The sequence below is a fragment of the Gavia stellata genome, chromosome 1, assembly GCF_030936135.1.
Source record: "Gavia stellata isolate bGavSte3 chromosome 1, bGavSte3.hap2, whole genome shotgun sequence".
NCBI classification, from domain to species: Eukaryota; Metazoa; Chordata; class Aves; order Gaviiformes; family Gaviidae; genus Gavia; species Gavia stellata.
Window position 1 is genome coordinate 120,357,081 of NC_082594.1, and position 70,530 is coordinate 120,427,610.

At 46.7% G+C, this 70,530-nt stretch overlaps 3 protein-coding genes across 3 annotated transcripts; all 3 read right to left on the bottom strand.

Annotated features, from left to right (window-relative positions):
- Positions 1-6,603: 6,603 nt before the first annotated feature.
- LOC104262469 (OX-2 membrane glycoprotein) lies at positions 6,604-19,744 on the bottom strand. The gene is made up of 5 exons (XM_009818839.2): positions 19,678-19,744; positions 18,564-18,890; positions 17,620-17,886; positions 15,556-15,723; positions 6,604-6,827 (listed from the first exon to the last, which is right to left on the bottom strand). The coding sequence occupies exons 1-4, from the start codon at positions 19,733-19,735 to the stop codon at positions 15,611-15,613; spliced, it is 765 nt and encodes a 254-aa protein (XP_009817141.1). The 5' UTR covers positions 19,736-19,744; the 3' UTR covers positions 6,604-6,827; positions 15,556-15,610.
- A 10,953-nt stretch (positions 19,745-30,697) lies between these two features.
- On the bottom strand, positions 30,698-39,018 carry LOC104253039 (uncharacterized). Its single transcript, XM_059821538.1, has 5 exons — positions 38,925-39,018; positions 33,327-33,665; positions 31,918-32,017; positions 31,592-31,712; positions 30,698-30,958 (listed from the first exon to the last, which is right to left on the bottom strand). The coding sequence occupies exons 1-5, from the start codon at positions 39,016-39,018 to the stop codon at positions 30,698-30,700; spliced, it is 915 nt and encodes a 304-aa protein (XP_059677521.1).
- Positions 39,019-44,750: 5,732 nt separating this feature from the next.
- On the bottom strand, positions 44,751-51,391 carry LOC104258058 (OX-2 membrane glycoprotein). The gene is made up of 3 exons (XM_009813009.2): positions 51,025-51,391; positions 45,596-45,907; positions 44,751-45,097 (listed from the first exon to the last, which is right to left on the bottom strand). Exons 1-3 carry the CDS (start codon positions 51,389-51,391, stop codon positions 44,751-44,753), a joined length of 1,026 nt encoding a protein of 341 aa, XP_009811311.2.
- Between the last annotated feature and the right edge of the window lie 19,139 nt (positions 51,392-70,530).

Consider the following 70,530-nt stretch of genomic DNA (forward strand, 5'->3'; position numbering starts at 1 on the left):
GTCCCACAATGCCACATCCACACGTTCCTTGAACACCTCCCAGTGAGGGTGACTCCACCACCTCCCTGGGCAGTTTATTCCAGTGTTTCACCACTCTCTCATTAAAGAAATTGTTCCTAATATCCAGCCTGAACCTCCCCTGGAGCAACTTGAGGCCATTTCCTCTTGTCCCATCGCTAGTCACTTGGGAGAAGAGACCAACACCCACCTCTCTGCAACCCCCTTTCAGGCAGTTGTAGAGAGCGATAAGGTCTCCCCTCAGCCTCCTCTTCTCCAGGCTGAACAACCCCAGCTCCCTCAGCCGCTCCTCACAAGACTTGTGCTCCAGACCCCTCACCAGCTTCGTCGCCCTTCTCTGGACACGCTCCAGCACCTCAGTGTCCTTCTTGTAGTGAGGGGCCCAAAACTGAACACAGCATTCGAGGTGCGGCCTCACCAGTGCCGAGTACAGGGGCACAATCACCTCCCTGCTCCTGCTGCCACACTGTTTCTGATACAGGCCAGGATGCCGTTGGCCTTCTTGGCCACCTGGGCACACTGCTGGCTCATATTCAGCCGGGTGTCGATCAACACCCCCAGGTCCTTTTCTGCGGGGCAGCTTTCCAGCCACTCGCCCCCAAGCCTGTAGCGTTGCATGGGGTTGTTGTGACCCAAGTGCAGGACCCGGCACTTGGCCTTGTTGAACCTCATACAATTGGCCTGGGCTCATCCATCCAGCCTGTCCAGATCCCTCTGCAGAGCCTTCCGACCCTGGAGCAGATCAACACTCCCGCCCAACTCGGTGTCATCTGCAAACTTGCTGAGGGAGCACTCGATCCCCTCATCCAGATCATCGATAAAGATATTAAACGAGACCGGTCCCAAAACTGAGCTCTGGGGGACTCCGCTTGTGACCGGTCGGGGCCACAGTTGCACATTCTCTTTTTCCATGCATCTTGATGGGACAATCATGCAGCCCAGCAAGGGAGGAGAAGACATGTCAGTGGCCTCCACACAAGCTCCAGGCAGTGCGTGCCCAGGATCTGGGATCTGTGGAGCTCCTGCAGACGGACAGTCACCTCCATTTTTTCCAGGTCTGTCTACTGGTGTCCAGGTTATTTGCTTTTCCTAGAGGGGCTACCTTCTGCTTTGGAAGCAAGGATGAGCTTTCACCAGAGCTACTTTCACCATGTGGTTACTATGACCCGGGGAGATAATAACACCTTCACATGATGAAGTGACTGCTGTGAACTTTCAGGTACCAGAGAGAGAAAGAGAGCAGTCAGATGGAGAGTGTGTCTAGATAAGCAAGAAAATAGCACTCTTCCGGCAAAATCCTTTGCAAAGAACAAAAGAGCAACCAGGAAGTGACTTGTCAAGGATCGAGAGGAACAAGAGGTCAGGGAAGCTTGAACAGGGAAGGACATAATCAAGAAGAAAGGAGCTGAAATCAGAAACCCGTTAAAAGTGGGTGAAATAAAATATAAATCAGTCATTCTCACAGTATGTTTCCTTACCAAAAAACATTAACTAATAGTTTGTTAACTTACCACTGCCAGAACAGGCAGTCTGATACATGCTCATCTGCCAAAGAGCGACCTGCTTAAACCCCCTTTCAGGTAAGCAATGGGAAACACCCTGCTTCCTTTTGCCAGTCTACTACACTCAGCTACATTGTTTTCCAGAAGTGATTTGCTAGGCTGCAACTAGTAAGGAAATCCATTTCCTTAAGGAAACCTGGATTAGCAAGGCCTGGGCTGCAATCCTGTTCTTTACTGCCCAGTTCTGTCCGTCCAGGCAGACACACTTCCCTCTCGGAGGCAGAGTGACGCAAAGCACCGAGCTCCTGTCATTCCCATCTCCTTCAGGCCATCCCTATGTATCCTGTGGCAGAAGGCCCCTCAGTCCCCCACGGAGATACCGATCCTTTTGGCACATGGAAACTGCAGATTGCCTCTCTTGCTTCAGCACAAGGGCTTCAGCAGTTGGGGGGGGCTGCCTAAAAAACTTGCTACCCACATGTTTTCCTGCTAAGACAGGACAGACAACCTGCCTCAGACTGCGTCCAGGCAGATTTTTTTTTTTAAGGTAATGCATGAAAGTTGCTGAATGTTAGAAGGCACGCTTGCCACCCCAGCACCAGCACCGATGAGCTTTCAGACCTACTGGGAACGCCACGAAGCAAGCTTCTTCTGGCACGCAAAATGATCAGCGTGCCATTAGGCAGCTGACTGTACAGAAACAGACCTGCAGAAGGCTGTGAAAGTCTCCAGCTGGATGGCAGGAGATCAGAACCGCGGAAATCGAAACACCCTATTCAGAATGGGAAACAGCACAAGGTCCCGGAGTGGAGGCAGCAGGTGTATAGACGTCCTGTGTGTAGAACGTGAATCTTTCTCACTGCACACGGTCTCAGAAAAAACACATTTAAGTGCTTTCAGCTGTAAGTTCAAAGCTCTTTAAGCCTTTCCAGGTGATAAATACTCGTCATCAACATGCAAATTCTTGTCCAGTGCTGATACTGCACTAACTTCAGCCCATCTTACAGAAAAAAAAATCCAGACAACCCCCCCCATACATTCTCTTAGCTTCTAAAATTATCCTACACTTCCTCCCTTGACATCTTGTTATGCAACAGACTTTGAGAAAAGCTGCTGCCATGCTTTCAAAGCAAACAGCATTTTAGTTAGCAGGGCAGCGGGCAGGTGAGACAGGAGCGAAGCAGCCAGGCACGTGGGATGACACGGCAGGGAAGCATTTAGAAAGTCTACTTTTCAGACTTGGAATCTGGAAATATGTTGTCCAGAGGCAAAATTCATGGATCAGTGAAGGGTGAAGAAAGAGTACAGGAAAAAACCCAAACATGCATTTGCCACTTATTCAGAGGCAGCTGGAACAGCTGCCCTGACCTCAGGCTGGGTGGTGGTCAGTGTGGCGAGGCAAAGAGAAAACACCCGAGGCAAAAAGTCATCCTCATATTGCCATCAGAAGTGATCCCCCTCCCCCCCTCCAAATTCCCTCTTTGCTAGAAACCCAGCCCTGCCTGCTGGGGTTTTGAAGACCCTCTCTTTCCATCACCACAACCATGCATGGAAGTTGTTATCTCTAGCAGACGCTTCGCCTTCCTGCCCTGTATGTCAGCACAACTTAGGACTAAGAATAATGGCATCCTTGAGCATACCAGGGACAAAAGCACACAAAGAGAGGACATAGCTGTAGGAACTAAACTATTCACTGTGACTCGAAAACAAAAGCAAACTTCTTGACAGGTTCTGAGGAGAAGGCTGTCAGCCAAAAAAGCAAACTTCTACAGGTTTTACAGCAACCTTGAGGTTTCCCTTAGGAAACCTGCTATTCTGCCTTTGTTTACCTTTTGTGAAGTTAAGGTTGGCCAATCTCCTTTCTCTAAGGTCATTCAACCCTGCTTCCTCACCTCAGCCCCAGCCTGAACCACCCCAGCTCTCACTGGTTCCTGCCCTGTTCTGCCAGCACAACTCACCTCGCGGCTGGTGGGCCAAGCAACGCTTGACCCAGCTCTGCCAGGACCTCCTGGGCCACGGCAAGCAGCCCTTCTGCTCTTCTCCATGGTAAAAATTGCTCTTCTGCCTGGGAACACGACAGCTTGCGCCGCACCGTGCTCAGGGCAGCGGTGCTGCTGACTCGCCACCTTCCCTTTGTGCATGGAGAGGTGACCTGGCTGATCTCAGAATGCCGAATTCCCAGGAGAAGCAGCTACTAACTCCCATCACTCAGGGTGAGATACGCCTGCAATGAGACTTGCACTTCTGGCCAGCATCTAGTCGGAAGTTCTTCAGAAACCATCAATAGCAACCATTTGTTTCCCTGAAAAGCAAGAGTGGGAGTTCATGTTGCAGTCTCAAAATCTCTGGAAATCACTGCCTATTCCATTCTACTCTACCAACTGGTAGAGCTCAGACAAGCAATAAACTGCTGCCTTTCACTGGTATTGCAAGACCTCGGACACAACCCCACGACACTCAGCTCCTTTAGGGAGATGGCAGCGTTGCCATGTCCTTGTAACTAGATCCAAGTTGCTCACTATCGCATCTTTCAACACGAAAAGTGCAAGCTGATGCCATGACAAACAAAAATTGTTGTGGTTTCACAGTTCACCTCAGAAGGTCATATGTCTTAAAGAATACACCAGGTCACGACTGCCTTTCTCAAAGGAATTATTCATGCACTTAGAGCTCATGTGTGATGCTTCTCTCATCGATTTATAAAAGCTCACAAGCACTGTGCTACAAATGAAAGGAATTGTGCGGCCTTATGTTCAAAATTTCTTTATTTATCTTCTTTTCAGCAAAGGCAAATACAAAAAACAGGACAGTCAATACATCAGTAGAGCATGTAACTTCAGATAAAGACTAATTAAGCAATGAACGTGACACACACACACAACAAGTCTAAAAATATAAAATACAATTTTTTGATTGACTTAAGTTATTTTAAATTCTGAAGTAAGCCGCAGCTGCTGTGGTCAAAAATACTTCTGTAAATTTATCTCAAAAGTTGTTTTGCTCAGAACTTTTTTTGGAAAAAAAAACCCAACCCCAAAACCACAACACCTTAAAAACCTCCTGACGTCCCACTTTCTGTACAGAAAGGAAGCAAAGTGTAAATCAGAACTACAAAAAAGCCCAACTTGCAATGAAGTGTTCCTGGCATCCCAAACAAGCAGGGGAAAAAAAAAAAAATGGACCAGTTGGTGTTTTGTCTGGATCAGATTTTTTTTTTTAATTAGAACAAATGAAATCTATAAATAAATAATTCATATTGTACCTACAATAGCAACAGCAAATGTCACCCCTCACGTCCTCAGTAAGACACGCAGACATATACACACTCACAAAAGTTTTTGTCAGACTCTAGAGAGGCTGCTGCTCTGGAACCAACAAAATATTGGTTCTGAACACTTAGTCATAAGCCTTGCATCTGCTAAGTCTTCTCTGTTTATTTTCTAGATTGACAGTTTGTACTCTTGGTAAATGTATGACATAAAAAGCACAACCCACTTACACACTGAGTAAAGTGGAATATTTCAGATGCACAAACAAATGCTAATCAAACCCGAAAGACAAGAGGATATTGGTAGTGATCTCGATACGATAACAAATATTCAGACAGAAGGAAGACTGAGAAACACCTTAAACATCAGCACTCGTCACAGAACAAAAATCACCAGCGCACCCCCTGCAGTCCTCCCGTCTGTCTATTCTATGAAGTCGATACCCCCAGAGGTAGGCTTATTTCTAGCAACCTTCGCCCCGTGAAGCGGGCACGGAGCCCTGGCAAGGCGCTGGGAGGCAGAGGGCACGCCGAGGCTCCGACCCCTCACAAATACGATGAGCTGCAAGGCAATGCCCGGGAGCACTCCGCTCTGCCGCAGAGCAAGCGGGGGGGACAGGCAACCGGAGCATTAAGCCTGGAAACGGCCAGGTCAGCAGGCTTGGGCAGGCAGCGAGGAGCAACCGGGGGTGGCGGGGGGAGAGGGGCTCCAATCCTACCTGGGGCAGGAGCAGAGTTAGGTGCCAGCTCGTAAGGGTAGTGCAGTGTCTTTCTCTGCCAGCGAAAACATGACAAAGCAGTAAACTCTGCCTCTGTAAAATTCCCCACCGATACCATTACATTCACAGCAGCGACACACGATAGTTAGCTCAGAGTGTAACATCCCACGCAACAAGGTCCAAGTACGGAATAATGGCTTTTGGCCAGCACAGCGATTTGTCTGTGTTTAAAAAAAGCACAGCAAAAAAAAGGATGAAGACATAGGAGACGATTCTGAATAGTGCAAAAGATGACCATGAGAACTGTCGACAAACCTAGTCTGTGCGTTTCGACAGCTAAGAAGGGGCTAGGCTGGGGCATCAACAGAGTTGTTTCAGAAAGAACAGAGAGATAATGACGGCGAAACAGAAAGGAAAGGAAAGGAAAGATGAGGATGCCAATACTTCCATGACTGGGCTTTGCTTCCATCTCCTCCTCACTTATATATTAAAAAAACCACCCCAGCATTAGAAAGAAAAGCCAAATAAAATAAATTACTTATAACTCTTCTTTCCCAACTGCGGCTGCTATTGCCTCTAATCTGTCACCTGCTTGGAGCCCTATTGCTCTTCCCCGGTAATTTTGGCAGACTTGGTGCAGTTTTGAGTCCAGCAGGTCTCTCCCAAGAGAGTTACGCAATACAGTCATTGGCACATTCACTGAGGAAAAGGAGTCGGATTGGCTGGATAAGAGAAGGAAAACCAGATGCCAGGAAGAGGGCGACGAACGGAGGGTTGCTGCAAGTGAAATTGCAGACAGATGTTGGTAAAAATTAAACCTCTCTACTGCGAGAGCAATTAGGCACTGGAAGAGGATCCCCAGAGAGCTAGCAGAGCCTCCATCCGTGGATGCTTTCAAAACTCACCTGGAACTTTTCGGGACATGGTTTAGTGGGCGCGATGGTGTTGGATTAATGGTTGGACTTGATCATCTTACACATCTTTTCCAACCTTAATGATTCTGTGATTCTGTGGAAGAAGGCAAATATATTTTGTACACTAGCGGTACCAAGAGTGGCACGAGTGAAGTAGATTTTGCCTGGCAGCAAAGGAGCAGACTAAGTGGTCCCTCTGGTCCTAGGTTTTATGATTAAGTGTGTCTACATGAGATAACATTGCATTAGTCTTTTCAGTGATCAACTCGGCATCTAGATAGGGTAATGTATGTGAAGTATTTCCCTTTTATGGCTCTTTCCAGCCAGTCACATCATTGCTTGTAATGTTGACTTCAGGCTGCTGGGCTGTAATGATCTGGTAGGTGAATGGAAGTCCTCTAGGACCCTAGAAAACAAAGAAAAAAACAGGAAAAAGGATGAGTTGTAGCCATTGTGTTGCTGCCTCGCGTCTTGCTGAGCAGTGTGGTTGCAGTTGGGGTGGGGAGAAATGGAAAGTGGGCAAGAACAGTCACAAAACTGCCCTTCGGTGAACAACCGTAGGACCTTCCCTGCTGTACAAGTCATGCATCTTACTAAAACACAACGAAACAGGCTTCAGCCTGTGTTCCCCCTTTCTGGCTTTGTTCACTACAGATGGTATCTTATCTTAAATTTAAGAAGCTACCTTATCTTTAACAGCACAGATGCACACCTGCCACACAAAGTGTCCTTACGTAGAAGGATCTGTGCCTAAACCCAGAATATCTGAGCCCAGCGCCGCTTGCCCCAGCACCGCAGGAGACGCCTGCAGAGCCACAGCTGCCACCGTTCCCCACGGTCAGCGCTCGCTCCATCCAGCTTGCCCCACACTGACAACATCCCCCCCAGACTTCTCAAAAGGGATACTCTGAGGGATGTTCAGCTCTCTCATTATTTTGTACACTCAAAGGAGGAATACTCTTAAAGCTGGCAGGAAAAAAAATAATATTTTTGTTTTCCTCCCCTTTTCTCCCTAAGCAACAGAAATTCCTTTGGGAGCATATTTATGAGAAAGCCTGAAAACAACAGTTAAGAAAATGTCATGCTACGCACTATGCAACAGCGTTTTCTCCTTGGGTGGGCATAAACTACCCAGCTCGCCAACACCCCATTCAAAGCCATTTACTACCAGCAGAAGGGCAGGTGCTGGCTTACAGGCTCTTTCACCTTGTGAGGAAGCCAAGTGATCCTGCTTGGCAGTAGCTGCCCAAAGACATTACCAGAGTAGAGGGAAGTACGCTATTGAAAAGGGTGTTTTAAAATCCAGGTGGCTTATATCGCACAAGATACCAATTTACATGTGAATTTTGGTTTATGATCGCTAAAGGAAAACCTGCAGTTATTACAGTACAACCATGAAAATGAATATTTATTTTTAAGTAAACTAATGAAAACAGAGAAGGAGAAAACACAATTACATTGGAAGATTTAAATCAAAGCTTCCTGCTTGGTGATTTCATTCACCAAGTTTTAAAAACAGTCCAGCTTACAGTACTCTATATGAAAGGCAACTGGTAGATTTTTTTGTCTCCCTCCACCCAGAGATTGTCTTCCCACCCTAAAATTATTTTAAATTGCTTTACAGCTCTGATTGCAATGGGCTGAAGAGACGCAGTTAAAAAAAGACTCCTAGCCTTTGCCCTGCCAGCATTTCAAGCACTCCCCGGGGACGTGGCATGCCTTCAGCCAGCTCGCTGGCTCCTCTGCACTTCCCTTTCCTATCGCTTTAAGCAGCAGCCAGCCCTCCTCAGAAACCTGGAGCAGATCCACACACACACACCAGGATGAAGTTCGCGCATCCTACCATAACACGCACGATGGAAACTTGCAAAGGTCAGCCTAAAAGCTGTTCCTGCCTTCAGGTAAAGGCTGGAGTAGCAGGCATGTCGCGGCACTGCTCGTGCTGCCCAGCACCGTCAGCCTGCCCTTAACTGACCGTGGCCACCTGGACTACCACTACACAGCGCACCCCATAACAGAACATAACAGAAGTATGGCTTGAGATTCACTTGCTTGCACCTCCCCAAAATTTAATACAGTACCTTGAAAATAACGGGACAATTGTAACGTCCCTTCTTGAAGGTAGAAATTGGCAGCTGAGTGCAAAGCCTTACTACATATTTAAACAGTAAAAAAAAATAAGGCGGCATTTCCAAACAAGAGACATGGAATACGGCATGACAGATTTTCAGAATTAATATTAATCTATTTGCATACAATAAGAACCATTTACTAAAAAAAAAAAAGAAAAAAGTAAAAAAAAAAAAAGCATTCTCCACTTCCTACTAATACAATACCAAATGAATCAGAAAAGTTACTGCACTGTTCTTTGTTTTCATTAAACTAAGACCATCAACACCTGTTCAAACAACTTTTCAGATTTTAAAAAAATTGATCTGAAGACAAGATTGCGTGAATTTTTAAAAAAACCTTACTACATACCTACTACTAAACCAAACTTTTTTTTCGTTCTGGAAACCACACACACTGCAGAATTCAGAATGACAGTGAGATAAGGAATATACAAAACCCTAAATGGATTTATGAACTAGAAAATCAAACCAACTTTCCTGGTTGGTAATATACAAATAAGGTTATTTATTTAATATATAAATATAGTTTGATATTTCAGAAAGTCATTTTGATGTTTGAGACCCAATTTTTGACACTACCTTCATGTGGCTTTGAAAAAAATAATAAAATATATGGCACCCTTACTTTTCATGCAGAAGAGTAAGAAAAAGTTTTCCATCTCCTTATCTAATAACACTGCATACAGCCAAAGTATTTTTCAAAAGAAAAGCGTTTTGGAATTAAGCACATAAATAATTCTTACCAAAAAAGTAAACGAGAAATTGAAACAGCGAGGCAGATATTCATCTATCACAGGAATGCGATTTTTAATCCCTTTCAGCTGCCAGCCGTTTTGTTTTCTGGCTATACACAAAGCCCTATTGTTGGAATGAAAAGGAGAACGAAGAACTGGAAAATTACTTCATAATGAAATACAAGCACAGATATGATGCACAGGATAGAAATTGCATTAATCACACACAGTCAAGGGCTCCCTGTTTGCAAAGAAAGGGCGCTGTTTTCAGCAGCCTATACTGCAACACCTCTCCTTTAGATGGGCAGGACAAGCTCTGAGATGTTTCCTACGCCGCTACCTTCGTCCTGTCGGTGGCAAACAGGACTCATTCCATCCTTCCAGACAAAAAACCCCGCCATGCCCCAGGAGACCCCCATTCATCCACGCCCGTTCCCCTCCTTCCTCCTCTGCCACTCCTCCCAGCTCTTCTCCAAAGTGGAAAGCAGGATGAGGAGCGTGCTTTCCCCAGCAAAACATGCCAGGGGAAAACACGATGGGAAAATGAACAAAGCACCAGCCGTCCCTGCCCTTCGCCATGAAAACAGGTGGCACAGTTCGGAAACAGGTAGCGCTCGGAAAGAGCGCCCATGCTCTCTCTAGATACGATGCAGACTGGAGACTACTGCCAGGCACGTTTCTGTGAACGGAAAATTAAGCGACTTACTAGGGAACAGGAGTTGTCTGGAAGCAGCGTGTGATTAAACTCAGAAAACATCTTCACTTGGGTTGCGAAATATTTCTGTCTGCGGGAAAGCCGATGGGCAGCCTGACAGCAGAATTGCCCCTTTGCTGACATTTTTGTATGGACTTATTTTTTTTGCCCCTTCTCTTTCTCCCCTCATTAACTCTGTTTAGGTCTGTTTGGCTACAATGTTTTTACACTGTGGTTTTTTGGGTTTTTTTTGGTGTAGTGTTAAGGAGGGTAAACGAATGAGGCTGTTGCAAGCAAAACAACTTTCACTTATACCACTGCATATTTTTGCTATTTTTGGGAATTCAAAATAGGACAAATATAACCTCCTACTCACAATAGGCCACACTTGAGAGGAAACCAAGGCAATTCTAAAATGAGCCTGGGACACGACAGCCAGAGACCCCTTCCTCTGCGAGCAGGGTGTGTTATATCCATCTGCCTCCTGAGAGGGGGAGTTACGTCCTGAGTTTATCATCTGAAAGGCTGGTATTTAGCTGTCACTTCAGGGAAATTATTCCGAAAAGTCTCCCAAAACTCACATGCTACTCTGATGGTCTCAGCTACCCAGTCTCTCACTATTAAGAAAACCAGCTGTACGTCAAAGCAAATCTACTGAAGAAACAAGCCAAGTCATACAGATAAAATAAGAATTGCCATCATTTTAGAGCCAAAGCTTAGAAGCACAGCCTTTCCCAAACTGAAGAAACACTAGAGGATACTGTTACAATCGCTTTTCCAGAAATAATTCCCATCTTTACTATAGACAAAGCAATGGAAAGTGCGTGCAAGTACTTGTTCTTGTAAAGTTTCCCAAATAACTGGAATCTCCTGCACAAGACTTACATATTTCCCAACCTTTCAGGGTATTTTTGGCCACCAGAATTTAGGTTTCTGATACGTATGTATCATAGCTGATCAGCCTAGTTGCTATTTGCAGCTTAACAGACCTGAATCTATATTATTTGTAGCAAATTCCAAACTTCAAAAAAATAATAATCGGGGCACCTCAAATTCCTATTCAGGTTATTAAGTGATCTCTAGCTAGTAACAAAGAGGTATTTTCAATCTGTTTTATAGCACTTATGTAACATTTGAGCTACACTGAGGTTCATCATCTCTTTGAAATAATTAGTTGGCTGTATGCAGACGTAAACATCTTGAAATAAAGACTAATGCTGCTTAATCTAAGTTCCATAAAATTTCCGTTTGAAGGAAAACTTGAATGTTTCAATTTCCAAACACGAAAAAAAAACATTGCTATGTTGGCACTTTCTGCAGAATGGATTTTTTGATCTGACCTAGTCTCTTCTTCTATGACTCTTCAAGTTTTCTTCTTCCAGGTTCACCTAATCTGCTCAGCTTTCTTAGGTGGCATCACATCTATTCAATAACAAGCTCCAAGAAATTTTTGTCCTGTTGTTATAGCTTTTTAAATACGAATATACTATTTGACCATTTTTAAAGCTTTCTACATGGCGAAACATGCATAAGCTACTCAAGAGAGATCAACATACCAAGGCTTAAAAAAAAAAAAAAAAGAAAAAAAGAAAAAAATCGTGCTGGCCTTTATATCCATTTGTGAAATAGCTCTTCCTCACAGACCACCACAAGCCTCCAGAAAACTGTTTGCATGGAATTTCATCTCCCTGCAGACTGCTAGGTCCTGAGAAGTGACTATAAAGCTTTTTAACCGGCTGGGCTGAAATATGATTATCCTGCAAACCTTGAAATAAACAACTGATGCTGTGGAAAGCATTCAGGTTGAGACATGTATGCGATAGGCAAGCCACAGGAATTTATTCAGACGAACAGCCTTTATTTTGCTTCAATCCAGGCACTTGGCTTGTTAACCGGACTGCTTTACGTTGGTGTGGTATACAGTTAAGCTCTATTCGTTGAGCCAGGCAGGAAATGGTGTAACTTTTTACCAGAAGGGTAGCACTGAGAAACCTCCAGCCCGTAAGGTGAACTTACATCTGGCAATTCATCGCAGCCCGCTCATTGCGCTTAAATCGAGTGACAGGCATGGCTAGGTTTGCCTCTCTGCTGGGCAGAGGATGAAGATGTTGATTTTTTCCAAAGCTTTTGCATCAGCTCGTACCACAAAGGCTGCTCAGTTTTTTTCCAAACAAGTGACTTTTTGCCAAACATTGTGAAGACGCTTCACTTGGGATGTTTTCAGGGAGAACCAAAATGTATGTATGCTCTGTAAGTGGTACGCAAGGCAAAGACCTGAGGGGTGGGACATCAACATTGAGCCCCAGCTCTTCACCTGATTCCCAAGTGTCTACCATGGAGAGGAGGGAAACAACAAAAATAGAGGCAAAGCAAAAACCAACCATACTCTCAACAGCAGAAGCAGAGGAGAAGAAACTTGATGGAGAAGGGTCCCCAGGCACCCAGATAAAAAGCTGTTGTTTTATTTTAAAAACCGGGCATCTTGACAAGACTGGAAAGGCTTTGCTTGATATCTAGTGCAGAATGAAAAGAAGTATTGAAGCCCCAGATGACGGCCTCAGACAGACATTGGTATCCTCCAGACAGTGCTACTAGCTCTCTATTGTGCTGTTACAAAAAGCGCGTCCAGAAATACGTACGTCAGCGCTGCTTCTCGTTCCAACACAATCTGAGGATAATAGACGACAAAACCAGAAAAGGGCTTTCTGCAATATGTTATTCTCTTTTGGGTGAATCAACTGCAACCAATGCTTTAAAGAGCTTAAACATATTTCACAGATGATCAGGGAAAAAAACAAGTCATGGCAAAAACAGACTAAGGTCCACAGCGTGCTGCTCAGAGGGGAGCTAAGGACGTGTAGGGGATTTCTTCATTACAATGTGGTATTTGTGGAGTGGTAATGCACTCTAAACATAGCGCTAAAAATTACTGTAGCTCCACAGGGATTCTTGGCATTCTAAGGATTTAGCTGGGAAAGTGACAGTGGAATCATATACAAGATGAATCGTAAGTAACTTTTAGCAACAGGCAGAAAAGAGCATCCAGGAAAAAAAAAAAAAAAAAATCAGATGGTGACAGAGCTATCAAACTGTACCAGTATTGGAGTTTTAAAAGAAACTGATTAATCAGGCATTCAGGGAAGCAGATTTACATTAGGCAGATGGACTATGCATTTCCCAGAGCCGGTCCCTGTACGACGGAATAGGATCAGCCAGTCAAAGTTACTCCGGATAAAGTAATGCTGCCGTTATGCAAAAAGGACCCAGGTCAGCGCACTGCATTTTCAAAACTCAAGACCAAGAAGCAACTGAAAAGGTACAGACTAGGACTGATAAAAGCTAGACTACATTAAAAGAAGACAGACTGAACAACTTACAAGCCCACTGCAGAAGTCACAGCCTGCATCACAGCTAATCAAAACCTATGATAAATGGGAAGGAACACAAACAATTCCCTCAAATCCTGCCTTTGTTGATAAACTTTAATACAACAAACTTAGACCCACTGCTAAACACTGCTCGTCGAATTTACTCCCTCTGCCCCGGTGAACAGGTATTTACATGAAGTCTTGACCCTGTGACATGTTGGCACATGCGTGGGGCCAGGAATCCAGCTGTCCCCCCAGGCAGCAGGGAATGAGACCCTACTTCTCTTGCTGACACAGGGGGGCTTCAAGCTCTGAGCCACTAGCTAAGGAAGAAGGGCCACAGTGCTTTCAGTTTAAACACATTATGGTTTTCTGTGTCTTATGCTCTCCTCACAAGGCGAGGGGGAGCGGGGTCTGTTCAAAGTTTCCAAAATAAAGTAGAGGCTCTGCTGTTGTGCATCACAGCGGTGTCTCCGCAGCAAGAAATCATGGCTTGTATGACACACAACGTGGCACAAGGATGCGTGAAACGGCTTGAGGGGTCCAAGCCTGATACCTAGAGGGTGGAGAAGGGCATAGGAAACCTGCTGTGAAGCTAACCGTACTGCCTGCTGGGGGTGGTCCTGTTATAAGTTATCGCTGGAACCACATGCAGGCATTGCCTGGGGAGCTGCTAATATCCAAGGGCCGGAATCATGCCAGGAGGTATGTTAACGTCCTCAACCTAGTCTAGACATGAACAACCTAGTCTAGACATGAACAACCTAGTCTTGTCAAGCAATGTTTCACTGACTGACCCTGCTCCTGCTTCAGGCACCAGTGCAGCCACAGCATCCCAGTGTGGTTCTCCTCATCTGGCATGCAACGAAGGGACTTTGAAACTCTGCAAGGCAGCACCTGCACTTTTTAGAGCTCTCTTTGCCTGGCCACTCTCTGATCTGCTCTAGCTGGTGATCCCAGACCTCTGTCAGGTCACCTCTGCCTCAAGGTCTTTCCTTCAAGGTCTGCTTAGTACAAGCTCATTTGTGTTTGGAATTAGAACAATTTGGTTGTTCTAGAATAAAGATACATCTTTCTTTTGAGCATTTCACCTTTTCCTTCTGATCCTTTAAAACAAATAATTAAGAACCAGCTCCTTGCCCTTTAACTTCCAGGGTGGTTTGAAAATTCAACAGAAATTCTCTCTTCTGAACTGTTTATAGGATCAATAGAAAGCTCATATATTTTACAACTAAGAATTTCTATTTGGGGTGTAAGAAGTGTTCATTTCTCTTCCTTCTCAGTGAAGACTTTTGTGTCTCTGGCAGTAGCAGATTTGCTAGATCAACCCCTCTTAACAGTAGATGCTGTAGGTCTAAGTTCACAATAGACAGGTCTGATACCCCTAGAAACACTTCTTTACCTTATATCACATTATCATCCAGAAGCAAGTATCTGAACATTTAGGAACTGAGTTAATGTGTGCTGGCATTTCTAAGCATATTAGTAGAATTTAAAGCCAGACACAGCATTTTGATCTAGGTAAGCAAGAGTGAAACTACGAAAGACCCTGAAATTTCTGTGACTTCTGAAGCCTAAGGCCTCCCCCTCCTCTATTTTTTTCCTTTCCTTCTGTTACTAGTAATTAAGACTAGAAAGTTGAGTTGATCCATGATCAGGTCATCACACATACAAGGACATTACACTAACAGCAGTTTCTCCTTAATTCATCATTAGGAAGCAGACTCTCATGCCAAGTTTGAGCGCACTTCTCCATCATACTACACTGTTTGTCTTAAAAACACAAAGAGGGTGCTGTGGCCCGAAGAAAGCCCTTCCTTTGAGGGCACGTCACTCTGCATGAGTGGGTTTCTCTCCAACGCACCTCCTCTGCCAAAAATTCTCTGAGCATACTTTCACTCGATGCTTTTGTGGCCCTCCAGGAAAATGCAAAAGACCAGTGAATTACTTCTGCTGAGACTTCTGCCTGAAAGTAAACCATGAGCAGCATGTCCTGCTCTGCTTGGATCCTTCCCTCACAATTTGTAGTCTTATATTGTCCCTCAGCAGTAGCAGTGGGAAAACAGCGCTTAAAATTACATGCAACTGAGGCAACCCCTAATAACTGTAAACACGTTATTAGAAAGTTTACTTGTCCAATATGACAGTCTCATACCCCCTAATGGAATCTCGACTAAGTCTCATTCTTCTCTGCAGATGACCAGACCTTATCATGGGCTCTACAAAAAACGTTGGTTTCCGTGCATCAGTGACTCGTCACTTCAACCCCTCCTGCATATCCTCTTCCTCCAGCACAGCGTGATCAGAATCAGAGCTATGATGACAATTAAAATCCCCACAGTAATCGTCAGCCAAAGCAATGAGGATCCCTCTTCTGTGGAAAGAAAAAAAAAAACACAACACAAAAATACACCAAACTAAGCTAGTTTGTATAGGAAAAAGAGCAAAAAGAGACAAGAGGATGCCTGAATAATGGGAGTGGTTCCTCACTAAGATTGTGAAAGTTATTGCTAAGCTATATGAAAGCAGCAATTGCTCAAAAGAGAGAGTGAACATGTGTATCTTCAAAGACAAACCTGCTTGCGCACAGAAAATGCTTTGTGAAGAAAAGATGTGCTCATGTTCATCCATGGCAAAGAAAACTGTCATTCCCATATCCGATACGGTAGTTGGCATCTACAAAACTTCGTACAACTCTTGACGCTTTCTGAAGAGTTTTTTTGTTCATCCAGAACTTGAGTTGTTTGTTTGTAAAATAAAAGTTATTCCTTTTACTGTTAAACACTTACCAGTGTCGCAAAGGCTAAATTAACTTTCAGAAGACAGGCTATGTTTTGATGCCTGCAAGTAGCTCTACCCGACATCTGAGCGTAAACATCCCTCCCTGGTTAGACATTAGCCACTTCATTTGACTGCCATTAATCAAAATGGTAACACAAAGGCTTATTTCAATGCTCACTGATGTTAGCTGGAAAACTTGCTGAATTAAAATTTATTTGAATCAAGCCAAAACTATCATGTCTTGTAACAAAGCTAGGTTGAACTATTCATTTGAATTTCTCCAGAATATAAAATTGTTAAAACAGCAAGCTATTAGCTGATTTTGCATTCTCCTAGCAAAGAATAACAACAGTCTTGGTTTCCTGCTTTTTGAGATACACATTTCCTTTTTAAAAGGCCAAAACAAAAGAATATTGCATTTGAGACAGGACAAAAATGTTTCTTATGCTTTTTCAATTAGTACCACTCAGAATTAAAAACTCATTTGCTTTTGAACTTTTAAAGAGAAGATATTAGAAGTCAGAACTTACTCTTTACATCTATTCCTATAACAACTTCTCCCTGAGCATGTAATTTGGGAATTAACCCACAATCCCAAGCTGGTTTTCCTGTCTTCCTAATTTCCAAGTGGTCTTCCTTTTAAGGCTGTGGATTTGGAGACACGTGAATTTTCAATCATCTAAGTCGATGTTCCTCTGTGAACTAAGAATTTTCAATCACCTAAGTCGATGTTCCTCTGTGAACTAAGAATGGTACTTCAGCTTTTAATGTTTCTATTCCTCATCTTTAAAACTGGGATGAAAGTCTTTCCAGCAGAACAGAATGTTGGAAGAAGAAATAAATTAGTGCTACAAGGTATTCAGACGTTACACTGATGTATTTAAGATTTCCCCATAAAACCAATGTAAGTATCTTCAACTGATCACCTTCCTGGCTGCCTGAAAATACTATTCCTCCCTGACCATTACTGCAACGGACATGTGTCTGTGCAAAAATGTCAGAGAAACTAAAACATAATACACAGGTTAACTGTACCAAAACATTTAGTAAGTTTAACTGAAACATTTGGTTAATTGTTGTTGAGAGATAGTTTGTTACTAATTTCAAAACTTGCACTTCAGTGTTCATTAAGTGACCCACAGAGTTTTTACTTCATCTAGACAGATATCGGGTGAAAAATGTGCGTATCTATCTTTGGACTGTCAAAGAAACTATGAAGGCCTGCGTGAAAACTGAAGTTCGACTTGCTGCAAAACACACGGTCCCTCTAATCCTTAACTGACTAGTTTGGCTTTTTTCCCCTCTTGGAGAGGGCCCCAATACGTTATTGTCTGAAAGACGGCAATGAACACAAAGCAGGATTTCCTTTCTTACTTGGCACATACACATTTCACTCCCTCCTTTTCCCAGCAGATTCTTATCCAAACATGCTCTTGCAAAACACGGAGGCCAAGAGAACACTGTCAAGTAGCTTGTATCGTTCACCTACCTCCTTTCATTTTCACAGGCAATTCCATTTTTTCATTCGTGTTGCTTACTCTGCAGGCCAAGTCCTCCTCACCGATGCTCTGAGTGTTGTAGATCTCCAGTTTACTGGTGATGGACACGACCCCATTGGTGTGCCTGACAGTCTCCTGTGTAGGAGTAGAATTGAACAAGTTGTTCCAGGTGATGGTGGGCTCTGGGAGGCCAACGGCATTACAGATGGCTGTCAAATGACCTTCGGAAATGTTGTAATGGACAGATGCATTGAGACCTTCCAACACACAAATGAGACAATCCATCACCACAATGAGCACCTGGTCATAAGCAGTAATAGCAGTTTAACCATTATCAATCAGAGCAAAGCTTACTGGATTCACGCTGAGCCCAACGGCACAGGAATGCAAGAAGAGTTTGTTGGGTCAGGTCCCCCCAATGATTCAATACTCCTGCCTGTATACTGAAGTTATATACCCCAAAGGTTTCACTCAACCTGAAATCCCAGGTTATAAAACAATCTGTTAAAGTAAAACCGTTTCTTGGTCTGTGCTGTTCTCCTATCTGCTAATTCCCTATCAATGGTAGGGTTCGGCACAGCTGCTCCCAGCACTGGGGTTGTACCTGGCACCAAGAGGAAACTGCAGCAGGCGATGTTGGTTTGCCCAAATCCCAGCTGGGACTGCTCAGGGGCTTACAAACAAAGATCCCACTCCTTGCTTTTCAGCTGCTACTCACAGAATAACAGACAAGGACAGCCCAGAGCCAAAACCACCACAACAGGCTTGAATATGACCCCAGAGTCTTGCTCACAACAGTAATGCTCTGTTTCTACACCATGTTCCACCGAGGGATGCTCCTACCAGTGCAGTTCCTGAGTCAGCTCAAGGAAATGCTGTGGGGGAGAAAACACGTCTTTTGCCACTAGAGACATATCCCTGCAGAGAACCTCACCAAAGACGCTCAGGCAGGTACGTCCCGAAAAGGATCCAAAAGGGAAAGTATTGAAGAGACACGCGTAACACCCTGAATCATCCATTCTAGTGTTCCAGAACGTGATGCTTGTCTCATTGAGTACCAGACTTGTGAAATTCATTCGGTCTTCATAGGGCTCGTGAATCTTTAATCCTTTTATGGTACTGTACGTAGCTATATTATTGTGTGATTTTTCAGAGTCCTTTTGCCACGTTACTTGCAGAACATCCTTGGGTTCTCTCAGGGCACAACTGAGAGTCACGCTGTCGCCCACCTTCACGATTTTGCGTTCATCCTGCGGAACCACTGCAGAGACATGAAATAGTGAAATGGGCAGATATCACACATATTCAGAAGCCTAATGCTGATGTTAAGGCCTGGATTACCCACAGGCACAACAATTCCATCAATTACATATTGTTTCTATGGTTTTCCCCCACCAAAAAGTCGTTCTCCTGCATCCTCCTAGAAATCAATGAAGTTATGTTGATTTATATTGAGTGAGACCGTGGCTTTCCTCTAAACTGTTTAAAAGAAAAAGACATACCCTATTTCTGTACCCATCCCTGCAGACCTCCCACTTCAGTTTTATTAAATCAACTCACGGTTTCCCATTCTCAACAAAGACACAATTTTTGTTTCCTAAAAGCTAGAGGAAGATTGAATGCACAAGGGAAGTGCATACCAAGACATTGTCAGAGAACTAGGCAGCAAAATGGGCTAAAGAGAATTTCTGGACTATATAGCTTCAGAATTTGCAGTGTATTCGAGAGGGAAGGAAAGAAAAAGAGAGATTTGTTCCTGCGGGGAAGATCCACTATGGGAAGTTGTGAACTCAGGTGAACAACAGTGTCCAGTGTCATTGTAGATATGGGATGCTGCATGTCTCTCCCATCTCCAAACGCTTCTCCAGAAGGTCTTGTGACACATTCACCAGCTCCATGTCTATGCCTCAGCTATCTAACGTTTGTCAAATGGCACCAGCAATCTGTATTTCACCTATTCTTGCCTCTTTCTTTGGCTGTTGAAGCCTCAGGAATCAGAAACCAGTTTCCCAACCATTTTCAGGCAGATTTCAGGAAATGTAACTTACCATTTGCCTTTCCAAGCCCAGCACAAGCCAGACACAAAACCAGAGCTCGGAAAGTCATTTTGGAAGGGAAAAATCTGTTTCACCTGAAGAAAAATAAGGAGACATGGGTGACTCAATGACAGATCATCTTCTGGTGATATCACGTCTCCGGGGTGCGAACATTAACGGTAGCTTCCCCGTGTGAGAAAAACATCGTTCTGTGGGCAGACAGTGAGTTTTGACAGGTCTCATTACACAGCACCTTGGAAGTCAAGGTGGGAAAAAAATTGCCCAGTGGAAGCTGGAAAGGCATTAATCCACCAGAAGTGTGACGCACTGGTTGTCCAGGACTATCTGTGGCACTGGGAGAGAGGTAGGGTTAGCTTGTGCGACCAAGGGATGAATTGAAAGCAACTTCTCTGAGGACTTTAGGACTCCCCATCTGTCCAAAATTGCATGGATTGGGGAACTTTCGGGGCATACTGCACCTGCCACAGAGAAATATATTTCCAAGGTGGGCAAGGGGCAAAAATAAGGTTGTGTTGCTGCTTTGCCTAACAGACAGCTTTTGACCTGCTTCCTGTTCCCTCAGTCAGTTAATATTGCCACAAGACACCTGAATTGTAGACCTGCCTGGAACTGAAGCTGGTATCGTATTTAAGTGGAAACATTATTTCGCATAAAATACCTCTGTAACGCACATCACCTATATCTGGGGGTTTTTTTTGCCAACGTCTGCAAAACTAGCTGATGCTTCTTGAGAGCGTCTTCTGTCAAGAACACAAGCAAAGCCCCACTCTTTAAAGATTTTCACAACATACAGAAAATAGAAGAGAGAATCAACCGCAAACCATTTTCTATAGTATCATACGGCTTAAAAAAAGGAGGACAGATGAATAAATAAATGAACTAGAGGGAGAAAAAAAAAGTCTACGTAAGAAAGAAATTCCGAGCAAACTTGTGCACACAGTGCATGCGCACACAACCAGTAGCCTGACTTTAAATTTTAAACACGCTGCGCTAAAACGACTCCTGATAGAACTCCGCAGTTACCAAGCAAGAATACAGACCAAGTTCTTATGTATAAAATAAAGAAAGAGGAAACCATCAGCAACAAGCCCAACGAATAATGGATTTGCCAGATAATATGGCATGGTCAGATACTCCATTATGGCTCCAAGAAATTCAGATACTCCTAAAAACATGCAAAAATCAAGCGCCAACATAGCAAGCCAGAGGAAAATTCCAAGTTATAAAAGTGTTTATAAAGCAGTGAAAGATGCGCCACGCCTGCAGGAAAGCACAGTTTTCAGCAACGTCCTTCTATCTCGCTGCTTTAATACCCATTCAAGTCCTTGACACACCACTGCTCACACCTGCTGTAGCTGCAAGATTTCCTACAGTGGGGAGCTGGGCTGTTGTACAGCTATACCGGCCACAAAAAGAAGTCCCTTTCTAGCCCAGTCTAGCGTATTACAGGGGGAAACAACGGGAAAAAAAGGCTTCTAAGACCAGGGCAAGTACAGAGCCAACCCTGCACTGTGCCATACCTTCCCAAACCGCACCTCAGAGCTCTCCCGAGCCACCGACCGCCGCCCTGTGCAGGATTCACTCGTCCTCCGCGACCTTCTGTAAAACTTTCCCAGCTTTTAAAAACCTTCCCCACTCCTGGCCCCCCGCTCCCACAACGGCTCGGCGCTACCTGTCCCTGCTGACTTCTGCCGTCGCACAAGCTTCGCAAAGCGCCCGCTTGCGTGAATCCGGACCCTGGGGGGCCTCCCGCCTGGAAGAGGCGGGGGAAGGCGCTGCAACACCTGGGAACAGCCGGCAGATGCTCCGCGCTCCGCGCACCTCCGCCGCCGGGAGCCGCTACCCGCCTTGCCGGGCGGCGGCCAAACCTCCCCCGGGGATGCGCCTCCGGGCACGGGCCGGGGCTCGGCGGCGGGGCGGGGGGGGTGTGGGGGGCACCGGCCTCTCCCCCCAGCCTGGCTTCGGGCGGCTACTCCAGCCTCCCGCCCTCCCGGCGGGGTCCGCGCCCCCCCCCCCCCCCCGCGGCCGTGCCAGGCTGCCCCGCGCCCACACCCACCGCTTACCTCCCCCCAAACCCACCGCAAAGCCGTAGATGCGCCCAGCAGGAGCGGGGAAGGCGGCGAGAGGGATGTTACTCACGACCGAGCACCTAGAAGCAGCGAGGGAGGGAGCGATCGCCTCGGGGAATCGGCCCTCGGGCACGTTTACTCCCTCCCTCGCTGCGGCAGCCCCGCCCCGGCCCGACCGGGCTCCCGGCAAAGCAGCGAGCGCCTGCAACGAGCTCATCCCCTTCGCGCCCGTTACTCACCGGGCTGTAACACTGTGAACGCCGCTTATTGCCTCCGGAATTGGCTGCAAAGGGTTTCCTCAACCCCCCGTTTCCTCTTTCCTTCAAGGGTTATTGATATCAACCAAGCTGACAAACTGATCTTGGAAGAACAATTAAAAAAAAAATAAACACCACTTGCTCAAAGCAAGAACACGATAAACCCTGAAACACGGCGAGGTTTCGGTAATGCAGGGCTGTCAGCACAGAACTAGTTCCATGAGCTCTCCAGGAAGGATGGGCGCGCTGCTGGTGAAAATCAGCAGCATGAATCCAAACTCCCTTCCAAGAAATTGTGGGCTGTGTTCCAGCGTGCAACGGAGCAAACGGGTTTTATGTTCAAAGCATGTTCTTCCCCGGTTTCGGTTCGAGGGTAGTGATAGTTGCACCAACAACAACTTTTTATTAAAGGCTTCTGTGCTATCATAAAACACTAAAACTAGAATCCAACAACAGGAACAGAATGTAATAATAATAATAATAATAATAATAATTTACCATAATGGCCAAGAGCTGTGACATTCACCATCCAGATACTGGACTGCGAATACTTAGTGTTCCAGCAAGTATTTGTTCTTTTTCAGACCAGATCAGTTTCTCAATCTTACTTCGTGTAAGGCTTCACCAGAAGTTGCACAACAAATGTACCAAGGTTTTCCTCAAGCTGCTAATTGTTTTTTTCTTAATTAGCACAAACTTTAATAATTAACTGCCAGTAACTGGCATAATCAATTGCCAGGTCACTAGCCTGGCAATGGTCAGCAATAAAATTCTCAGTACTAGACCAAGGCTCTGCCTCTCCTCTGGATCTTCAGCCCTGATAAACAAAACCTACCTTTTTTTCTGATGTTCGGCTGCAGGAAATTAGCATTAAAAAAGGCATCGGTGGAAGGTCTTACAGAAAGGGAAGGTAATTTTACTATACAAAATCTCTAGGCAAGTTGATTTTATGCCCGGTTTCATACTCACAAGCTGTAGGCGTTCAAACAGTCTGGCCGGGATCTTTTGGGTTCCTTTTCATTGGTGATGAGAAACTGATTTTGACATATGTCTTTTATATCATTGGGAGTGGTCTTCCGCTTTCGCGGCTACCTTCCTTTTGGGCTGAGAGGAAAAGGGGCAGCATGAGTGATACAGGGCAATCTCGCTGCCATCTTCCTGTTGTTAGACTACAGGATCTTCCACTGACAAGTTGTCTCTATTGTAGTTTTATCAGGCTTGTCCCAGGCTTGACAGAAACAGCCCACTTCTCAATTTGATTAGTTAGAAACAGCATCCTTTGCAATCAATACAGGATGTTTGGTGTTTGCTGTTTCTTTAGCTGCTTTCACACACACGTATGCGCGCGCGTGTTCATACGCCATTCGTACAAACTGTAATATTTCTCTTGCAAGGCTCTAGGAGGTCTCCTGTTTTAAAACATCATTGCTTATGGGAAAACTATTAGACTTGGCACAAGTTCAAGCTCCTGCGAAATTTACTTGGCAAAGATGCCCACATAGTGGCCAAGAACCCACCTAAAACCAGAAACACTTTCTTGTTTAAGACACAGATGTGTAGGAATATTTGAAGTACTGCTAATAAACTGTCCTAAGGAATGAGGTGGTGTTTGCACCTTTCCTGAGTCCTCCCAGGGTCACCCGTGTGTTAACCATGCCTGTTCTCTACCTCGGTGCACAAAGCAGTGCCTTTTGACCTGCAAAAAAAGAAAGCCCCCGCTGCCCCCACCAGATCAGGTTGAACCTATGCTGGAGACTGGGGGCCAGGCAGTGGGTCTTCCAGCCAGATACAGCTGTCCTTGGAGACATCTTCTGCACCCCCATGCTTGATTTAGCAGAGCCCTTCCTCTGCCAACTAACAATCCAAAGACCAACTCCACCACTACCTTTTTTCAACATTTTCTTCTATCTTGAAGGGCCAACGAGTACATCTCAAGTCACTTAAATTTCCCTCTGACAACATTCCCCTTTTTGTTAGGAGTAGAGAACGGGTTCCCTCTAAAGCAGGTCAGGTCTCCAGCAACCAACCTACTACTTGTTGTTTGAGACTGATGTACCTACACCCTTCACATACTCTTTTCTTTTTATGAGAATAATGTGTTAGCAAGTATCCTGTGCTCACCTGCCTTCACTGTAGTTGAGGGGATTTCAGAGGCAACTCCAGAGAACTGCAGACTACACAGCTTAAAATAAATTTATCCAGAAGCACCCTCTGCCATCAAAGCGACAAAAGCAGGGAAGTCCCAGGGACAGCTTCCTGCCCTTATTTCATGAAAATAAAGAGGGCATTTGGGAGACTTGAGCGATATTTTATATTAGCTCACCCTGTAACTCACGTCTACTGAAGTGGAAAAGTTCTCTATTTAGCCAAGTTTTACTGCTCCTTCAGCGGGCTGGGGAAACTTACAGAAGAAAGAAAACGATAATGAAAGGGTCTGGAAAGTAAGAGGGCTTCTTCTTTGGAAGACAGTGAGGAAACTAGAGCTGAGCAAGAAAAGGATACTTCTGAGGTAGTAGATGAAGACCAGAGGTAACCTTAGAGCAGAGAGAGGCAAACAGAAAGCACTCCAGGCAGACCAGCAACGGCAGAAAATTCAAAATCTTTTTATATTCATGGAAGAACAAGACACAAAATCCCCTTCTGCCTCTCATGTCAACCTTTTCTTTTTACAAGCACCTGGCGCAGCTCATCAATCTCGACCGAGTTTTGCAAAGTTCTTTGTACGTCACCTTCTCTGGAGCTGGTGGTGGCCGAGCTGACACCGACTCTCTGGCATGACAAAGCCTTGGGAGTTAGTGAGAAAGAGAGTAAGTAGAGACGTCTTGTCCTAAAATCCAGAGAGTTCTTTGTTCCTCTCCTTTTATTTCTTCACCTGCAATATGCCCTGTATGCTGGTGGAAAAGGCAATCTGAAATCCCTTCTGTCACAAATGAGGTCTATTCTTTATTCTTCCCTTTGTCTTCTGGGTGGATGCACTCTTGCACTCTGCTGATAAAATATTTCTTGGTTCTTCCCTTGAGTTCTGGACTAATGACCTCTTTTAAAGGTGAACCATTTCGGCCAGTAACCAGTGAAACTTGTACAGGTTTAAGGAAAAGACTATGACGCAGCTGTTGCAAGTTGCCATTATTTAACAGGGAAAGAAAACAAAGTGTTAGAGGACAACTGGAGTCAGTGACACTGGTTCCAGGAAAACCAAACCCACTAAGCTTTACAGGGCCCGGTGCCTGCTGGAGGCTTCCATCAGGACTGTTAGGCTCTGCTCATATAAAATTAGCATATCCCCCTTAATCATCAAATTCAAGCAATGCTTCTTCAAGTCATGAATGCTCAACTAGGTCTACTAGGAAGTCCAGCCTGGTCCAGAGGATCTGCCACCAGCTGTCATTTTGCTAGTGATTCAACCACGTGACTGTGGACAAACCACATCTGTTCTTTCTCTCAAACTTACTTTTATAAAGCAAGCAAATGCTAAATGGTTTACAGTTTGATACCCTGGCCAATTTCTCCAGCGCAAACTGCACCGCATTTCCCAGCAGAGCAAGTTAACTCTCTAGGTGGGGATAAAACCACAGAAAATTTCTGGGGTCCCTTTACATGGCAAGAAGGGTTTGGATACACTCTATGTTTTACTTTGCTTTCCACCTCTAGAATAGCTGTGTAAAATGGAAGATGCCTAAACTTAAACTTTGCTGTAAAGGGAGGTTTGGTATTAGATGGACTTAACAGGAGTGGGGGTTGTTGGGCACCATGCAGCCATGCATCTTTGGTACAGCTAAGATATCCATGCCTAAGCACACATTCTCTTCCCTTCTCTTGTTTCCTAATGAAACCTGCTGGTCTTCTTGTGTTGATGACTGTTCATGTCTCTCTCGCTGATCTTCATTTATGTGCCTCTTCTCTGCACGAGGGCTGAGCGTCCTGGCAGCCAGGAGCTGTGGGTGCCACTGGTTGTGCAGACCCTCTCAGAAACGTGCAGCTTATTACAGAGACAAATATACTTGCACCCCAGACAGTGCAAATCCTAGTTTCCTAGGGACGAGTAACTGGGGGGAAATCAGGTTGATAGTCGGGAAAGAAGGATGTTTCATAAAAGAGAGGTGAGACAGTCATTACATTTTTTTATATTCATTTCTGCTGTCCCACAGAGCCTCCTTCAGCTCTTGGGACAAGCACACTAAAAAGAAAGCAAGCTTGGGCATGTTATCTGGATCTTGTTAGTGAGTCTGGCTTTGGGACAGCTTTGGTCTCAACTTTTTGTTTTGTTTTGCTTCTAAAACTAGTAATGTTTCAAGTCCCACTTCCTCCAAGCTCAGGATCGGTGTATCCCCAAGAGCAAGAAATCAGGCAAGGGAAGCAGGATACCTGCACGGTTGAGCAAGGAGCTTCTGAAAAAGCTCAAGTGGAAGAAGAAAGGGATGAAAAGAGGAAAGCCAAGGCCTCCTTGGAATTAAACCTGGCAAGAGATGTCAAGGTCAACAGGAAGGGTTTCTTCAAGTACATCAGAGGCAAAAAGGAAACTAGAAAAAATGTGGGCCCGCTGTTGAATGAGACAGGTGCCATGGTGACAGATGATGCAGAGAAGGCAGAGTTACCAAATGCCTTCTTCGCTTCAGTCTTCACTGCTCTGGCCAGCCCTCAGAGGTCCCAGACTTTGGAGGTAACAGAGAAAGTCTGGAGGAAGGAAGACTTTCCCTTGGTTGAGGAGGATCAAGTTAGAGGCCAGTTAAGTAAACTGGGCCTCCACAAGTCCATGGGTCCCAATGGGATGCACCCACGAGTGCTGAGGGAGCTGGCAGAAGTCATTGCTGGGCCACTCTCCATCATCTTTGAAAGGTCCTGGAGAACAGGCAAAGTGCCTGAGGACTGGAGGAAAGCCAATGCCACTCCAGGCTTCAAAAAGGGCAAGAACAAAGACCCAGGAAACTACACACTAGGCGGCCTCACCTCCATCCCTGGAAAGATGATGGAACAGCTCGTTCTGGGCGTCATCTCAAAGCATCTGGAGGAAAAGAAGGTTATCAGAAGTAGTCAACACGGACTCACCAAGGGGAAGTCACGTCTGACCAATCTGATAGCCTTCTATGATGGCATGACTGGATGGATAGATGAGGGGAGGGCAGTAGACATTGTCTGCCTTGACTTCAGCAAGGCTTTTGACACCGTCTCCCTCATCATCCTCATAGGCAAGCTTAGGAGGTATGGGTTAGATGAACTGACAGTGGGGTGCATTGAAAACTGGCTGATATATAGAGCTCAGAGGGTTGTGATTAGTGGCACAGAGTCTAGCTGGAGGTCTGTAACAAGTGGTGTTCCCCAGGGGTCAGTACTGGGTCCAGCCCTGTTCAATATATTCACCAATGACCTGGATGAAGGGATAAAGCGTGCCCTCAGCAAGTCTGCTGATGACACAAAACCAGGAGATGTGGCAGACACACCAGAAGGCTGCGCTGCCATCCAGCGTGACCTGGACAGGCTGGAGAGTTGGGCAGAGAGGAACCTTATGAAATTCAACAAAGGCAAGTGTCGGGTACCGCACCCGGGGAGGAATAACCCCATGCACCAGTACTGGTTAGGGGCTGACCTGCTGGAGAGCAGCTCTGTGGAAAGGGACCTGGGAGTCCTGGCAGACAACAGGATGGCCATGAGCCAGCAACGTGCCCTTGTGGCCAAGAAGGCCGATGGCATCGTGGGGGGCATCAAGAAGAGTGTGGCTAGTAGGTCGAGGGAGGTTATCCTCTGCCTCTACTCTGCCCTGGTGAGGCCACATCTGGAGTACTGTGTCCAGTTCTGGGCTCCCCGGTTGAAGAAGGACAGGGAACTGCTGGAGAGGGTACAGCAAAGGGCTATGAAGATGATTAGGGGACTGGAACATCTTTCTTATGAGGAAAGGCTGAGGGGCTTGGGTCTTTTCGGTCTGAAGAAGAGAAGACTGAGGGGGGATCTTATCAATGCTTATAAATACTGAAGGGGTGGGTGCCAGGAAGATGGGGCCAGTCTTTTTTCAGTGGTGCCCAGTGACAGGACGAGAGGTAACAGGCACAAACTTGGTCATAGGAAGTTCCACCTATACTTGAGGAGGAAATTCTTTACTTTGAGGGTGGCAGAGCACTGGAACAAGCTGCCCAGAGAGGTTGTGGAGTCTCCTTCTCTGGAGATATTCAAAACTCACCTGGATGCATTCCTGTGCAATCTGCTCTAGGTGAACCTGCTCTGGCAGAGGGGGTTGGACGAGATGATCTCCAGAGGTCCCTTCCAACCCCCTATCATTCTGTGATTCTGAAAGGAAACAACACAATTACTAGGACTGAAAGGAACAATTCTTTCCATCAGGAAGAATCAAAGAACACTTCTAAACTCCTACCTGAAGAGTAGTGAAAAACAGGTCATCTGCCCTGTAGAAATCCAGTACTGGACTGTTTAAAACAAGCCCTCAAAGGAGACATTCTGGAGAAATTGAGACTTTTTCTGCCTATTTGTTTTCCGAGTCCTTGGTGTGCATTTCATCATATTTTCAGTTTTCCCTCTCACTCACCAAAGCTAACTTTTTACTCTTAGAAAAACTACACTTTTGCGCTGAGGATAAATCATGTACTTGTTGCCAGAAGTACAAACGTGAGACCATTCCTCTTCCCCTTCTTCAGCAGGCTCTGAACCACTCATCTGGAGTACCACTGGTCACCATCTCACAGCACTGAGCCTGCACATTTCTCTTTACAATCCATTTCCTGGGAAAAAGTTATCTTTGCAAAGCAGTAGTTAAACTTACTCACTTTTTCTTTTGTTGTTGTGTTTATACACATATATTGATGGCTTCCAATCACAGCCACAATTGAAGATCACATACATGTCCACAACTACCCTGGAAAAAACCCCACAGATAATTTCTCTGAAAAAACCCCAAAAAACCAACTAATAAGCATTTAACCTCAGAAAACTCTAATTCATGGAATGCGAAGTTGAAGGCCCCCATTGTAATCTACATGCATGTGGCATGACAAAACTTCAAGGCAAGCTGAATCAGCACATGATTTTCAGAATGCGGGGAACAGTTGCCCTTTAAATGCTGAGCTACTCTTGGTTAAAACATCACTCGAGATGATTGACTTCTAAAGGTCCCTTGGTCAAGAGGCCCGAGATTGTTTTCTAAAGGTCTGTTGACCAAGGAGCCCAGCTGCAGAAAACCCAGCTCTCTCTCAGGAGGCAACCCTGGGCAGAACTTGTCAGAGGGATTTGAGCTGCCTAGATGCCTTCCCAGGTACTAGCAAATGCCTGGCATTCCCACTTCTCTTCTAGCACACCTTCTTTTATCCATCGCAGGCCAGCCTGGCAGCTTGGAGAACAGACTTAGGAACATTTCCATGTTTCCTTCCCTGATCCTTTGCAAGAGCTCTTTCTCCAGGAGATCAAGGTAGGACTGAAACCAAATGTCCAGTTCCTTCTGTCAGTCCCTTTCAATACCTTCTCTTCCAGCGACCACAGTCAGCGTCCGCTGCAGGATAACCCTCATAAAGTCATTTCGTTGTGTTGTTCCTGAACGCCTTTGGGTACAGTGGTTGTAATTTCTTGATACCCAGAACAGGGTTGCCGGATGCCAGAAGACTATTTGAAAGCCCAAGGAGAGAAAAAATAGCATTAATGGAAGACTCCTGGAGGCGTTTTCCCTTTCATTCATGACCTCTCCCAGTAGAGGGCACTCCGCTATTACAAAAGAAAGCGCTCTGCGCTGAGACGCCAACGTGACGCCAGCTTTTAGAAGAGCCTTTGCAAACACATTGGAAGGACATTTCTAACACACCGCGTGTAACGATACAGAGACCTGCAGACGAAGCTTTCCAGCTTGAGCCCTTAAAACCATAACTTTTTTCGAAATACTGATCTTGGTACAGTTCCGCCGGTCTTGCTGCATGCGCAGCGCACATCCTCCTGCTTGACTACTTGTGAAACGTCAAAGGGCGTCCCGGGACACATCACCTACTCACCGACTTGTCTGGCTTGATCCTTGCTGGCGCCAACATGCTCACCCGCACTCGCTCCAGGTGCCGCACCCAGGGACACACAGGCTCTGACCCTCGTCCATGCTGGTGGCTGGCACTTGGTTTCTCTCACTCGGGTCTCCAGAGCCGCTGGCATCCAGGCACATGCGCCCGCTGGCCCGTGGTCCTAGCCCAGCTGCTGGCACCAGGCCCTCATACACACATGCACACCAGTTATGGAGACCCTCACCCAGGAAAAGAGTTAGAAATGGAATTTAATGAGAAGACAGGACAGACCATGGTGGCCAGGCAGTGGGCATGGCCAGATAAGTGTACTGACCAGCCTCCTGCGTATGTGCGACCAGAACCTTTTATCCCTCCATTTTCCCAGGCTTTTTCATCCCCAAATTCCCTTGATTCCTCCCTTTCTCACCTTTGGTTCCTCCCCTAAGCATCCCGTAAGTCCTGTTATTCCCTTGCATCCCCTCATGTGTCCATATCCCTTTTAAGCAGTGACCCGCTCAGTTTGAAAGGTGCTCCACTGATGACTCATCTGGATGGGTTTCACACCCAGACCCTGGGGCTGAGGTTCTCCTGGGACATCCCTGGGAGGGGCCTGGGCAAGGTGCCCCTTCCTCCGAGTCCTTAGTTTGGGATCCCCAGCTGCCCTTGGGCCCCTGTGCTCCTCTGGGCTTGTGGAGGTGGGCCTTTAGTGCGCTGATGTTTCTTCTTCCTGTGGTGGGGAGTTATTTGGACTCCCCCACCTGCTGTTGCTTCTGTCCTCATTCACAGGTGTGCAACTGAGCTCCTCAAAGCATAACGCTACAGGTTCCCTCTCAAACATGACGTGGACATTGCTGTTTGGGTTATCCACTTCCTCTGAAAACAAGCGTCTGCAATGTTTTTCCTCTCTCGGGTTTCTCTTCAGACATAGCAGCCTCTTGTGAAGTGAGCAGCCTGGTGTCTGCTTCTGCAAAAGACCCAGCACAGCAGTGTGGTAACCACAACAAAGCTCTACATTATCTGGCAGAGAGAAGTGGTGAGAAGACAAGAGGGCTCCCATTCACAGCACAGGACTAGCAAGATCTTGCAAGGAAAACAGGGAACCTGTGGCAGGTCAGAGGAAAGTGGCTAGTGGGGGTCCTGGCTGTGGTCACTTACTGGTTTTGGCTGTGGATGCCATCAGCCCTCCAAGAGCACCTTCATGCCTACGTGACCAGCAGGGCAGGGCAGACATTTCTGGGGAAACTTCTGCGTGAGGCTGCTGGTTACAGCGCCTGAGCTCTGCAGCGCTCCCTTGCCTTTGCCCAGAAGGGACATCCCATCTGCCCTCCTGGGCATTTCCAGTACCTTTTCCATGCCTTTCCACCTAACCGTTGACTAACTTTTCTCCTTCACGCTCCAGGCCTTCCCCAGCATTGCTAGAGGTTAGATGGGGCACGTATGGTGTCATCTACCCGGCGTGGCTGTACCATGCAGCAAAAACATGGCAACAGGAGCACACCTGCTCTTGATGGAAGGGTTTTGTCACATTCCTGGTAAGTGTTGTCAAGGTTTTTGAAGGATGAGAATAATTACTGGAAGCCTTGGGCATTTGCATTACCTCATTTTGACAAACAACGTGCTGGTCCTTTGGCGTGTGCAGGCTCACGGCTTTCTCGCTTAGGTCTTGGTGTAAGCCTTCCTCCTTTGCAGGTGTTCTGGGTGTATCATGTCTCTTCAGTCTGAAAAAAAATATTTAACTCATCATATAACACTTAGAAACCTCCTGGCATTTAGAGTAAATTTTGCTAGTTTAAAGATGCTGTTACCACCTGGATAAGTTTCCAGGGCAGGTATATAAAAACACCAACAGGAAACAGAAAGGCAAATTGCAAGGTGAACACAGGTAAGCCATGCCATTTGCAAGAAAACAGAAATTACTCTTACTTTTTCCTTTGTCTTTTGATTAGTTTCACGATGCAAAATATCAAGATTGCTAAAAACACCACAGTTATGACTCCCACGATGATTATGCTTTTCTGAACACCTACAAAAAGAAACCAGTAAGTTCAGACAAAACATAGAGGGATGTCAACATGTTTCTTGTGTTCTCTTCCAGAGGTTGGGACTGAAGTGAAACATTCATCAGTTTGTGCTCATTTAGTCTTTGAAGAAGAGAAAGGAATAGTGCAATAATATAACACTGTGGTAGGTGAGGAATGATTTCTTTTTTTAAATAAATACTGATAACGTCTCACATTTCCCTGGTATTGGGTGAACCAAAATACAGCATTTTAACTCCTAGTCTATTTGTGTTTCTCTTTCTGTATGAAGAAGTTTTACCATGAAGGAAGTCTCCCATCCTTCCTGAGACATGCCCTCCTGCAAGATTTTCCATGTGAAATGTTGTTCCCCAGCATTCAATAGCCAGACGCCTGCTCTGCTGGTACCCTCCAGCTATGGATACTGCTGGAGACCTGATCGCATCTGCTCTAAATCAGTGATTATGTAGAAATATAAATATACAGAGACATATATACACACAAATCTACATATTTGTTAGATATATGTATGCACACACCCACCACACAGACACAAAGGTACCACAGGAAAGAGTCTTCTGGACGGTTTCAAGTCATGAAATCTTCATCTAGTATGAGGTCTGAACTCCCAGAAAAATGTCTAGTGAGACCTACGTAAGTACAAGCTGCATTCCCACAATTACACATCCTTTCCTAAGCGCTCCCCACTACATGCTGCGCCTCTCCATACAAATGCAGCCTACCTTCCCTTCCTTTTTCCAGGTAAATTGCCTTCATTTTCCTTCCCTGAGGATGGTCAAGGAGGCAGATCAAGGCATGGAGGTGGTTGGCAGAGAAGGTAAGTCTGTTTGCCACCGTTACTGTTCCGTTTGCGTTTTGGATGTGATGTATTTTGGGGGACTCATCCAGGTCTCTGTCATCCAGCCAGGTGATTTTGGGGGCAGGCTTTCCTGTTGCTGAGCAAACTGCGGTGAGGAGACCCTCGGTGTGCAGATGGGAATCATATTCCACTGTTAACTCAGAAATTGCTGAGAGCAAAAGGAGAAGGTACTTTTTAGACTCTGTGGCAAGTTTATGGTCAAAGCTAGACAGGTCACCTCTCTGTATGGGGGTTCTTACCTAAAAGCATCTCCTGACTTATTTACCTTCACCTCCTCTGAGGAAAGGTGGCAGTTCTGGAGACTATCCACCAAGGAGACACTGCTGCATGGAAAGTCTCCATGTGGTGGAGGGGATAATGTCTCACCCACCTCCTGACTAAATCAGACCTGTGCTGAGTGCCAGAAAGTGAGAAGGTGTTAGTGGAAAACTTACTTTGGATGTTGAGGCATATATCTTTGCTGAAAGAGCCATGAGGGAACACGTTGAAAATGCATCTGTAATAGGACTCATCCTCGAATGTGAGATTTTGGAGTGTCATAGCTGAGGCCTTCAGCGTTGCTCTAGTGAAATGCACTTTCTTCTGAAATGACCCTATCAGCCTCAGCCCATGGTTTGGGCTGTAGGTGGCTATGTTCTGGAAGGAAGACTTGTTTCTTTTCTGCCAGGTGACTTGCAAAACGTCCATCGAGAGCAAGAAGTTGCAATAGAAATTGGCCTCTCCACCAAGGGCTGCTGCAATAATGCTATCAGATTTCACAGCTTCCTTCAAATCTGGGAACAAAGCAAACGCCAAAATCAGAGCAAGAGGAAAAGGAATTCAGTTGGGGAAGGCTATGGTGCCTTGAAGCATCCAGTCACAGTGTTCCCACCTTGCAGTGCACTGGAGCAAGGAAACCCACCATGAGGCCATGTGGCACACTGGGAGACCTTGGTCGCCTTGGTCTCATGGGTGGCCGTCACATCATTAGCCTATGCTGTACGTGTCCCATGGTGAGGAGGAAGGCAGCATGGGAACAGAGGGCAGGCAGGCTCCTTAGCAAGCACGGCAAACTCGAGCCCTGGGTTCGTCTGCCTGCTTCTTCCCAGTGTGTTACTCTTAGCTTGCCTTTGTCCCCAGGAGCTCAGAGGTGTCCTCTACAGACCTGACACACAGCAACCACCCAGCAAAAGCAGCTCTTGCTCCTGAGAGCATCCCTGCTCCCCTCTCGCCGGCACCTGCAGGGGTGTGGGGGGGTGTGGGGGGAGGGCAGGGCAGCCCAGGGCATCCCACAGCTGGGAGGCAGTGGAAACGGCTGCAGAGGGATGTCCCCCTGCCCCAGCCTTTCCCAACAGAAGTGTGCACCGCCCGGGCATGTGCGTTGGAAATGCAAACCTGCTCCATCCCTTGTGTTGAGGAGCTTAGCAATGCTCGCAAAGTAAGGGAATATACAGCTTGAGTGCAAAGACAAACTGCCCTGTGCCCTCTCTGACTTGCATTTCCCAATTTTGCTGCTGACCAACCCCCAGATTACTAGCTACTGTTCCAGTTATGAATTAGTATTTTTCAGTCAGGATGGCATCTGGGTCTCTCTGCTTGTCAAGAAAGGCTGGGTCTGCTCCGGAGTTAACCTCGTTCAGGGAAAGGGCGCTCCACTCACCCATCACTGGCTCCTCCAGCTGGCAGTCTCCGCAGAGCAGCAGCAGGCAGAGTTCAGCCCAGCAAAGCAGGGAGAGAAGCATCGCGGGACAGAGCTATTGCCCAGGAAAGCTCTCTCCCCTTCCCCGCATCCCTCAGAGGGCAGCTGGCATGCCCAGCGGGACGGTTGGAGATTTCGCGCCTTTTTTCAAGTTGCTCCTCAGAGGCCAATCAGCAGAGCTGTGATGGCAGAGAGAGGCCAGCCAGGGCAGAACTGTCCCCTCCTTTCCTCCCGGCAGCCTGGTCAATCATTAATGGTGGCAAATTGGCTGCAGGTTAGCGCCGCGACTTTTATCCCCCACTGACTGAACTGGTTGCTAGAGCTGGTAATAAACAGCATACCCTTTTTTTTTTTTCCCCCCAGCAGCAAAGCTTGGTATTCCCCCTTGTTAGCCCCATGCCACTGAGCTCTGCTACCATCATGAGGACTTGCACCTTGCAAGGTGTAAATGCGGGATCTTCCTGGTAAGCGCGGGTGGTGGCTGGTGGGGAGGGAAGAAAGGAGGTGCCACTGGCCCCAGCAGCCCCCGCTCCCCTTCTCTTTGGCAGGGCAGGGAGGGGAGGCACTGCCTGTGGATCACCGCCCCTGCGGCTTGCTGAGCACCACACCGGCCCCGACCCCAGGCTCCCCGGGGAGGTCACTTTCCTGCCCCGGACCTGGCACAGGGGACTCACAAGCAAGAACAGGAGATGCTTCTCCACCAAGAGGGTGGTGTGGGGACACCCGCAGATGCCACCGCTTCGCCCAACCCGCCGGCACGCTGAAACCCCAATTTAGATTATGAAAGGGGTCTCTGCAGAAGGCAGGTGTGGCTGAAGGCCACCCTCCCTGAGTACATTTGCATCTCATGTAATTCCAGAAAGGGAAAGACGGGGGTGCAACAGTGCTCCTGCGCTCAGGGGCAAGGTTTTGTACCCAAGAGTTTCACTGTAAAACCACACAGCACAGCTCCTGGCCACATGGTAATACAGTGGTGAGATTAAGCACCGTGTGAAGTTTCTAGTGGTATTTACAGAAAGATACCTGCCATATTCACAGAATCACAGAATCACTAAGGTTGGAAAAGACCTGTAAGATGATCAAGTCCAACCATCAACCCAACACCACCGTGCCCATTAAACCATGTCCCACAATGCCTCGTCCACACGTTCCTTGAACACCTCCAGTGAGGGTGACCCCACGGCCTCCCTGGGCGGCCTGTTCCAGTGTTTCACCACTCTCTCAGTCAAGAAATTTTTCCTAATATCCAGCCTGAACCTCCCCTGGCGCAACTTGAGGCCATTTCCTCTTGTCCTGAATTCGATACAATTTTTCTGGGGTTTTCTGTTAGAAAGGGAGAAGGCTGTCTTACAGGAAAATGCGAGAAGCAAATAACATATACATTCCATCTTTGTTCATCTCTGCTATTTATGAATATGACTCTTCCCTCCATTAGGAGAGGCAGCATAATGCTTTAGATTTCTTGCAGATTTGCATGGGATTCCATTCCACACACCCCCTCAAACCTTGTAGATTAATCCATAAAAAGGCAAGATGGACTCCAGAACATCTCTCCTGGCACCTCTGTTATGGGAAGGGGCTCCGTCCAGCCTCTCATTGGGCTTCACAGCACCAGTTTGCACTGCAGGGGAAGATCAGGGAAGTGAAACGAGCATGCACCACCACGTCAGAGACTTTCCACAGGGTCCCTCGGGGATTTTCAGCTTCTCTCCCCCACCCTGGCTCTATCATCACTCTCCTCTGATGCCAGGTCCCCTCTGTCTCCTGACTTCTGCTCCAGGCGTAAGGGGCTGCCTTACCCCAGGGGAGCAGCCAGGCAGGAGCATTCGGGACTCACCCTGCTGTGCCTTGGAGCGAGTCCCCGGGGACCTGCCAAGGGATGCTCCGCAGCAAACCCTATTGCACATAGTGGAGAAAACTGTGGCAACTCACTTACATCCCCTTTCCCAGGGTCAGAATTGCTAACCAAATTCAGGCGCTTTATTGACAAACCAAACAAACCTCAACAAGAAACAAGCATAAGGGATTCTTGCAGAAGAAACTCAAGGCAAGAAAGGGAGCGCAAGGACAAGAAAGGCTGCAGCTAATGCTGCAGAGGTCACACGTGCACTTCCCTGGGTTAGGAGGGCTCAAGAACAAGTGGAGGTGAGTACCCCCAATGCACGAGAGCAGCCGCGTGGGGAGGCGAGCTCGCTGCCCCGAGCAAGCACCCAGCCCTAACTTGCGCTAAACAGCCAGCACAAATATCACTGCAACGTAGCTCCTGCACCCAAGATACAACAGACACAGCAGAGCAGATCTGCTTCCCTCTCACTTGCCCCTGGAGCCCCAGTGGAGATGGGAAAGCAGACCCACGTGCAGGCACCAGTAGAGTGTCACCCACATAAAGAGTTTTGTGGAGGTATATCTTCAATGTCTTTCCTATGTGAGAGGGATTGGCGCAATCATCTTAAACTGCGCCCACTTCTCCCCTTCTAGAAACTCTTTGTTATCCAGGCAGCAAAATGGGCTCGGGTATTTTTATTACAGCAATAACCTTTACCCTCTGACTCTCAGTGTAAGGAGCGGTGAGCAAGGATCCTACCAGACAACTGCATGCTATGCGTCCAAGCATACCCCCACCTTCTCACATACAAAATAACAACTTACAAAAATGGCGCTTGCAGCTTTAAATGGTCCTGGTAACAGGTCAGATTATTGAAACAGATTCTGTTCAATGTCTTACATTGTTTCCCACATCCTTCCTCCCCCACTTTTCCTTTATTTTATGTAGCTCCTGAACTTTGCACACAAAAAAGAAACTGACTGATTTTCTCTTTTCAGGCATTTATCAAAGGCCCTGGAAGATGTGGTTGTTTGTTTGAGAAGAACTATCCCATAGGACTGCTTTGTCCAAGCCAGACCTCAATGCTTTCATCTTTTCAGATAAAGCAGCGTGTTTGGACTGTAAGTACTGGGGAGTCTGACCTTAATGAATTAATTCTCATTTACTGTGGAAAAAAGATTAAATTGAAAAGACCTTTTTCTGGGAGCCACTCTCTTTTTCAAGCTTTAGTTTTGCTATTTCTGCTAATGCCAAAGAGGATAATTCCTAGTGAGGAGAAAGACTGCTGATCAGCAGTTTTATAGCGCTGTATGTTCTCCCCCTTTCTGTTGGTTCATGTTTCCTGTTCTCAGTTCTTCCGGAGACCAAGGGGCACCCTGCTCCTGGTCACAGCCTGTAGACGAAAGGGTGAGGGGGAAAGGAAATGTTGGCTCACTCCTGGCTGCGAGCCCAGGCACGCCGGCTGCTGAGCCGAGAGGGGCAGACATCAGCCCGGCAAAGAGCGTGCAGGCACTCTGAGAGCCGGTTAGCACTGAAAGGGTTCACCCCCCTCGTTTCCTGTTGGTAGCATGTTTACTTCAGTTAGCAAGTTATGGGGGTTTTATACTTTTGATCAGAAACTGACTGGGAAACGAGGACTGCTATGCCCAGCCCTCTCCTTCCCTGGCTGCATTACCCACAGCCAGTCTCACATCATACACCAGCCGGCACCAACCAAGGGGCAAAACCAGACCGTACGTGGCTAATTAACTCCGCAGACTTTGCAAAACAGGACACTTGCTCATGCACTTAAGTGGTATGCTTTCCAAGCACTCCTCAGATGCCTTTTCCCAATCCCTTGGCACATCTTCTCTGTGGCTTGGTTGTCAAACTGGCCAAACTTCTCAAGCTAATTAGTCTGCTAATGCCTTGCAGAAGCAAGAGGCCACAGAGTGGTATAGGTCCCAGACAACATTCTCGTTGCAAAGTTTATCTCGTGAGAAGCGTTTCTCCTGGAAGCAGCCAAGTCCTAAGGACTTGTTTTCTAACAAATTGCCAACCTGAAAGATTTCCTGGGGAAATCATTCCCCCATTTGGCTCCACTTAGAGCCCCTTCCCCTGCCCCCAGGCTTCGCATGTGCCCTTTTGCCCTGGTCCCCTCTCCTTCCCTCCTTACTCCCTAATTCCCATTTCCCAGCTCAGCCCCATGACAATCCTGGGATGGAAAAGGGCAAGGGGTGCCCAGCAGAGGAGGAGTGATCCAGGGAAGAGGACAGCATCTTCAAAGGTGTGATGAGATGGAATAACATCAGGGAGAGGAAACAACCTCAAACAGACAAGTAGAGGCAAACTACATGTCTGGGTCAAGTAACAGCAAAGCCAAGGACAAACTTTGTGTTGTTTGCAGCAGAGGTATTGCACTGGTTGGTAGTACAATATCAGGTTTGGATCCCATGGACCAGAAAAAGAGAAAAGGAAGAAGAAGTGTGCTAAGGGAATGAAGGAAGCTGTAGAGAAACAAGTAAAGGGTCTCCAGACCTTCTCACTCACCTTTGAGGAAAAACATCTGTCCCACTAGTGGTGACTGATGCTGTTTCCTGGCAGCTTCTGGCTTAATTTTTTTCAAATTGGCCTCCAAATCCATGTCTGCCAGTTCCACAGCAGAATGATGCAAAGTCACAAACCTGAGACTAGAGGAGTTAAAACTGCACGATGACCACAAGTTCCTTCTGATGGGCCAGAGCCCACTGGAGAACCTGGTGCATCACCCTCCTTCTGGCTGGGATGCTATTACCTGTGACCCAGGATTTGGCCTGCCTTCTTTTGCACCCTAGTCAGAAGGTTTCCACCCCAGAGGAGCCTGCTGGGAGCTCAGCACTTTCTGTTGGTGATGCAGCAAGGTCTTGGTTTCCCCATGCAGCTTGAGCTAGACTCTGACAAATGCTCTCCGATTGTTTTGACGTGGTCAGAAATCTTCATTGTAAGGATTTTCAGAAAGAAATGTTGAAGTTATAGACATAGATAAACACTGAAGCATTGAGTAGAGAACTGACACTTTGCTTCTATTAATAAATCCTTTCTAGAAAGGAGACAGCCTACATGAATACCATTAAAATTAAACTGTTCTGAAGTAGATATGCAAAGATCTTCAAAAAACTATATTAGGACATTCCCCCTTTTCTCCTTTTTGTGTATAGGTTCTGATATTTAGGGAAAAACCTGTAGCAAAGAAAGATATTTCTTTTTACTCAGCTGATGGGCAGCTAAAAACCCACTGCAATCTCACTTATGAAAATAGCTGCTTTCCTGTAGACAAGGAAGGCTCAAGGTAAATTGGTTTCTTTAAGGCTAAAATAAACACCGTGTGTTTAAGATAAGATGATGGACATTCTGTAGTTTATTTGAAGGAAAATATAAAATGAAATATTCTGATGGAAAAAATCTCTAATTTTTAGACTAAAAGTGTAGGGTTTTTTTCTGCAAGCTTTTCATTGCATCTTAGTCTTTCATGTACAATTTCAAGTGCTCTTTTACTAGACAAGCTGCCTTTTCTTCCCTTTTCCTTAGGGGGGTTAAGGACTGCAGCTTCTGACAAGTTAGGGAAGTCAAAACTCTGTTTGCATTGTATATGGGCCTTAGACTGAGGATTCCCTCAGGCTTCTCAGAAATTTCAGGTGACTTTTTGCAAATCTGAGCAGACTGCAACAGAGTCCATCTGCAAACAGCTTGGACAAGAGTTCAGTGCTCCTTTCACACACAGCTTTATACGAGCAAAGATGAAAGCAGCGGAGATACGAGAAGGCCCTTTGTATGGCTTCCAAAATATGAGTAATTTCTGGTATACTAAGAGTGAAAACAAAAATACGCTTCATTTTTATCTGCCTGGTTCGATAGTTTCATTTATGAAAGAGAAAAATGCACTCAGTTAGTGCAATTCTCTTATTTCAACTGATTTGCAGGGGCTTAGTGCTGAAAACAGAACAAAAACCAAAAGGTTATATTTTCTTCCATGTCTGAGTTCATAAGAAAATTTACTGGTGTTGTATTTAACAGACGAATCATTCCCCCAGGGTCAGACAACAGAGAAATAATGAATGATGCTTTCAATCTTCCATCACCAAAACAAAGTCCCTTTTCACTGTGTGGATTTAGTCCCATGCCTCTGCCAGCAGTGGTTTCAGAAAAAGGATATTCTTCCTATTTCAGCCAGTGACTTCTAAAACATCCAAGGGCAGCGTTTCAGCTACATTTCAAAGTCACATCTTCAGCCAGAGCTGCTGGGGCAATTCCTTTACACTGTACTGCTCTGTTAGAACCGGGAACCTGGTACCCAGGCAGAGAAAAAGACCAACATGGTACATCTCTGGCATGGCCTGGCATGCCAAAACAGGAACCTGGACATTTTGTACAGCCTGAGAACCCTTTATTATATACCAATATACATAAATATAAAATACACAGTTTAAAAGGACTCAGTCTTAAGGTCCTACATGAGTTAAAACCTTAACCCGAGCTGGCTAATGTCAAGATCAAAGGATCCTAGAGCAAAGAGATGCAGGCTAAATAATCCCATTTGCTTTGCAGAAACAGACACCTTACCCAGAGCCAGTTTTAACCAAATAAGAAGCAAGCAGGAGGGTAGCATTCCTGCTTGCCCTCTTTCCATCTGTTAAGAAAAATGATGCCCTGCATCGACACCACTTTTGCCCTGGGCTGGACAAGTTGCAGTGACAGGAGGTGGCCAAAGGCAGGGTTGGGTCAGACCAACAACTGCCCAGCCACAAGACAGGCAAAAATCTAGGCCTTTTGCAGTGCTTTGGTGTTTTGGTTTTTTTTGTTTTGGGTTTTTTTTTTTTTTTTGGTGGTGGCAGTAGTAGCTCAGAACATTCCTGCAGAGTAAACTTGGAAAATATACTCTGCTTCCATTTACTTACAAAGTTAACCTGCTTCACATCACTTGTATTGGAGCAGCAAAACAGAGCAGTCCATTCCACTTAAATTTCTTAGCAGTTTTATCTTTACTTCAAGACATATTCAAATTTGCAACATTTCGTAGCCTAGACGCTATTTATTAAAATAAATACCAAGTATCTGTATAAACCCATCTGAAATATAACTGCCAAAGAATTACTACCAAATTGTTATCAGAGCTAACTGGGCAGACAAGCACAAGATAATCACAAAGAAACCTCAGAACAGCAGTTAGGATGTTATTCGCCCACAGTAAAAACTTCTGATCCCCTCAGTCATGTGCTTGTTTGTTCCCTGAGAGGTGGTTTGCGTCTATTTCGTACTCTTTTTTTTCAGCTACCAGCCAGTTAATTATACATAGTCTGTATGCTTACATTCATTCCATTGCTATATGAAGCCAAACTCCACAGCACGAGCATATAGCGTTTTATGGCATTGCATTTTAGTAGCTGGCTTTATATAGCACGAAGACAAATGCATGTATTGGTTCTGTCTTTGGATGTCATTTGCTATTCTCATTCTGATACTGCCAAAGACAAATAGATCGATAAAGTCTTCCTTTCTTGTACAGCATTTTTCTTGTAAGCTACCGCATCCTCCATTTTACTCAGTCTCTAGTCCTATCGTGCTCGTGAGCAGAAACCTACAAAAGTTTTTCACAATTCAACATTCAGCTACATAGGAAAAGAAGTTACAATCCCGCATGTAAACAGATACTTTCATGTTTGCAAACCCTGCTTTCCCCACTCCGGGTTGTCAGTTTGTAGAAAATAACAACAGGTAATCTCTGCGATCTTCCTGGGCTTATAAAGGTTTCTTGCCAGCTTTGTGCCTTTCTCTCCTCCCTCGGAAAATCCTTTTCATTACCCGTGTCCAGACTCCCTGTTTCTGCCAGAGACTCATTTCTTTTTTTAAAAAAGATCCATTAGTTTAAACATCAGTGGGAACCTTCTTTTAAAACTCGGAAAAACCTCTCCAAATCCCCCTGAAGCAGGAGCGCGGACCCTGCTGAGGGGTCAGCACCCCACAGCCCGTCCCAGAGGAGTGCCAGGGGCTGAGCTCTGCCCCATCGCCCGCAACCCGCCCCCTGCAAACCACCAACCCAGGGGAAAACCTGCTTCTCCCCCGGCCCCTTCTCTCACAGAGGAGGAGGAAATTCAGCTGCAATGGGGGGAATGCTTGAACAAAATGCAGCTTCCTCCTTTGACAATTATGGGGCTCAGGAGGAAAAATTCCCAATTGTGACGGTTGCAGCCAGTTCCCCTTTCCCCGCACTCACCAGCGGTGCTATTACTAAGTATTAGGGAGCCTAAAAAAGCGTTTTATGACACGGACTGGGTTTATTAATTCTCAACTCACCCACTCGCTTTCACTTTAGGTTACTTAGCTTTTTGACTGCAACTCAGCCTGATTCAGTTGGGATGCACATTTGAAGTAGATGGGTGAGGAAAAAACCACATGACATGCACTTGCTCCAGGAAGCCACGAGGAGAGAAAACAGCCTGCACTGGCTGTCTTCATGCTGCCTGCAAGACCACACCAGCCAGGTGGGCTCATTTCTCCTTCCCCGGGTCTACAAGGAAAGATTTCACAGGCATAGGGTGGGATTCAGGGAATTACAGAAGAACTGCTCAGATCTGACCTCAGGTTATAAGCAATGGATTTTAGCAATAGGTAACACTTGTTGCCCTGCACTGGTGCATCTCTGCCCACATGCAGCACCCACCCGCTCACTCCTACCAGCCTCCTGCTCCTCATTGCACTCACCTGCCACTGCACCGTGACATACACAAAACCCACCAGGCAATGTACACCCCTCCAACTGCCCTTTTATTTCCCTGCTTCCTCCTGCAGGCAGGTGGGATGCCTGGAAACACAAGGCAGCTGTGATGGATTAGGGAAATTAAGAAAGGGGCTGTGGAAACCACAGAAGAAGAAGAGGGGAGAAGAAAACATCTGTGTGCCCTTTGCTTTTGCGGTACTTTCTAGGAAAGGCTGGTGGAAGTCAGAGCTGGCAGCTTCCTCGTGCCTGATGACGCCTGGCTTAAAGCCTGTTGCTCCTGGCACCTGGGTTACAAATTCAGGCCGGCTGCAGTCTTGGCCTGATCTCTCATGTCCTTTGGGGAAGAGGTTCAACACCCGAAGCTCACAGCAGCGTGCCAGGCTGCTCCACAGGTTTTCTGCATCCCGGCTCCTTTGGCCCGTCAGCAACACCTCCTAGGCCAGCACCCCTACAAAATGCTGCCTTGTTTCAGACAGTCCTCCACCCAGTTTTAAGCTTGCAATGTTAAAATATTGGAAAGGAATAAACATAACTTTCAAAACCCCAGAAAATACAAAACATGAGTTTCATTATGCAGATCCGCACAGACAGTCCGAGTCTCAAATAAATACTTTACAGCGTTTTTCTACAAAACGGAATATTATAGTGTAACAAAATAAATAAATATCTATTCTAAATCATCCTTTTTTGTATTTCCTTTAGAGTAAAGTCACAGTAGGTTTGCTTGGAAGCCCGACGTGCCATTGTAAGAAGTTTCTCTCTCGCATGCGTAGGCTGGGCAGCTGCTCAGGTGTTCAGCAGTGGGCTGGGGGGCACCATGAGAGCCCGCCTGCCTGCAGCTCCGCACTGCCCGCACTTCTTGGCCTTGGTACAGGCAGGGAGGACCTAACAGAAGAGAGGTGGTTGGTTTTTTTTCCTTCTTCAAAATATATGGATATTTTAAGCGCAGGGGTAAAGATCCAGGCTGTGCGCATTACCAAACAGGTCCTTGCATCTCTCTGTCTGAGGGGAGACTAAAGTTTTCCCCTCGCAACCCACCCAGCACACTCCAGCTTGGACCTAGAGGCATGGCATTCATGGAAGAAGACATGTGTGGCATTTCCTCCCACTGCTTTTTGTCTCCAAAACTCTCATCAAAAGTAAGGGTGCATGCTCTGGGCATATCCCGCGAGGAGGCTGAGGTGTCTTCAGCACGAAACTGGGCTGTGATTTTTCTGAAACGATGCCCCCTCACTCAGTTTACCCCTGCCTCGAGCTTGCCTCCTTCACCCCCTGTGCCAGGACAGCCTTGGTGGACTGCCAGCAGCGCCTCGTCCCCTGCCACAGTGCGGCACCCTGGGCTTTCCGCACAGAGGCACGCTCTTCCTCTAAAGACCCCGTTTAGTTTGAGACGCATCCTCGAAGCTGCTTCCTCCATGAGCTGCACTGGCCGTGCCGGAGGGAGGTTATTTTAGGAGATGCAGAAGAATGGTGCAAGGGTACGCCCACTGCTTGCACAACTATTTTGTGCATAAATATAGTCACAGGGTGACGCTTCCCTCGCAGCGTGTCTTGTCATTGAGAAAGTGAGTGTTTTCTAGCTGTCATCGCTGTTGGGCGCCTATGGGCCTGGCTAAGCACGTTCAGGTTTCCCCTTCCCAGCGTGCTGCTACCCAGCTGTCTGGCTGGGCGCTGATCCCTTCATCCCTCCCCGCCCCGGGTGCAGCCCGGGCTGGGCGGCATGCAGCCAGCTCCAGGGTGGCTGGGCAGAGCTGAGTCCCGGCAGCAAGCCCCGCAACCGGTGTGGGTGAGCCCTGCAACAGGCAGGGGAAAGGTGGACCTACCCAGCATGGCCGGGCTGGGTTTCCCTCCAGGTCACGTAGGTGCCTGAGGCAGAGATGGAGGAGGCAGGTGAGAAGGAGGAGGGAAGACAGGGGGACCAGCACCCCCACTGCAATGGCAATCGCTGGTGACACACTGCTGTCTGGACCTGTGGGGAAAGCAGCAGGTACTCAGTTTGTGCATGAAGGGAAAAAAAACACACCCAAACCCATTTCAGACATCCCTTGGCCAGTCCCCAGGGTGAGATGGGGTGGATAGGGGCACTGGGATGCCAGCATGCATACAAGTGACAGCAGACCTGTGTCTGGGGTCTGACGCCACGGTCGGGCACGTGGCACCCAGCCCCTCTGAGTTCCTCACGTCCTCTTGGTGCATCAGGCAACATGACAGGGAAACCCTGCACGTCCTTGGCAGAGGCGGAGAGGCTGGGGCACATCACGGTGTGCAGGGCACCCGACAAGCAAGCAAGACATTGTATGCCATTGCCAAGGGTGTTTGAATGCTCCTCGGCACCTCCCCTATCCCACCCCAGCCTTCCAGGTGTCTTCCCCACCTGCCCCTCAACCCTCGGAGGAGTTTCCTGATCTGCCCCGGGAAGTCTCGGTCTCCTCCCCTCTCCAGGACAGGAGCAGTGTTGCATACTGACCCTGTACCACAGCGTCCATGGGCAGGACCAGGGTCACGTTTAGAGAGGGGTGTTGGATCACGCAGGCGATGGGATAGTCCTGGAGGATTTTGGAGTGGACGTGGGTGAAATTGCTGATGACAGTCACGGTCTGGTTGCTGAGCCTGACGTGGTACTCCCTTGGTTTCTGCTGTAGGGTGCTGGGAAGGCGCCAGGTGATTTTTGGAGCTGGTTTCCCCGTTGCTGAGCAGCTCATCCCCACCACTTTCTCAGAGTCCTCAGCTTTGTCTGGACTGGGTATAAGCTTAGCTTCCACTTTGGGGTCTGAGATGGCTGCAAAACACAAAGCGACAAAATCTGTTACTTTCTGCTCACGTTTGAGCAGAGAGCATCTGTATTTACCATTATCTTGGAGGACAACCTTGATAACTAATCTTGCCTCCCCCTCTGCAAAGCCCCAGCAGTGACAGATAAACATGGAAGTGATCAGGCAGCAGTCTGGAAATTAAAAGCTTGACAAAAACAAAGGACAAGAGGGTATAGGCATCTGTGTTTCAATTCTGTTATTAACAGCAGCACTGCAGCATCCGAACTGAGATGTGGCGATTATGGAGGAGTAAAGAGCAACAAGCAGTGAAACCACATGTCCTCCCCTCTCTGAAAGGGCTGAACTGCTTCAATGAGTCAAAATTCTTGTTCTTTTCCCTTAAATGCATCTGCAGGATTAGCTTTATTGATGTTTGAGATGTACAGGCTTGTGGACCAAAGGACCAAATGCATCAGTTTATGCAAGATAGTAATAGTGAATTTGTGTGTGGTTACACCACAGGATTTCACCTGTGGAGGTTTTGTGTTTGTACAACTTTCTTCCCTCTGGTGTTGGGTCATTATGGTATGCCTCAAAACCTTCATTAAAGATCGTTTCTTCTGAACCCCTTCTCACCCTAGAAGATTTGTGAATTCTGTCACATTTAGTCTTAGCAAGAAGGATGAACTACAGGCATCATTCATGCTTACTCACTCGCATGAAGACTGCTTGTTGATTCCTATTTATGTGAAATGGATTTGCAAGGAAGAAAGAAAGGGGAGGAATGCAGGAAGCTGTTTTCAACCTGGGTAGAACTCCAGAGGAGATCTGAGCACGTAAGGATGTGTCCATCCCCTGTGGAAAATCACCTATTTGTTCCGCGGCCATAAAATCATACCCTAATTGAGGTCAGAAAGGACCTCTGGAGGTCATGTAGTCCAAGCCCCTGTTCAAAGCTGGTCTAATTAGCTCAGTTTGCTCAGGCCAAGATCTATAAAGGCACGTAGCTCCATTTGGGAGTGCAATCCACAGGTTTCCGTATGGCAGCTCACCAGCCTGCCTTCTACTTCAGTGCATGTGCTGATGGCATAGGGGCCCAAAACACACTTAACTTCTAGGTCCATGTTCCTGAGAATATTAATTTTTTAACCATTTAAGTGCAGTGGCAATTCTACTTTCATTCAAGTCTGAATTAATATGAATGCCCTCTGATTAAAAAAGTATCTATTACTATATTTAGTAGTATTCCATGTGTATATTACTATTTAGATAGCAAAAATAACAATGGTCAGTGCAATATTTATGCTGAAAATAATTTTTGTCCCAACACTAGCAAACATATCACTATCATTTAGTAATACTACTTTTAAACAAAAAAAAATCTGTTTATTCTTCTTAGGAAAAAAATTAATCTTTTTCATTTTGGGAGGTAAACGAAGATTTGCATATGAATGAGGTGTAGAAGACGCTGAATGATGCTGTGAAAGGGGGAAAAGGCTTGTGCCAGATACATAATGGCACCTATAACCTCCTGGTACAACTCCAGATGCACCTCACAAGGTTGTCTGGATCCTCCAAGCCATAACTGCCAGAGGTGGAAGGAAGACATTGTATACCATCAGTTTTGCCTTTTTTTTTTTTTTTTTTTTTTTTTATGGCTAGACCTCGTTTATTTACTATGGTTCTGCTTGCCTAGAAAAAAACAAGTGGGTATTTCTCATTTTTTCATCCGCCATAGACAGAAACTGAAACCCCACAGAGCTGATGAAACCCACTAGTGTTGCTCTGAGAGCAAGAAGAAAAGGCTGTAGGGGGATTTCAGCTGGAACTTCTCAAAATCTCCCATGTATGAAGACAAGTGTCACAAACAGTTTATGTTTTGATTAATAAATGATCTCTGAACTACTTCTTTCGCTCACGGGATGCATAAAAATAACATATCCACCCACAACATTAACTTCAAGTATTAGGTTGCAACATCCAAAAGCAGCAAAGGAAAGCTGTCACAGATGTTTCCAGAGGGGATGAGGAAAATTGTTCAGTATCTTGGCAGAAACACATGCACCTCGCATCTGCTCTTTTTGTGACTAAGCAGTCCTCTCTCTTCCCACATCGGACCCCAAGAAATTATTATCCTGTGAAAAAAATCCTGTAGGGTTGAGCTTCCCCTTAGCAAGTGTCTACAATAGATGCACAGTCAGAACCTGGAAGTGCTTGCATTTGCAGTAAGTCCTGCTACACTGTTTGTTAGCATGTGCCCACTGTTGATGTTTGATGCATACACTTAAGTTAACTGCTTCTTTTGCCTTTCATCAAAATATTTGTTTCCAGTGAAAAAATACCTGCAAGAGATGTTGTGCGCGAGTACTTGCTTTAGCAGCTCTTGCAGAGCAGTAATGCAAACGTTCCCAAATTCGAGCTGTGGCAGTGTCCCCGAGTATTTGAAAAAGGGTCTTTCAGTGAAATACATCAGCTTTGATTATCTGTAATGGCCTTCTGTAATTAAATGGAGACTCTCTGGTCATGATGTGCTTTTTATGTTTAAAGGCTTGACAGCGGTCTCGGAGAGACTGATAAAAAATTTTAGAGATTACAATATCCTCGTGATGACAGAAAGCCTTTTCCAACCGTATGGGTGTTCACCAACAACACCATGCCTCGGTTTCCCTGTCTAAGAAATAGCAATGGCATTTCTCCGCTGTGCTCGAGACATCCAGACAAATGGTGCCATCTGCAATGAAGGCAGAAGGTCTCTGAAGATGGCCCAGCAAATGCCTGGGGAATTTTGTGACCTGGCAAGTCTTGCCCATTCTCGTGTGGTACATCCCCCTCTCTCCATACCTGCTCACTTGGTCCCCTTCCTGGCTTTCATTCTCATCCTCTTTGGTGATGAAGGTTGGCAAAACGTTTCCAAAGCAAAATGGAGGCGGAAGGGGAGCAGGCTGTTCAAAAGAGACCCGCCAAGCACACTTGAAACTATTCTGTTCCAAAATGGGTTTTGCTACAGGGTAGGAAATCTCTGCTTCTTCTTGGATTTGCTGTTTTCATCCAGGCAGGTCTGAGATTCCTCCAGTCATACCTGTTTCTTTTTTCACAGTGTTGTACCCAGTTCTTGCGCAGTTTCACTTCCCCTTGTCACACAGCGACGGTGCCCCTCCTGGAACAGCCCCTCTTGCGAAGGCTGTTGTAATCGGGCAATTACCAGCTTGTAAACTCCCTGGCAGTCCCCTCCTGAGAGCAAAGACATGGCAGCGTTTCATTTTGAGCTGGTGACTTTGACTTGCTCACCTTGCCCTGAATCCCTGAGCCTTGGGAGATTCTTGCTGGCTTCACACTCCGTCCTGGGGAGTCCTCTGGGCTTATTCAGACAAGTTATTCCCATCGTTATGAGTTGGGGAATGAGGGAGTAAGACCGTGGCTTTTAAGTAGCGTGGCGTAAATTAGCTTCGATGAAATACACCATATGCGAACCGAAATCTTCTGTCACGGTGCGGAACACTTGGTTTATTCACGGAGACCCTCCAGGACACGTTCGATAAAACACGTTTCGGGGACGCCAACACGAAGCCCGTGAGCCAGCCCCTGGCAGTGGCCCGCGAGCCTGCGACGGCACAGCAGGAGCAGCGGGCTCACGCCTGCCCGCGAGAGAAGTGAAACCCTTCTCAGCTGATGCGTTTTCATCCAAGATGCAGGAAGAGATGCTCGCTGGAGCAGCAGAAAAACATTTTTTTTTTTTAAAGTAGTGCTCTGCTAAAGGATGACTCACAGCCACAAGGCAGGTGATTTTGGGAAATATTTCCCCCACTTGGATAAAAAAACAAACAAAACAACAAACCAAAACAAATCTAACTCCCTGTTTAGATTTCCAGCATAAACAAGAATGGGATTCCTCTGCAAGGCATTTCCATATTTTTCTGTAATGTATAATCAGTGTTTACCCTCTGAATGACTCAGGGCTGGGTGTCTTTAGGAACACCTTCCTCTTGATATCTGAAAAACTGAGTGAATTTCTCCTAATTTCTCTTTTCTGCTCTAGGAGCTTTCGCAAGAGAGAGGAAAAAGAACCTTTGTTCCAGGCTTGGTTTTTCCCTGCCCCCTTCCCCTATTGCTTAAGTTATCTTTTCTCTGTAAGCCAGGGGCATCTTTTTTTTCCATGCAGAGGCATCCTGACACGTGGGTATGTGTGTGGGCATGTGTGTCTCTCTTTGTCAGGAGAAGGTACTAGGGATAAACAAAATACTCTGCAGGGGTCATAGCACCAGCAGCAAGTCCCGGACACTGATATTTTCCACACGAGACATGATCTTTGGCCAACGTCCCCACAGCAGAGTCACCAATGAGAAAGTCAGGAGCCAACAAGGTGTCCTCAGGACGTGTTTAATGTCTCAACTTTCTCACTGGTAGAAAACCAAGATCCTCCCTCAAAAGAGAAACAGCTTTTCACTCTTGTTCCTTTTGAGTTAATCTATTTGTCTATATTTCAGATTGTACTTGCTGGGTGACGATTTCGTATGGAGGTGTCAAATATTGCCACCTCGACTCATGATTTAACTCTCTTCTTGAAGCTAATTGATGCTGAGCTGCACAAAATAGTCACGTGGCAAAGCCCGCAAGCTGCGCTGTATTTCAGCCTTTTATTTTCCCAACCCTTTCCTGAGCCCAGCCTAACTATTGTCATTTTTACTAGAGCTTCAAAATCAGCTTCCAGCTACTCTGGTCATGCATATGCCTCTCTGCCTTTTGGATACCTTGAATTTTTTTAAGACTGCAGGCAGAGTAAGAAGAAAGTGCCTGATTTCCAGGCTTGGGCGGCAAAAGCAGCAGTGAAAGGAAGCAGAGGAGCGCGGGGCTCACGGCTGCGGCAGGCCAGCTGTCAGCACAGCACACGGCCAGGGACACTTGGAGGAAGTCATGGGTCACACGTCAGCTTTTGGATCTCGCTGCTGTTGACTTAAAGGGGAAGAAAATTAAAGAACCTGGTTTCCCATCAGAGGTAAAAGCAGAGAGGGAGGGAGAGGCAGAGGGGAAGCTGAGCCACGTTTCCCGCAGCAGTTTAGCAATGAGCAGTGGTCAGGGAAGGTTTTTCCCAGGGAAAACGACTTGATCCTCAGATGACAGCCCGTACGCAATTACGATGCCTTACCGTAAACATTGAGACACATCCTGCCGGTGACAGCCCCCGAGGGGAACGTGTTGAAGATGCACTTGTAGCATCCTTCGTCTTGGAGGGTGACTCCGTGAAGGGAGATGGCCGAGGCTTGTAACTCACTGTGGGCAAAGCTCACGTGGCCGACATAGCCCTTCGCTATCTTTTGGCCGTTCATCGTACTGTAAGTCGCTATGTTGTCTTCAGCCCCCTCTGTCTCCTTCTGCCAGGTCACCTGTAGCACATCTTCTTTTGTGACCGACCGGCATGAAAAAGTAACGTTTCCTCCTGCCTGGACCGACTGGACCTTTCTGTGCATCACCTGCACGGAACCTGGGGGAGAACCAGGTGCTGCACTCAGCATTTCTCACCACCCTTCTGCAACCCACCCCCAGCAAAGGCCCCCCCGGCCCCTCCCCTTCACTCCCGAGCAGAGCAGCTCCGGAGGGTCTCTCTGCCCCTCCATCCAGGGAAAAAAAATGAATCCGCAGCTTGGAAGAACTGCCCTGAGTGTTTTTCTGGACCTGACACCTCTCACACAAAGCATCTTGCCAGCCTGATACCTGTGCTGCAGAGAACGCCACCGAGAAAGGCAGCTCTGGTGTCGGGAGCGACCGATTTCTGTCTCTAAGACTGTTATCCCACAGGTACTTGTGGAGAGGTTCCCTAAACACCCAGCCGGGCTAACAACCACTCAGCCATCGGTGCATTACCGCTCTCTGAGCCTTCCTGCGGCGCAGAGAGAAGCAAGTCGGTAAAGCTGCTGAAAATTATGGCACGTATCAGTATACATCGCACATCCACACTTGTCAGAGACTGACAAGAGGACAGAAAAACAGAAGGAAAAAGCAAGGTAGGAAGACCCAGAGGCAAGCTGCATCCATCCTCCTATCTCAGGCTTGAGGAGGTGCAGCTGGGAAGCAGCTGAGACCCTGCTGAAGGCCCACGGACAGAAAACTTTCATAGCATAAATGCCATGGTATTAAAGGTCTCCAGGGAAAAAAAATAAAATCAGTCTCTTCTTCCAATTCACAGACACACGTGAAAAAATCTATTAAGGGGACTGGCAAGCAAAATGGATGTTCCCAGGTTTAACAGCTCAGCTCCACAGCCCTCTTAGGGTAATAGTTTTTAAAGTTTATTCATGTACATCAGCATGGGGAGGGAGATATCAGCAGGGACAGTTACAGCACTGAAAACGTATAATTCGATTTACAAGAGAGGGAAATATCTTTGCAGGTTTTAAAGAGGAGTGAGGCTGTCTGCAGTGCCCAGGGCTACCCTTGTCTAACCCGCCCGACAAAGCTCGCTCAGGTCCTGCCCCTTCCACGGCTGTGGCCGTGGCCAGGCAGACCTCCGCAGGAGACCAAGAAGCCAGCTGTGAAGTTGTGCCAGTCATTTGGCTTTTCAGAGCTTGGTAGTGCCATAGGCAGACTACAAACCATGACCACGGAAGCTAGTTTGAAACAAAATCAGGCTTTTCTACATGATTTTTGATTACAAAAACAAATGTAACAAACCCATGCTTTTAGTGGTGTGAGCAGACACCTACAAGCGCCACGTCCATCACTACAAATAATTCTGTCTTGGCTAAAGCAAATCAGTGCCATACTCTGACCCAAATTCCAGCCACAACAGGAGATGAAATCAAACTTCAGTCGTACGAGTCATCGGGAGCGTTTGACCATTTGCCTGGTTTATGATTTGCAAATTGCAATGAATTCATACATCTACAGCTTATAAATGCACTGGTGGCAAATGAAGGAGAGGACGCTGTCAAGGCAACCAGCAGCGACTCGTCTGAAGCCCCACGCGAGCGGTGCAGTTGCGTGCCGTGCCAGGAGTGCCTTGTCACCGCTGGGCTGGCCCCGGGGGATGCCGGGGGGGTCCGGAGCACAGAGCAGCCCAGCAGCCGGCTGGCAGGGCCCAAGGGTCCCTAACGCCGTGACAGTAACAATACCGACAGACAGACAAGGGAGTTACCTGACGTAGTGGTCCAGATGCTGGAGAGGAGCAGACAAGCGACCATCATCTTAGCTGTGCCCTCAGCGAGACGAGCGAGCGACTGATCCATTGAGCGCAGCTTCCCCTTTTTTATACTCTTCGCTCTTGCTCTAGGGACATTCCCCCTCCCCACACATACGGTAAGAGGCATCTCGTAAAAACCTCCTGCCCTCCGGCACTCAGCTGAATAACAAAAATTTTGGGGGACATGACAAAAAATGTCAGAGCCAGAAACCGAAGATTTCCCAGGTGGGCTGCTAGACAGACAGGGGTAACAGGGTTACAAGGCTGGGTTTTTCACAAGTGCCTTTTCCATAAGGTTAGGTTTTTGCAAGTGCCTGAATAAAAGCCCGGCTTTCTGAGCTGGCAGAGCCCCCGATGCCTGTCAGTCTGCGAGGGGCAGGAGGAAAGGCCACCCTGCTCCTGACCTGAGCTCAGGGTGATAGTCATGCTGCAATGAGTAGTACAAATGTCCCCAACATGTAACCCGGAGGACCCAGTTCGGGGTCAGCACCCCACATGTAAATCAGCGGAGACCCAGGAGCTGCTGATGCTGCCGTAATGCAATTCTTTGTCCGGGTAAGGAGACCAGAGCAAGCCAAGCACCCAACCCAGAGCCTAGGTTATGTGTTGCCTCAGGGAAAGAGCAGAGCCTTGGTCTCCCCTCTCCTCTGCTGAGGTTGCCCCTGTCTCCACAGGTCCATGCTCCTTCCCCAGCCCTCTCCCTCAGAAAGACAGGGCTGCCATCCTGCTGGCTCACCCCTTCCTCTCCACCCTCACCTGAGATGACATAAAAATAGCTCACACAGCTGTTTTGAGTCATTGTTTTTGTGCCTTTTTGCTGTGTCATTTTTACGGCTGCGTTTCTCTTTTTCTGCCGGCTGCGATCACGCTGCTGAAACCAACAAAACCCTCAGCCCACGGGTCGCTCACACGCCGTGCGGTGGGGCAACCAGCCAGCGCGTCCCGATTTGCTTATCAAACTTGTACTGGCAAACTAAGTTTCATGTGTCTGCTTTCAGATTAGGTGGCTTACATTTTTGCAAATTCTTACTACTCCAAAGGACTGTGACTGCATTAAGAATGCTTTCTTTTAGTGGAACTGCTGCACAGATTAACCTTGAATCATGCAAATAGGTTGGGAGAAGCCAATGGGCCCAAAACATGAGATAAAAAAAATTCTCAGACATCCTTACACATGCACAGTTTCTTCTCTCCTCCCAAGTGGTAATTAATTATCTGAAAATATAAACAGCTCAAGTATCAGTATTCCTCTAAAGAAACATTTTGGATGTGCTTTTGAGTAAGTTCAATAATTCATTCCCGTCACTTTGCAAACTGCGATTGCTTTATACTATTGTCCTCTTCCTTTCACATATCACATCCCATTTTCCTTTCCTTGAGTTATTTTCATAGTTGCATTTTCCTGCAAGATTTCTGGAAGGGCATTCTGGCCTGACCAAAATGTGGAATAAATGAAAAACAGTTCTTGCGGGGTTTGCCACACCATTTTCTAGCTATGAAGAAATGCAAATAGCTCCAACAGGCTGTGGAACAAGGCCTTGGACCATCAGAGGGGAAAATTGCCAGCCTTGAAATGGAAATTCACAAGCAAACATTTAATTTCTGATTGTCAGCCTCTCAGAACTTCCAAAACTGAAAAAAAAGATCTGAAGATTTGCTGCAACTACGTCCTTTTGCACCAAAGCCTCCTAGCAAGGTGCGAGAGACCTATGCAGGGATGGAAAGATTCATTCCAGGCTTTGCTGGTGTCCTCACCTTAGCTCTGTTACAATTTTGAAACAAAACCTTAAAGGAAGAACTTTCCACAAGCTTGAAGACGCTTTTACTGAAGTCCTCATAGCTGAACTTCACCACTTAGGGACCACAGAAGGAACAGCACTTGTTTTAAAGAAGAACTGCAAGCCCAGTTGATTTTTCTATTCAGAGGAAATGTCCTAGTCAGCTTTAGCTATTTTATTTCCTTCCAGAAACTTGGTCATGTTCCAAAAGCCTTTCTAAACAATCCTGAAAACCTGTGCGCTGCTACAGCAAACACCTTTCAATAGAGACCAGACCTTCAGTCTTAGCAACAAGTGGGCAAAGGATACAGATGGCTATTGCGGCTGGAAAAATGTGTTGACTTTAAATTGCCTACAGCATCCCCTACCTGGTGGTAAAGAGCCGCGTATGCTGGCTGCTCCTTCCAGGCTCTGCCTCTCCCCTGACAGCTCCTGACGCTGCAGGGACCCAGGCACGTGGGGCCCCCCTCCCAGCCCACATGCCTGTGTGTCTGCATGTGCATCTGACTGCTGCAGCATCTCTTTCTGACTCCCCTTCCTCCAGGGACCAGCCAACATCAGCAGTCGATTCATTAAACGTAAGGCAGGCAGGAATGTGAGGTCCACTTATTAACCCCACCACTTATTTCAGTTTTGTGAGTATATCTTTAGGTCCATTTATGCAGACATTTCCCAATCTGTTTGTCTTTGCACAGACTTTTGGTGGATTACAGACCTCCTCCTTGCTTGTCAGTCAGATCCCATGCTGTCCTGCTTCAGTCGCACGGCAGCTTCATTTCTGAGAACTGCACATAACACCTGAGCTTCAAGCACTTTCCGAAGCACGATGAAAGCTTGGGAATAAATTAGGCAGAAGATAGTTCTGCTTGGAAAACACAGTAATTCACATTCTTCCCTTCATTTCTGCTGCACTAGGATTGTCACTCCAGTTCCCAGTAAATCAAAAAAGGACATATAAGAATTAATTGCACACAGTCAGCAACTAAATGACAACATTTCCACACAGCCCAAAGTGACTAATGATAATGATAAATCACACAGCTGAACTTCTGGAAAATGTTGCTGACCGGAGCCACTCAGGCACAATTGTAGATTCTGCTCCTGCAATCAGTCTAAAACTTTGTTTTTTCAACCATCCAAACCCAGGTTAACAAGCAGGTAGCTGCCTACCTTGTCAGCAGGATTCAGTGCCGCCTCTCAAGGCATTGCCTGTAAATAGAGCAAAAGAGGGGGAGATGGTTTCATCCACTGCTGAGTTTTAGCAACTTTTAGAGGTTGGTCCATCAGTACTAGTAGTAGGTACCGCTACTGGGAAGCAGCTAGTCAAATGCAGTTGAACTGGCACTTTATAACATGCCCATAAATAATGGCTGGACTTGGAGAGCTACGGAACTCTGGGGTAAAGACGGTAGCTGCATCTACCGATGCACGATCCAGCCTGCATCGCTGCATCGGGGCGGGCTGCGGTAGGACCCACAGTCAGTATCCAAGGGATGCTGCAGGACCAGGTGATGCTCATTCGGGCAGGGTTACAGACAAAGTGTCACCTTTGTGCGCAAGTTTTAGATCAGACGGCACAAGGGTGGCTTGTATGCAGCCACAGCTCTTTATCCTGGGTCATTTTTGACTTGGAGGTATTTGATCTGTGATCTCTTCCCAGACTGGGCTCCCTCCCTCCGCTGCAGTAGAGGACTGCACGTTAGAGCTGCTGGTGCTGAGATCTGCTGTGGGACTGCCCAACAAGTGCAAAAGAGAAACAAAGGAGCGGGGCTGCTTAGCTGAGACCTAGCTCCTGGTGGAGTACATCTATCTGCAAAACCACATGTTACGGGCCGACAACACATGTTGTGAAACTGTCGGGTTGACTGCCCGTCACTTCTCACCTCTGTGTTTTGATGAAATTGCTGCAGGCACATGAAGTCTTACAGAGATTTCTTTTTCCTTTTCCAGCAATGTACTGCAATTACAATGTGTTGAATTAAAACATACTTACTCCCTCAGTCACCAGCCCTGCAAATTGTGTTCTTGGTTCCTCTATTTTTCTTCTTCCTTGTAGCTCAGGAGGAAGAAAAAGGCATAAAAAAAGACAGAAAGGAGAGGAGAAAACAAAACCAGGTTGCATTGGAAAGCTTCGGTAGCAAAGGCTGTGCTTCGTTGGCGTTGACAGGTGTCTTTTTTACCATTCACTTTGTCACACCGCTTCTGAGAAGAGCAAGATGGCATGTGGTTTCCTCTTGCCGAGAGCACCCCAAGTTGCTATTTCAGTCAAGGGATCCTAGAGGGAGTCCATGCTGCAGCCCGCTAGCCTCTTCGTGGAGGCCACCAGCACCAGCACGCCCTTGCCGGCCCCGGCGCCCCAGGAAGCCACGTCATTCATCCATTCCTCCCCTCTTCCTCTCCCACCCCCACTCGTCAGGGCTTGTCTGTGGTGGAGGCTTTGGGTTCGGTTTTTTTAGGTGCACAATATCTGGGTGCTGCATGCACCTAGGGAGTGGGAGATAATGAGCCTCTTGGGTCACTGAGTTTCGTTCTGTGACACAGCCAGTACAGAAAACAATTCAGACGGCGGGGAAACCACGCCAAAGTTGGCTACCCAAGGGTGCAGAGATCCAGTGGAAGGATGGGAAACTGCCTACCAAAAAAAAGGTAGGTTCAATACCATTTTATATTTAATGACTAAACAAGAGGGCTAAGAGAGTGATTTTATTAAACAGAGGAACAAATGATACCTGCAATGAATCAGCCTTAAGGGACCCTGTAAAGCACCATGAGGAGCCTCTTGATTAAACAAAGGTCATTTAGCAATCAAATTAAGATGAACAATATAGTTCTCAGTATGTCAAAGAGTATTGCCTCAGGATGTTTTTTATGGAGGTAACTTCATCCACAGGCTCACAGCACTGACAACTTGCTGAAGCGGGGAAGGGTGTTACAGGTGAGGAGCACAAGGAGCAGAGAGTACTTGTCATCTGCTCTCAGTTTCCAGGCAGGAAAACTACACTTAGAGGTTCACCTTGCCATCTCCTATCTGTTGGCACCGTGTCTTATAAAGACAAGCTTTTATATATACGATATAGAAATAGATTAAATTATACAATATATTTAAATGCTGTACACGGTATATATAACTATCCTAGAGTTATGTACAAGAGTGAGTAGGAATAGATTGTCTCCTAAGGAGTTGTGAAGACAGAGGAAGATGCACACCGGGAGTCACCTAGGACAGGCAGGTTGTCTTCGGCGCTGTCTGTGCCAGAGATGCTCAGGGCAGGGACCCCGAGCACTGCTGCGCGCCGGCCAGGCTGCTCCTCTGCTGCGGCCAACAGGCTGCCATCGCTGCCCTCCCTGGGGCAAGGGTTTCCAGCAGGATTCACCACTGTTCAGTACAGCACTCTTTAAAGTCACCCATAGAAAGGGGGGCAAATTATATTAGAAATTTATCTTTTACCTGGAATTATATTATAAATTTCCCTTTTACCTGCACATAATAAAGCACTTGGATATTTCTGAGTTTATCCCGTCCAAATAGGACATGCAGGAAAGCTTGGTCTATTGAAGCAGCACATTACAAAGCAGAGAAATAAACTCATGCAGCTGGAAATTTTTAAGTAACAGTAATGACCGCTCCCCCCTAACAAAACTGGCTGGCTCAAGCATTGATTTCTTTCACTAATGGGAACAGAAGGAGGTTTGCTCTGGGAAAGCAGCAACCCATGTGCTATCTTACTGCAACCTGGGATTTTCAAGGAGGGTGCCTAACCCCATGTACCTAAATATTATGAAAGTGGGGAAGGTGAGAGGCAGATCCCCAGACAGGAGTGGGTGAGAACTGGCACCCCAGCTGGCAGTGCTGCATGGGGTGTCTGGGGCTGGCCCAGCCTGACTGGGGGACCACACCACGGTGCTACGGCCGCACGTGGCTCTCTCACCCTCCAACCTCGCCATGTTGTGGTATGCAGCAATGTTTTGCCTGGCCTGGCTAGCCACAGGCATTAGAAAAGACACGTGGAAAAGGCAACACTGCTTCAGAGTAGCAGGCGCTGGACGGCTCTCCCATCCAGGCACCCAGCCCCTCTGGCCATTGCTTTGCCGGGTATCCGTGTCACAGCTTTGCTTCTGCTAAATACTGTCCTAGTTCTCGGTCTGTGCCTTTGTACTTCCAAGAGACGGTCATCAGGGCTCTCCGGTAACACCTCTCCTAGTAGAAACAACCAAAAAACCACTATATGGACAGGTGATTTCCTTGAAGGCCCACAAAGAGGAAAATCCCTTCTCTCTCCCATTGTCTTCTCGGTAGATCAAAAAAAAAAAGTCAGGCAACCTTTGAGTACTGTACCCTGACTGCTTACTTGGCCTTAAGGAGCTCAGATGAGGCACTCGATTGCCAAAATTAGATGCGCTGCTTGTTTCTGAAGAGAGTGCATCCCTCACCTCCCTACCGGTCTGTGGCCAGAGGTCTAAGGTGTGACAGCTTTACCTGGCCTTGAGGGAAAAGGCAAAAGTCCCCAAAGCATGAAGCCTTGCTCTCAGAAGCAGTTTGAGTCAAGGCCAACAAAATCCATGTGAAGCTGGTGGATCCTCACCTCTGGCAGCAAGGAGCAGCGATGAGCTTAGGTGCCTGTTGGGTCTCAGCCCCAGTCTCTGAGCTCCCAAGCTTGCCAAATCCCCATCGCTTTAAGTGCCTGTGTCACACTTATAGATGGGACTTCTGCTGCTTTTGAAAACATTTCTGACTGCTTTTTAGGAGCAGGAATCAGGGCACCGCGAGCAAGGTTTTCATAAAGGAGATTTTTCTTGCTAGCTGTCGATGGGGCTGTGAAACCCATATCCCCCATCAGAGGGGAAGGGAGGAAGGTCCACTGCCATGAAAGGCAGCACTGGCACGGTGCTGTGTCACAGCCTGTGCTAATGCAGCTCCACACCCTGCTTTCCTCACTTCCAAAAACTCTTCTGTAACAAACCACTGCCGGGAGAGGTAACACAGGGAGAGCATTAACTAGCTGCCCTTGCAGAACAGAGAGCAATTGCAACCCATCTCGCTCCATCTCCTGTTGATTAGCAGTGCCAGCTCGCCGTGAGCTTTGCATAGCACATCAGTCCTCAGTCACAGCAGCCTGATTGCTGATAAAGCTGGGTCTTTCTGAAAAATCACAGACTTTGCAGAAGTTCAGAGGGATGGAGAGATGATGAGGGGTTTTTTCCTAGTTTTTTTCTTTTTTTCCCCCCAAAAATTGCCATTCCTGTGCAGTGACTTAGCACCTTAGTAAAGCTCTGGCATGCTGCAGAGGTCCAGCCCCGTCCGCTGCTGCTCACCAGGCAGCGCAGGAGGCAGAGACTGAGGGCCAGCTAGGAAGGGCTCCTCTGCTCCACTGCACCGGGCAGGCTCACAGCCAGGCTAAAGGAAAAGCTCAGGTTACAACATGAGAATTTATACATACCTCATAGCAGCCAGTCCATCCACGCCAAGCTGACCCTGCGCTCCTGAAGGCACTTAGTACTGCTGCAGGATCAAATCCATAACAATTGTGCTAAGGTCCCTCAAAGCACCCGTTTCTTGTCTTAGACACTAGGCACGTACCCACCTCCAAAAATCCTCCCCAAAGCATTTTGTTCTGCATCCACAGCTTATATTGTTATACACCCAAATTCCTAAGGAATGGGGCTCATGCAGTCACACCATCCAGCTGTTGGTGTCTCTCCTGAGCGGCTTTAACTAGATCTGGAAAAAACGAAAGTAGACAGGCACCTGCGGGTGGGGGAGTGCCCACAAGGCTTGGGAAAACCAGCAGCAAGGTGGAGGAAATAACCCCAAATTATCACTCCATTGAGGCCAGCAGGCAAAGTTTGCCAGCTCCAGGTGAATCAGCCCATGAGGAGGTGAGGACCAGCTGTGGCTAGTGGGGTCCCAGGGGGGAGGACGCAGAAGCAATTACAGGGGTAGCAGGAATTACAACATACTGAAGCGATGGGGTGTTGGGCATGCTTAGTCAAGCAGCCGGCCCCAGAACAAAGACGGCACTTTTTTTCGCTTGGTCGGATGAGGGTTTTTTAGGGTTTGGCAGTTTTATGTTAGAGGTGGTCAGTTTAAGGAGCCAGGTAGGAGCAAAATTATTTCTGGACTGGTAATCTCTTGTTGAGGGAGAACAAGTTAGATGGAGACAACAGCTGCAGTGGGTCCCCGCTGAAGTCCTCTCTCCTGAAGGTTAGTGCTGTCGTGTCTCGCATCAGATTGGAGGAGCGTTGTATTTCTGAAAGCAGATCAGGCTGGCATCACCCTTTACAGAGGTGGCTCGGTGGATGTATGTGTGACCCCACCATCAGCGTCCCACCACCTCCCCCCAGAAGTCCCCCTTCGGGAACAGAAAGGGCACCCACCGCCTCGTCTCTTGGCATTTTGGCAGATGGGGCTGAAGTTTTAGGTGTGCAAAGCCATCCTAACGCAAACTTGAGCTCTTAATAGTAAGTGGTTGATACTGCAGCTGCTGGGAGACAATGTCACAACCTGGAGCTGAAAGATTTCAGACCCCACCATTTATCCACAAACCCTGCTGCCTCCTCTGTATTTAATATCTTGACCTTCTTTCCTTCTCCCTATATATCCCCACGTCTGCCACTTCATCCCTTCTATTTGGAGAACTTACTTTTTAGTGGCTTTTCTATATTTGACTTCCCGAGCGTGACAGCCTCTGGAGCCTGTACCACAGCTCGTACAGCTGCTCTGCAAACAGCAAAGTGAAACTATAGAAACAAAGAAAATGGATTCTGCCTTTGTTTTTAATTTAGTAGTTGAGTCACATTTCTCCTCTTTTGAGACTGCTGGCCAGAACTATTTCCCAGCATTTTCACCGATAGAGCTATACTTATAATTGCCTCCGAAAAACCCAAGAAGAGCCAACCCCCCCGCAAAAACCCTCCAACCACATGCAAGTTGGGCTCTCCTCCTCTAACAGCTGGGCACCTGCCTGAAAGGAGCCAGCATGTCTGTAGCATGCACGCAGATGCTGAGAAATGCTTTCAGTTCTCAGCCCACACTGCATATTTTCCCACAGGATTCCACGTGTTTGACTAAATAAGAATTTGTCTAAGGGTTGTATGGCAGTTTACAAGTCTAATTTGCCACAGAAACATATGCTATTTTTCTTTTGACAGTCCAGGGGAAGAGCTATCTTCTAGGACCAAATTTTGTGAAGTGACATCTCCAACTAAGCTAGAGGAGTTTATGTTCTGGGTAGGCAAAACGCTACATACAATTCAAAGAAAACCAGGTAGGCCACCTAGAATGAGATAGGATTAGCTTTATCTTTATTCCCAGGTGTAATAAAAGCAATCTAAATTCTCCCACTAAACAGGAAGTCTGGACGTTCACTAATATTTGCAAAAATTTCTGCTACTCTGATAAGAACATCAGGGGCATGTGCAGAACGAAGTTATTTCATGCTAATTGCCAAACTTGGATAGTATATGAAATAACTAAAATCTAAGAGCACATGTTTAACAAGAAAAGTATCGACTGCAACAAAGAATGGTGACTTTACCTATTTACCTCCAGTCCTGGGAAAGAAAAAGAATATGCAAATATGCAATTAGAGACTGATTCATAATGCACCTCCACCGGCAAGTTGGGTGCATTTCCCAACTTCATACAACTTGGCAGCTTTACAGTCCCTTAGTACGTTTTAATTATATATGTAAGTCTAACATCTAAATATCAATACCACATTGTAAAACATTTGTAAATTACAGGCATTTTACAAGCACAAAATTGTAAACTATAAGCAATAGCTCATGCTCCAGCGAGCCTAGCTCTTATTACCAAAAAGCTTGGTAACAGCAGCCTGGATGTAATTTAAAGGATCTTAACTTTGCCAAATAATTTCAGTACTTAAACCTGGAAGTAGAGTTTTCCGCTTGAAACAGTAAAGATTATTTCAACTGCCGGAGAGTAGATGTGTCGGGAACTGGCCTGTCCGCTAGCCTTGCACTCAGCTGCGGGTTTGCAGTATGTGTTACACAATCTCTGCGTTTCTCTTCTTTTTGATTTTCACCGAGGCACACCAGTGCATAGATTGACGTGAAGAATTTGGAGGGGGATGGGGCTGATTGTCTCCTATCTCTTCCCAATATTTACTGCTCACTCACCCATCTAGAGGTATTTAATATAGACAAGCTCAGAAAAGTTGATTGCTCCTCAAAACAACAAATTTTGCTGAGCTACTGCCAGGCTTCCCGGGGGGGGAGAGAGCCTGTACTTCGCAGGAAGAGCTAAATGCTGTAACGCCAGCCCTCAGCTGCCAGTTGTCTCTGCCATCCCTCCATCCGCAGAGCTGTGATTTGTGCTTCTCCTCCGCTGGGGCAGCCGCTGCTCCTGCAGCTCCCAGGGCAGGGCTCGGTGCCTGCCTAGGGCTGCCTCCCAGGGAGGACAGGGCAAAGGCTGAGAGGACAGAGGCAGAGAAGCTGCATAAAATGACTTGTCTGAAAAGCTGGCAGAGGGGAGTCCCCACGCAACCGCGGGCACCCAGGGGTTGGCAGTAGGGAGCGAGGACTAACCAGTGCCAGACCTAACCTGCCCACCCTTATTTCCATAATCTAGGTGGAAAGTGCGCAACCCCATCAGGAGAAAAAGATATTCTCACAAGGAAAGTAAGTGAAGAGGCTCCTCGAGCACCTCGGAGGTGGGGTTGGCACAGTATGGCGCGGGTGGGGGTGTGGGGAAGCCCTCCACCAGCACCCAGCATCTCTGGGGAGGCAGCCAGCAGGCACAGGCATTGGCCATGGGCAGCAGCCGTAGCGAGGCATTTTGCATCCCAGACGCTGGAAACCTACTTGCACCCAGGGGGGGCTACCTGCCCTCTTGCCACCCCACCACACTGCATTATTTGGGGCCTTTTTGGGGCTGGGCCCACAGGCTTGCAAGTGCCCGAACCACATCAGAGGAGCACCCGCTCTGCGGGGCGCCTGTGCTACACCCCTGCTCCATCCCCTGCAAACAGGGCAGAGGGCTGCAAGAGGAAGGGGGCTGCCAGCACAGCATGCCCCACGTTTGGTCACACGCCAGCCCCCGTTCCTCATACACAAGCACAGTTTAGGATTGTTCTAAACACACATCAGTATGAGGTATTCTCTTAATACAATAGTTTCTGCATATTAAATATGCAGAAGAGGGAAGACTCACAGAGTAGCTAGGATCACGTGTCTTCACATGAATCACGAGGTCTTGGTTTCAATTCAGACTGCTACCTTTCCCATCAGTAGGTAAAGCCATTCATGTAGGGATGGTATAATACTTTTACCACTTTCACAAGTTGCAGTATTTGCTTAGGGAGGAACAGCTTCTTCTAAGTCATGTACATCAGCAATTTCATGGCAGCATCAAGGCAGCACAGTAATGCTTTAGAACAGTGCAAGTTCTCTAGTATGGCAGCTTTAACGCAATACTGAGAAACTGATGTCTTTCCTTCAGTCAGGTTGCAAAACAAGTACACTTAAAAACCCCGTTATCTTAGGCAAAAGTGAAAGCTCAGCTCTGAAATTTTACAGGAGCAACCAATAGTTCAATCAACCTCGTAAGAAGAACCAGCTAGGCAGCTAAAAATAAAGCTGTGAGAATGGATGATGCAAACAACCACCCCCTGCCATTTAGATGCTTACGGGACAGAGAGACAAATTTCCAGAAAAGCCTAAGCTCACCAAACCCATGTGCGCAAACACCCAGTGCACACTCGGGCACGTGGCACGTCACGTCGTGCCTCTGCACCCCAGTGCTCAGCCAGCGATCCCAAGCTGCATTGGCCATAAAGCTGAAATACAGTCAGAGAGCAAGCAAGCACAGCCATTTCCAAGAGAGACATGTAAAACTGGTTTCAGTTAAGTTAAAAAAACCAACACAGAAAAAACCCAACAAGGTTGCACATCTAGGTTTTATTAAGGTCGATGAGCAATGCTGCATGACGTAAGTGCGTGTTAAACTAGAGAAAAGATAAATCTTGAAACGCCATCAGATTTATTTAGCCCTCAGAGAGTCAACCCTTTCCCCAACTAACGTCACACTAGCTCATGCTTTTGCACAGCCTGTGCTCAGTCTGTAGCTAAGTCTGAGTAAATCCGGTGCTGCAGAAAGTCCTTGTGTCCTGTCGCTGCACCAAAGAATGACAATCAATCACGTGTATTTTCTTCCTCTTTCCCCAGCGCAGACCTACAACCATCCGCCGAGTACCGTCAAGGTAATGACTGAAAGTGAATGGTTTTGCTGCTCTCCAGGGCAATTGAGTCGAAAACATCCATGTGTCAGAAAGACAAGGTGTCCATCACATTCCCACAGGAGAGACAAAAACTCATAATCAGGGTATTTGCTTGGGATGCAAAAAACCATCAGTTTAAGCCTAGGTACCAAATAAATGTATGTACGTACATAAACTATAACAATGATACTCAGCCCCACTCTCGGGCAGCCGGTGGCCCAACAGACTGCAGCCCTCACCTGTAACTTCAGAGGCTGAGGTGTAACGCTGCCTGGCCCAAATCAGGCAATTCAGGAGGCTGTACCTCCTGATCGTGCCCTAGATGAGTGTCCCAGCCACTGGGCAATATACGGCTGCAGGGGTACTTCTTTCTCCTCCTCCTCCTTCCCTTCTCCCCTCAGCTTTTTGGTAGCCAGCATAACCTCTCTTGCCTACAGTTTCATCAAAACTGGCACGCTGCCACAAAGAAGTTTCAGTTTCAGCATGACATCTTTTAATAAAAAGCCATTTATCTGGACTATTGCCAACTAGCTTTAGTAATAAAAGAAGTCTTCAGTTGAAAGACAAAAGGAGATTTAATACTTGGAGGCTTAAGAGATTTTGGTTAATCTTTCCATTGTAAAAAAAAATAGGGGCTGTCTCAAAGAATGGCTGTCTCTGTTGGAACCAAATCAGGTTTCCCTTTCTGATTTTCCACTGGCTCAAGAAGGAGGAAGAAAAGCCTCAAAATATGCACTGTTAGATTGAACATTTAGTTTCTTATAAACCAGAATGGATCAAATGGTTGCACTGCAGGAGAGGACACGCAGGCAAGACTGGCATGATTAACATATTGCCCAGTCCGTCTTACTTCCCTGCTTTGGGACAAGATTCAGGAGCTCTGGCAATGCACCCCAAGGTAATATAAGAGGTAACTATATAATCTGGTGTGTGCCCTGCTCCTCTGCCCAAACTCATCATCCTGGAGGCAAGGGGTGGCAGGGATGGGGGAGCAGCCACTTCTCAACTGATGCACTTCACAGTCTCCTGTACTCGTTTGTTTGTGTTAATACACCGGGCTCCGAGAGGCAGCAGCTGAATACCTGCTGTTTGCTACCTCTGCTTTGTAAATAGTCCATTTTAGCAGAAGGTGAGTGAAGTTGCCTCTTGAGTCACCAATGATGAACAATCACCAGAAGCCCTATGTACTGCAGAACAAAACGTTGCCAGTTAGCAGCCCGACTTGGCTGGGTTTTGTTGGGTGTTTTTTTTTTTTTTTTAATAAACATGACATCAGTAAAACAAAAGTCAGTGCCCGGCAGATATGTGGGTGTTTAGCAGAAAATTTTGAAGAAAGTGGCAAGATGACAGAAAAGGGTGTGATTAAATGAGCTCATCTTTTGTACATGTGAGCGTGGGGTGGACTGTGGGGGAAGAGAAGAGGAGGGGGTGGAACTGTAATGGGGAACCTGCCAAGTAGCTGTCTAGTTTTGAGAGGTTTTCGTCCCAAGTAAAAGCCCCCGAGTGTGGTTTGAAGACAGTCCTAGAAGGGTTGTTAGTGCAATAAGACAGACGCCCCTTCCGAGTATTAAACTTGGCCTATGAATAGTGAAAGACTCAAACAAAATCTCAAGAGCCTTCAAGGCTCGCTCCTCCTGCACTGTCAGTGGGTGGGACAAATCACTCCACTTCTGCACTTCAGTCTCCCCACTGATAAGAGAAGGTCAATGATAACAGCCTTTCAAAACTTGTAGACTGGAAGGATTCTGGAAAATGTGACTATGAGCAAGTCTTGGGTAGACCTATATGTTGGGAGGGCTAGAGGTGCTCCAGACTTCTCTCAGTGGATTTGGAGCCAGTCACTCATGAAAATAAAAAGCCTACCTGTTCCCATTTTGCAGGCACATTAGGAGAAATACTGCTGCCCTCCCAATTCTTTGTAATAGAGGAGAAAGACGTGCCCCTGCAGATAGGTAGCTAATTCCTTTTCTTAAGCAAGTCCAGCCTGATTGCTCTGCTCCTTAAAACTTCTGGAATTTCTAAATCTCAAAATTTTATAAAGCCTTAAATCAAAACTCAGGATTTATTTTCAGTGAAGTGGGTTCAAAGTCAGGAGATCTTTCACACCAAGCAGAATCTAAATAGACAAAATGATTTATATAAGCTGGGAAAATCCAAGCCAGATTCTGCAGGAATTAGATTCTAACAACTATTTCTCACTTCTAGGTTTGAAAAATAAAAGAGAACCCTTTGGGTTTATTAAACCGTGGAGCAGAGACCTCTGTTCCACTTACAGAGCATGAAAGCTGGCTACAATTGTCAGTATGAACTCAGCAACACCCACTTAAAATACTGCTACTACTGCAGACAATAGAGGATGACACTATAAATCCTGTACTTACTCACTGGTTTTATTATCCAGTGGGTTCAAATCAAAAGCATCGGGGCAAACAAATTTTTAACTTCTGGCTCTGAGTACTTGATCAGTTCACACAGTCCCTTTAGTTTTAATGAGTCATCCTGCTAGCTATTTAGATGCACAATCACCCCCGATCCATTAGCAAACACCTTCAAGAGGCAGAAGGAGGGACAAGTTTAAACAGAGTTGGGAAAGCATTTACCCACACAATCTTACCTCCTCCTTCATTAATAGCTCTTCCTTCTCCTCCCTCTGTTTTCAAGGAGAGCATTAGAAAAGGACCACCAGGAAGGGGGTTAGCCATCACTGCATCCCCTGTGAGCCAGGGCCCCTTCCAGGACAGTGTGTCTCCTGCACAGACAGACGTGTGCACACACACCTGGGGTTTCGGTTGACACCCAGACCCTACAGTCTCTCTGGCAGCTGGCCGCGACTCCCCTGGCCCTCTTTTTATTCCCCTACTTTCCCATGCTTTTTGCTCTGTAAATCACCCTGATCCCTCCCTTTAGTTCCTCCCGTAAACATTCCATAATAAGTCTTGTGTAAACCCCAAATGCTGTCCCCTCACATGCATCAATAATATGTACTATACCTTTAGTAACTCCCCTTCCACCCCCATCTGTAAAGGTGATCTGGAGAGCTGCTCCCATTTGCTCATTGGGTAGATGTCACCCTGGGACCACCAGGATGATGGCTCCCCTGGGACAGCCCTGGGGGGGACCCGGGGCAGGGGATGATTCAGGTTCCCCCACCTGCCATTGTGCCACCGTGCTCCCTCCGGCGTGTGGCGATGAACTTTTTATTACGTAACCTACCACTAAGTGCTGTCATCCTCAGAGCAAGAGTCAGGCCTTCACTCTCCATCCACACCAGGCGTGCACGTGTTGTTGGGTGCTCCTGGTGTCCAGCCACAGCCTGTACAGTAGGGAAATGACTGTGGATTTACAAACCATTCTTGGTACTATGTACATCGGTCAAAACCACTGCATGAGCACGCAGGCTATACCGGATTTGTTCACATTGCAAACTTCTTCAGGGTATAATCACATTGAAGCTTCTCTCTCTCTCTTTCTCTTCCCCTCTCAGGAACATTTTGCCAAAAAAGATTCTATGAATTCCAGTGAACTGTGGTACTCTACTGTCAGCCATGATGTAAAACGTGAAGCATCTGTGATTAACACCAATAATCGGACAGAATACGCACTTGTCAACGTGCCCAAGAGGAAGGAAAATATTGCCAGGGCTGAAGAGCACAGTGAATATGATTACGTCCTGATAACTTAGAGAGAGACATTTTCCGCTCCCGAGGCACCCTTTTACTTGAATGTTTAAGCCAGCAGTATGCAGCCCTGCTAACCATCCTACCTCTGCTGTCAGGTCTTCAAACAAACATCTCTCTCATGTTACCGAGCTTACTCTTTAGGACACATCTGCCAATCACTTCCAATGAGACAAATCTGTCCATGAAAAAGTGATCACAGAAGGAGACATGGACAAGGTACAGGACTTGACGAGTAAACCAAGAGGAATCAGTAGCAACTGCCATTGTAAAACAATGTTTTTCTATAGAAAATTAGGTGCTTCATTACTGGAAGCAACTGAGGCTGCACATTTTTCTGGACTTTTACAGTACTTTTTGTGAAAAAGGGTCTTAAGAAAGACCCTTTGAGATAGAAATCTCAAAAATGAAATAATAACACCCCTTGTTGTTGGGTTTTTTGTTTGTTTTGGGTGGGAGTGTTTTGTTTTTAAATGAAAGCCTAGACCCTGTGTTAGATGCACTTACTCTTTTCCAAAGTTTTTCTGGCCTGCTTGATGTATACCATTATACAATGTACAATTTCAATAAAGAACTCATTTCTCAAAAAAAACCCCAAACCCCTTTAATGTAATACCACTTATCTTAGAGTGAAGTCTTAATGAAGTTGGAATGAAATAAAAAAGCAACAAACCGCACGCTAACCAAAAATTCCAGCCACTTAGAAGACTATGAAACCTGATGCTGCACAGGCGATAACTGCACACCCTCAGTAGAATTCCCGAGTGTTGTCTCTGTGACACAACACTTCCAGCTCACTCCTGCTGGAGTGTCAGGTCTGGCTGTCTGCAAGGCCATGACATAACCTCCCCATAGCCCATCACCCCCCTGCAAGCAGCATTTCTGGATATGCGCATAGGACTGAAAACCATTATTCAACTGTTCACCAGACCTCATAAAGTCATTATGTGCCTGTGTTCTTGCTTAAGAGTGGTTTTTTGCTCCCTCCTTTTTTGTAATAAAACAATTTGGAAAAAAACGTTGAACAGTTTTCCTGATTTTAAATCTCCCTTTGCATGCGATTGCTGGCTGCAGCACTGGCTTTATGTCGTAGTGCCTTTGCGATTCCCACCTGCAGTTTCGGTGCCTGCGGGCAGTCCCGCAGGTGAATGGTTGCATGCAGCAGTGGACAGACACACTGCTAGTGTGGTGCAGGCAGCGCTCTGCAGGTACCGCTGCAGTGACAGGCAGCTGAATCTGTCCAAAATTTGTACTCGCTGCTGTGGCTACACACGTGACTGCCTGCCATGGGATTTTAAAGGGCTGGTTGTACGTACACTCCACAAGCTCTAATTACCAGAACTATCTCTTATCTTCTTTTTTAACATTGGCTCAGTTGCCTCAGTCATTAAAATATTACCCCCACTCCTTCTATTAAAATTAACATTAAGCATTCACACAAAATATCTAACTTGATGAAATAATGTGTTCTCACACTGCTCTGTCCCTAATGGATGAGGTCATAATTAATTCACTCGGATATTTTCTTTTAGGTGATCAATTTACCTCCAAGACATAAAACCAGAAACCACTTTTTGTCATTTTTTTGGCATTTCCTTCAACGAGAGTTCAAAATTTGACTGGAGGTAGACTGTAAAGTCAGATATTTTATGTTGAATATCGCAACATCTTGCTACAACTCCATCTCCTTCTTTTCCTGTGAATTGCTGGGGTAAAGGTACTGGGGCAGAGAAGGATAGCTGGAAAAAAAAAGAATGCTTGGCTCCTCCTTTTTTCTGTTGA

Excerpts from the sequence above, each read along its gene's own strand:
- LOC104262469 (XM_009818839.2), bottom strand. The coding sequence starts at position 19,735 with ATGACTTTCCGAGCTCTGGTTTTGTGTCTGGCTTGTGCTGGGCTTGGA. Across the intron at positions 18,891-19,677 it reads TGGGCTTGGAAAGGCAAATG|TGGTTCCGCAGGATGAACGC; the intron begins GTAAGTTACATT and ends ATGTCTCTGCAG. Across the intron at positions 15,724-17,619 it reads GCCTGTGAAAATGAAAGGAG|AAGAGGGATCCTCATTGCTT; the intron begins GTAGGTGAACGA and ends TTCTTTCCACAG.
- LOC104258058 (XM_009813009.2), bottom strand. The coding sequence starts at position 51,391 with ATGCTGAGTGCAGCACCTGGTTCTCCCCCAGGTTCCGTGCAGGTGATG. Across the intron at positions 45,908-51,024 it reads GATGTGTCTCAATGTTTACG|CCATCTCAGACCCCAAAGTG; the intron begins GTAAGGCATCGT and ends TGTGTTTTGCAG. Across the intron at positions 45,098-45,595 it reads CATGGACGCTGTGGTACAGG|GTCCAGACAGCAGTGTGTCA; the intron begins GTCAGTATGCAA and ends CTTTCCCCACAG.
- LOC104253039 (XM_059821538.1), bottom strand. The coding sequence starts at position 39,018 with ATGGATTTGGAGGCCAATTTGAAAAAAATTAAGCCAGAAGCTGCCAGG. Across the intron at positions 31,713-31,917 it reads ATCAAAAGACAAAGGAAAAA|ACTGAAGAGACATGATACAC; the intron begins GTAAGAGTAATT and ends ATTTTTTTTCAG. Across the intron at positions 30,959-31,591 it reads ACGTTGTTTGTCAAAATGAG|AAGCAGACACCAGGCTGCTC; the intron begins GTAATGCAAATG and ends GGTCTTTTGCAG.